Genomic DNA, 72,089 nt, shown 5'->3' with positions numbered 1-72,089 from the left:
TGCAGGAAGTAGATAATGCACTGGATGCCTCACTGCCTGCCTTCTACTGTCCTTGTCGTAATGCAGTTTACAGCATGCAGGAGCCAGAATAACAACCAGACAATGTGCTAAAAGACCCTTCAGTTTCCACTGAAAGCTTTAAAAGCCACCTCTCATGTTGTCTTTAAGTGAGATTTAAATTGAAAGCCTTTTCATGTATCTTATGCTTTAATCAGCTTGATGAATAATGTAATGTACCGTACAGTATAGTATGTATGAGTATGAGTATGAGTGATTAGCACATTAAACCTTAAGTGAAAAGTAATGAAACCAAAGGTAAACCAATCATGACATTGTTTCATTTAGGTAGATAGGATATGGTATCCTTTTCAATCAGACCTGACAGGCTTGTCAATGGATAAGACTGATTAACCTTACCAAAAAAAAAAGCTTTTAAAGAAGCAGGGATTCCTGAAATCACCATTAAAGATAGAATAGACTATTCTACAGTAAATAACATTTGACCTTACTTATCAAACCTAAGAAAATGGTTTTCACATATGGTCGCAGAAAGCAAATAGAAGCAACCAGAAAATCTATCGCCATGTGAATTGATGTAAAATGGGATAACTAAAGTGGAGATCTGGGAGACAAATAAAGCTTTCAGATTGAAGGAAACCAAAGATCTGCATATTTCACAAGCAGGAGGCGCACAATATATCTTCTATACCATTTTCAGGGCTCTGCTTCTGCAATAAATACAGTAACAAATTATTGTTCTGGTGCATTCATTTTCAAAATGCCATTGCATTAGTCAGTTTATATAATGCGTTGATTCAAGCCCTCAGGATATCAGCATTTTGTTGCAGATATCTTAGCACAACCCTTAATATTTTTATTGAAGTTACAATAAAAGATCATACTGCACCTTGATTACATTACAATATGGTAAACAGGGTTTTAATATTTCATTTCCAAAGGTATAAATGTTTCTCTGTTACTGAGTTGATTTCGCATTTTATTGAAAACCTGCACATGATGTTATCTATTTATTCTTACATGTTAAATTAATAGGAATTTGCTTGTGCTCATCAAATAGTTGGAACTATAATTGTTTTAACTTTAAAATTCACTTTCAACAGATGACAAAATAGCTGGCTGGATTTAATTTGTGTGTATCCATGTAAAAACTGTAATGTCAATGTATCATACAGTAACGATAAAAGCAGTGAATAAAGTTTGTTTAAACACTTGAGCTGTGTTTGAGTTCATTTGGTTGGCCAAAATTGAATGTATGAAGATGGTAAAATAAATAATAAATGTAAAAAAAGTCTGATTGCCAGTATTTCCAGTCAAATACTTCTAAAGCTGATGGACAAGAAATTGATGTAAATCTAAAAGTGTTAGCAACCCATTAGGGAGGAAATATTATGGCAAGGTATTTTAGAAACAAAATAAAATAGAGTCATTTCTGAAACCAAACCAGAAAATATACATACAAAAAAAAAGGAACCCACACATTGTTGGATGGAAAATCACATCAATCACTTATTAAATAAAAGTAAATAAAACAAATTCTTACATTTTGGGGTTTGAAGTGCCATTTTTAATTTTTCTGGTTAACCACTGTGCCACTAAGCCCCCCACCCCCTTTTTTGAAAACATGCTGTATACAGTACATACACCTTTTTAAATGTTCAGATAAAATAAACTACAACTCAAATTTTTTTTTATTCATCAGTCACTCTACACAAGTTAAAAACACACGTCTCATCTGTTCCTGTAACATCCAGACAAGATTCAAGTGTGCTCAATACTACATTTACATGTTATGTTAACTCACTTTTTCTCCAAAACAAATGCTCCTCAATTTCTAAACAATACTAATGGACATATAAAATAGATAACTTATGTTTAGTTACTCTAAGTAGAGTACACAAGGAACCGTGTTTTTGATTTATAATACTCACATTTGAAAACACCCTTGTTGCTGTTTTCCGCCCTGTTCGATGTCCTCTCGCGTGGCCTCCTGGGATAGAAAAGTAACCATCGGATGAGCACTTTAGAATCTGAGCTGAAGCCTACTCTATTATTAATATTGAGGTTTTGGACATAATCTTTTTTCCTACTATATAGTAGGTAAGTAGGCACTAGGCATATTTGGACACAACTTACATATACACGTTCAAATCTCGCGAGAATTAGTGCACCACGCAGGTAATTCTCGCATATTCTTTAATGAATTATGAATATTTAGACATATTCTTTTTTTTGCTTAGCCTACTGTTTTCTTTAACCTTAAATGATTTTTGTAAATCTATTGCTGTGTGGCCATCTGATAATGACTGGTCTTTGTGTGAATGTCCACAAAACTAGAAGACTTTCTGAATGTAGATAAGTATTTTCCTAAGCTTTTTTTAGGAAGGAAGATTTAAAAGATGAAAAAGAAGATTATGAACAATGTATTGCTATTGTGTAAATATGCAATCCATAAAAAAAAAATTTTTATTAGGGATTTTCAAATAATACAAACAACCGAGACAGAAACAATCAAACAAAAAGACAAACAAACAAACCCCAAGTGCTGCAAGTTAAATAAAATGTACTAGTGTATCTGTTAAAAAAAAAAAAAAAAAATCAAAACAGAAGAAGCCAAAAATCTCTAAAAATAAATTTCTAATTTTGTGTAGGAAGGATTGGAGAGGTTCCCAAAGTTTCCTGAATTTGTCCTGTTTGTGGTTGAGGTCATAAGTTAATTTCTCCAAAGGAAGAAAGGTTGACAGCTGAGAAATCCACATGGAAATTGTAGGGATCTGAGATGTAGACCATTTTAGTAATATACATTTCTTAGCCAGAAATGAGGGTAATAAACAGAGATTTGAGGTCCGAGTCAAAAAGGTCTTTAGGAATGTCATTCAACAAAAAAAGTGAGGGGGATAAAATAAAACGTTTCCCTGTTATCTCCTGGATTGCAGAGTGGACCCCTCTCCAAAATGGTTGGATGTGAAATATAATTTAATTTAATTAACATTTTTGAAATGTGATTACATAATCCAGATTACAACGGTACGATTGCAGCTGGGGCCGCGATATTATATGATACACACCACAAATTTCTGATTCCAGAGCAGCGGAGAACCGGGAGATTCAGCTCAACACAATAGAGCTGAGCTGATGAGCTCACACACAGCTTACCCATGCGCGAACACATGCCCTCCCAAATGGACCCATCATTCTTATGAACTGATGGGAACTATAGTGAGCCTAAAACGTCTTGTACAGTTACAGTCATTTCTTATTCAATCTTGGAACAACTTATGTCCCTTCCCATTTAGACATTTAAAGGGATAGTTCACCAAATAAATTGAAATTCTGTAATTAATTACTCACCCTCAATTCATTCCAAACCCCTCAGAACACAAATTAAGATATTTTTGATGCATTCCAAGAGCTCTCTGACCCTCCCATAGACAGCAAGGGTACTACCATGATCAACGTCCAAACATAGTAAGGACATCAGTAAAATAGTTCATGTGACATCAGTTCAATCGTAATTTTACGAAACTACAAGAATACTTTTTTATGCAAAGAAAACAAAAATAACAAAAATATATGTAATAACATATATTTTTATAAAATAACAAAAATAATACCCTTGCTGTCAATGGGAGGGCCAGAGAGCTCTCGGAATGTATTAAAAATATCATAATTTATGATTTGATGAATGAAGATCTTAGGAGTTTGGAGCGACTTGAAGGTGAGTAATTAATGACAGAATTTTCATTCATTTTCATTAATCTATTTTCTAGTTCCTTTGTACAATGCAGACATAGGCCTATACGGTAGATTCGAGAAAGCTGGCAAAGCAGGATTATACTATATTTCTCAGCGGTGGCAGCATCACTTTTTTAGAAATCATGTCGCAGAAAAATATTTTATAAAGCATAGCAGGCTGTTAAACGCTACATTTATTTTTTCCTTGAAAATTTTTCAGCAATAAAGACGTGTATTTTATGTAATCTTTTTCGGCTGTTTTGAATCAGAGAAGGTGTCCGATGCTTTTCAACCTTTTATTCAGAAACTACACACCAACAACAGCTGGGAATATAATCTGTATATCATTTTTATACATATCATTTGATCAAAGTACAGTTTATTTGGAAAATGAATAGCTTGAAGTGTAATAGGGTGTCTAAAGGGTGTCTATCATTTTTCAATGGTAGTTTTCAGCTTTGCTAGCTCTTTTATTGTACTATAGCAACACTATATCCTATGACCAAACAATTAAAGAATTTATTTTATTCTTCAGTCGCTTTGGTACATTTCTTGAATCAAACTCACAATTTGCAAAACAGTAAGTGCATTTCTCAAAACAACTCGTAGAAATAGCAAAACACCATGGATTACCTGCAAAAGCCAGTCTCTTGCTCAAAATCCTTAGTTAATCGCTCAAAAATAAATATCTGTGTCAACGAACATGTCAGTGCCATCGAATGACAAGTCCTTGTGTCATAGTTTACGGATAAGACAGTCAAATTGCTTAGGCATGTTGTCAATATAACAGTGTACTCTGGAGGGATGTTATGATGTAAACTATGGCAACATTTTGGATGACAGTTACTGTATTGAACAGTATGCCATATGCTTATGTATGCCATATATCCATTTCAAAAGTACACATTTACACATTACTGTATGTGGGATATTGATTGAAAAAGACTGGATAGAATTCCCAGTTACCCTTTTTCTAGTGGTCTGTCCCAAAAAATTATAATACTGTAAAAAAAAAACAATGTCACTGTGATATAGAAATGGAAAAATAAATATGGGCACAAAGATGAAAATATGTCCATTTTCAGAATGTGTAACTCTTGTGTTGTCCTCTGTCTATACAGTATAAGCTTTCCAACTGAAGATTCATGAGATGAACCTTTGAGCTATTTCAGAGAAATGGTTTATCATTGGTTTATCATCTACATTCTCTTAATTAGTAAAGATTCACTTGCACAATTCATGCCAGATTGACAAAAAGTCTAATAATAATGTGTAAAAAATGTGTGTGCTTGGCAGTTTATGACAACTAGATTAACCATTTTGCATTTAATGACGATGAACTAAAGACCCGATGTTTTGGGGGGTAAGACAGAAAACTATATAATAAATTTTGAGCAACATGACATTAGCAACTGATAATGTAGGAAACAACAGAGAATTGTACATAATCATTTGCATGGATGTACCAAAGCATTTGCAACTTGTTCAAAGAAATGAGAAACTGCTTTTTTGATGTGCACAAGTGACACAATGATGTGAGAATTGAACAGGTAGTTTTGAGAATTTCAATTCTGATCTGAGAAATGTACCAAAGTGACATTTTTTTCTTTTCTTAATAAATGTATTGATTGGCTGATAGATAGATAGCTGGATGGATGGATGGATGGATGGATGGATGGATGGATAGATAGATAGATAGATAGATAGATAGATAGATAGATAGATAGATAGATAGATAGATAGATAGATAGATAGATAGATAGATAGATAGATAGATCTTATTAGAACATGTGTCTTAATAATTAATGGAAACTATAAAGACAAAAACTGTTACATTATGGATGACACTAACTAAATTAGTTTGATTCACACTAATGGTAAATACTAGGATTCTCATTCATCATTCTGTGTCACCAGAGAAGAAAGATGCTTATTTTGTGCCAGAGAGAAAGACAGCTGATCCACCCACCCGGTAAGCATTATACACAAAGGGGCTCCCAGTCATAATGCCATGAAGTTTCATACACAAAAGGCTTTAATGAAAAAAATCCATATTTTCATGTTTCCATATAAAAATGTACATCAGCATAATATTTATAGCTTCAACATAGCAGGCAGTAAAAAATAGTTTACAATGAAAATATTCAGAGAATTCAAATGCAAACATCTTATAAATTCAGACTTAAAGACATTCCTTTAAATGATCGCTTTACTATGGTTTCTATTTTTGGCTGATCGATTCAGTTCATGTTACTTGCTACCTTGAACTGTGACGAAACTCAAATGGAACGGTGTTCTGGTGCGTCTAAAACTGAACACCATATTAATGGAAGACATATTCATTTAATGCTATGCTCATATCTACATTTGTGCATTCTGTGACATAATAAAACAAAGTCATTGCATCAGAATGGAATCGAAAACGTCATGTTTTTAAGTCTGACATATCCACTTCACAGTGAACAGAAAAAATTTCAAGACACCCAACAAGTGTACAACTGCACAAATAGACTCTTATCAGTATGTGACATCAATCTTTCGGTTCGCTCACTCTTCTTTTTTTTTTTGCCTGTTTGAAAAGATTTGATCTGCGCTTTGGGCCTGTTTTCAGGGCTATTCACACTCTTTGAATGAAGCACAGAAGTAATCAAGTAAGTAAGAATACACTGCAGAGAGGCTATGTAACCCATTTGCGGCAGTTCATTGAATTAAGCACTGAAGCTGCTGAGAGCAAAGCAGTGAGAAATAAGAAAGGAGGAAATGAACACAATTCATATTTACACAAGTAAACACAGACTAGGAATTACGTAACAGGGGTTTTTGGCCACACAACCATAACATTGTCTAGCTTTAAGCCATTGTTAGCATCACGGTTTCATTACTGATGTGTTTTGTTCTTTATAAATGGGTTTGTCACTATCACCAGGTTTAGAATCAAATGTCCCATTTACATTACACCAATGGCTTCACTCATTCCGTTCCAATGCAAGCATGGCCATAAAAATAAACTTTTGAGCAGCACAGTGTTATACACAAGCACGGGAACTAAACCTTCATGCTTCAGAACTAATGTGTTAATTAAAAAAAGACAAAGAGCATCTTTGCATACGTACTGCAGTATCTTAACCATAATTCTACATGTGGTGATCATTTTAGTGCCATTTTGAAAATGTTACACTGCTATTTTACCTAAAGATCTCACTTAGTGTGTCTCTTAGATGACCCTAAAGAATAAAATCCAGTAGACTTCCATGTTACTGTAATACCATTTCACATCCCTATTATGTTTTGTAATTTCATATATTTGGGCCCATGAATGGATTTGACCAACAGTTAAATTTGTCAGTAAAGTAATACCAATTTACTGCTTTGTATTGAGGTTGACTTATGACTTAATTTTTTTTCATTATATTTTTTATTTTAAGAACTATCATAGATACTAAGCAGACAACAGTAAGCCTTGTAGATTAAATTTTTTTCCTAATAATAATAAAAATAATAATCACCAATCTTTAATAATCTCAAGTAAAAATGTAGTAATCTATCTTTAGGTAGTCTCATTGTTATTTACCAATTAGGTATGTACTAATTGCATTACATGAACCAATGAAAATTCACATTATGTTTTACATTTTGTATGCAGCTTATAAAAATGGTCACATTAAAATATATTTACCACTTAGAACTGTCTCATATTTTATGAAATTGTGGGACCCTGGTTGTAAAAGCTAACATTTTAAAAGGTTTGATATGACACAATCCATGGCAGTCTAATTCTTGTCTAATTTTGTTTCAACATAGCTGATGAGCACTCGCATAACAATCGCAAAAGTGCTTCATTATCATTAGCTTAAACACTAAATAAATAAATTTGGTTGTCAAGTATCATTTCCTAATATTAGACTCCAAATCAGATCACTGACAATACGTCACTCCTAATAATCAATGACTTAAAAGAAATTAATAAAACCTTGCCCTCACATTTATTATGCTTGATGATGGCTTTACTGTAAAAACTACACAGCAGAGTTTATACAGATACAGCAGTGAACAACTTGAAGAAGCTGCCTTATCTTCTTATTGTTGTCTTATACAACACAAGACAAGAATGTTTTGGGCTCTTTATTTGAACTGAGGTCACAAATTATGTAGCCTCTTGTAAATCTAAGTTCTCAACAGTGAAATGCTTGTTATACCATTCAGCAAGGTAAAACTGATGCCTAGGATGTCAGATTTATATTTAGCTTGATCATTCAAGCTGATTTGTTTTGATAAACCTAGCTAAAAAATGGACTTAAAACCAGAGATGGTTATATATCATTTCTATGGCCAGGATCCAAAATGACATTTTTTTTGTTACAATTGTCAGTGCAATGAGAAATTTTACAATGTTAACATTTGTAATCTGACATGGAAATGTTTCACATTATTTTTATTTTTCAAAAATACTGATGACATTAATTAGCAGGTCATTGTATAGACTTGCAGTGAAATATGAATGCATAAATATATGAAGATGAATTGTTGCTTTTGTTCTTAATATATATTTTTTTCTTTTGTTGGCTTAACTGTGAAGAATATTTCACATATAGGGGAAAAAATTATTATATACATTTGTACATGTACTTTGTTGAAGTGACTTTTGAAGTTAGCCGTCAAAGCCATTCTACTGCATTTTCGGTTTCAAAGACATTCTACTGCAAAGCGGAAGAAAAATAATACTAATATATTCCCTTTTCCAATCTCAACAAACATTACAGAAGTGCACTGATTTTAATTTAAAAAGTTTAACTTTGGACCCTGTGAGAGTCTGAAAAAGATTTGCACCAGAGGGGAAACAACAACAGCATACAGGCTTGCACTTGTTGTTACATTATTGCTCTGTAGTATAAATGACCTGTTCATGGAAAATACTGCATGCTGGTGTGTGCTGAAAAGCTAATTGATGTCCAGCATTTTATCATTACCTTCAATGCAACTTTCTTTATTAAATGGGTCCCTCTGTGTATTTCGATGATTTTTTTTGTCCATGCAATGTAAAGTCAAGTGTAATGTACAGTTAAATCTACAAACAACAGAAAACCAAAAAAAGTTTTATGCTGTTATTTGTATTATATATAGCAAACACCAGTTGTAATGTAAATGTTCAGTGTGTAAAAGAATATGCATGTTATTAAATTAAATGTTCAACTGTGCTGTTTTTGACCTTCAGAAGTTAATCAGAAGTTAACCGGAAAATTTAAATGAGTAAAATTTGCTTTTAAATATCACAGAGTGGTAAAACAGTAACACTATCGGTTTGTTGTTTGACCTCTGATGCTGCGTTTGCAGAAAATGGGGTTCAGCAAAATGAGCCCCCTTTAATGAGAATGACTAATATGTTTAGCAATGACTCACAGTCTTAGCTTATGCAATCTAACATGACATGATTATTGTCAAAAAGATTAGAGCCCAAAAGTGCATATTTGATTTATGGCCCTCAGAAAACGTAGCTGCGCGCCTGAAGTCTGTAGTTTCCTTGAAAATGGTGGTGACTTTGTGTTGATTTGTGGGCCACTTTGAAGTTAAATAAAGCAGGTAATAAGAACGTTGACTGAGTGCTTTATGGTCTGATCCAAGAAAATGCATCAAAACAAAAATAATAGTATGCAGATTTTTATCAATAGTCTTGATTCTAGAGCTAGTAGTAGACAAATATACACACAGTTCAGTTACAAAATTACAACTTAATTAAGTGTCCTGAATTATCAACATAGTTATTTGGCGTTCTAATAGCTTTATCAATATATTTAGCAAATTTCTTATAAACTCTCTATACCTATGATTACAAATTGCATTATAATCAAGATTGTTAATTAAGATTCAGCTTTGGCAACTTATAAAGAAATGGATTATGCCAGGAGAGATGTTGTATCCTGCAAAATTACACTGTGGTTTTCAGGTAGGCTACTAACAACAAAAGATGTGGTAAGAACTGACTTGTGAGGATGCAATTAACATTCCATACGTTGTTACTGGTCTACTGACTTTAAAATTATTTTATTTTATTCCTTTTTTTTGTTCTTTTTTGCTTTTTATAATAACATGACCTTAATATTAAAAAAAATGTTTCCGCCTCTTGATTCTTTAAAATATAAAAATATATACATTTATTTTACAATTCATAATTTTTCATACTGGCATAAAGCACACCAGAAAAAAAAAAAGTAAACCGAAACTTTCTGAAGATGGTATCAAGTATGCATTAAAACAAAGCGTCCACTCCAGCAACTACAGCTCTCAAAAAGTCAGGAAAAAAATACACACACTAACCAAATACATGCATACATACAATACATGCATACACAGTCATTTTGGGAAGTACATTATTTTTCATAATTTTCATTATGCATCTCATGTCTTCGTATATTTAATTTTCATGCCCTCTTCCAACACAAATTATATAGCTCTTACATATATGGGGATGCCATCGATATTAGACATTAAGTACATAAAAGCTCCATTGACTAATATTTATGAAACCTACTGGTTTTGTAATGTTGCATCTAAACACGATGGCCATTACCTTGAGGTGCCCAGTACCTGTGACATTTAAACACCAATCAATGACAACATAAAATCATTGCTGTACATGAAGTGTTTTATCGTTTCTAATGGACTTTTCTACAGGAAACCTTTGGTCCATGTATCTCAACCTCTCAAGTAAACTCTAGTCAATGAAACCTCCCCCAACGAGAAGCCTTCTGCCCTTGAAATGACTCTACAATGAACCCAGCTGTTTGAGTGGATCAGTAAGGCTCTGGGAACCACATGCGTTTTGCACAGTTCATTGATTGTGAAATGTGTACAATATACACAACAGGACAAAAGCTAGCATTTTTTCTGGGGGGGCATTTTGAGGCATACATTGCAACGACTGACCTAGAATTAATTCGAATCTACATCTGAACAAATGGAAACGTGGTAAGAATGAGAACAGTTTGTTGTAGTATGAGATAAGGATATAATTACTTTGATTACACCTTTACACGGTTGATTAGGACAATCAGAGGTTGATGAAATATTTATACTAAATATTGTTATTTTGTGATTATTAGAACATTAACCAAAAGGCTTCCCGGAAGCAGGCATGGGTGTATAAGACTGGCAAAAAGCAAACTGATTTATCTGCTGATTTTTGTCTCCATCTACACAGTCCATTCCAGATACTTTTACATTAAAAGGATAGTTCACTCAAGAATTGACATTATGTCATCATTTACTCACCCACATTTAATTCCAAACATACCTGGTGTTGTTTTGGACCCCAGTGTATGGACAAAAACAATCCTCAAAATATCTTTGTATGTGTTCTGCAGAAATTTTTTTATATAGGTATGGAATGACATGAGAGTGAGTAAATTGTGACCGAATTAGTATTTTTTTGGGTGAACTATTCTTTGATGTTTACATTTTGTGTTGCTTCTTCAAGAGCTACAGTAGGTTTGACTGGTGCGATACATAATTTTGACACATAAAATAATCCATAGTTCAAAACGGTCTGGATCGACTACTTTGCTAATACACAACATCAGCTGATGTCTTGACCTCTGGACAAGAGAACCAACAATTCTAACATAACAGACATACTAACTTCCACCAGAATGTACCTTGATACCTTTTATATTGATTTGTGCAAGATATTTTTTCAGCATGAACACAGTGTATATCATCTGCACTGCTAATTTCTGCAAAGACACACAAATACAGACAAAACATGCTACACTCTAAAACAATATCTACTCTTGTCATTTGACATGTACTGTATTTTAGACGACAGCCATCAGTGAAACGGTCTAATCTGCAAAATAACAAAACAACAGAAAGGAGAACTCTCTACTCTCTTTTTCATTGCTCAGTTTAACTACATGAACAGGTGTAAGATTTGTGGTTTTGTAACAAACAATCACACAAGCAAGTAAACAAACGGATCATATCAATGCAGCTTTAAGACATGCTACAAGTATCTTTTCTCGTGAATGAGTCACTTGGGTGTTTTGGAAAACCTTTTTTTTTTAAATGGCATATGCAGTTTAATATTATATGCAAAACATTTAAGTGATTCATGTTGGTGGTCTCCAAACAAAACACCTGCTGACACTGTTTATATACCCGGAAGAGTTAAACAAATTGCAGTCTAAATATCTGCTAAATGTCAAATTTGACAAATGTACTTTCACCGAACATTCAATGGAGAAAAACACCTTTTACAAGCCTTAATGTTTCATTCTATTGACCATTAATGCTTTGCTCTAAGGATATTTTCCAGGTATAAGTTGGGACCTCTCGGGGGGAGTCTTAGTGAATATGTGAATATACATATAAATGCATGCCAAGTGTTACTTCTAGGATAGTGCTGCATAATTTGATGGACGCTGAAATCTGCTACTTCCGTTTGCTACTATTTTTCACATAGTTATTTTTAAACAGAGTTGGTCTTGATTAATTATGTAAACAAAAGGCTGAAGGAATGTGAGGTGCATAACAGTTAGAAAAACAGTGATCAAAAATAATTGTGTTGGTGCTAAATAAGAGCAAATGAACTTGTTGTGATATCTGCTCTTGCAAAACATATATGAATACACTTGGGAATACCCTAATCTAAAATAAGATGGAAACCACCTTCTTAGATCCATACTAACATTTTTGGAGGCCTTCTGTTTAGGTCTTTTGTATTAGTTCATGTATACAGACAACCTTCTTACGCAAACCTTTCACGTTAACAGCTAATGTAATCTAGCAGCTGCAGATGTTATACACTGTTCTGGACGAAGTGTACACAAGAAATGAGTGAAAAGGGGTTTTTAACTCTGGACAGCACTGTTGTTGACTGCTGGTCTCGCAAGGGTCACCCCAGGAACTGTTAAGGCCTGCCTGACGTCGCCCCCTAGTGGACTGGAGCTGATATCTTACCAACTATATTCACACACATCTTTCAATCAAACATTGGTTACGTGGTCCGGGTTTTCCCTGACTTCAATGCACTCAATTTCCTCTCTCTCCCGCTCCCTCTCTCTTTCCCGCTCTTTCCGTTTGGCCCGTTTCTTTTTCTTGTGTCGCTTCTTAGAAGGTGGGAAGAATGTCAAAAACACTGGTAGGATGACGAAACAGTGCAGCACTGTGCAGCCGGCTGTGAGAAGGGAGCACTTGAACAGTGTGTAGGTCAGGTTAGAAGGCACAAATAGAAGAGGCATTATCCCAATCACAAAACACGAGGTGTTCTGCAAAATGGCAGCCCCATGCTCCTCTAAAGAGATCTTGATGCACTGAGTCCGTGTGTGCTCAGTGGCCAGTACGAATGTGTAGAGGTGGGGGGCACAGTGATCCATGGCAAAGTTGAGAGTATAAATAAGGCACAGGATAGAGATGCTGTCCATATCTACATTCCAGAGTGTCATGAGACCCAAGACACCCAGTTCCACAGAGGTGACAGTCAAAATCAACCAGAAGTTCCCCAGTGGGTTTATGACCAGGAAGAAGGTGAGGATGAGAATAGTGAGTACGCTGAAACCTGATGTTAAGATGGGGGAGATGATGGAGGAACTGTAGCGGTCCATGAATACGAACGTTGGGTTGAAAACGATGAACTTGATGCTGTTTATGAGGGAGAGAGGTCGAAGTCTCTCCAGTAGCTCCACGACCTCCTCCATGGTCTTCTCAGTCGTCCTGGCCACCAAGTACATCTTGGACGCGATGATGTCATACTCGTCTCCATTTTTGGAGAAAATTATGTCGTCCACAAAGTGTTGATATTCTGGGCTCCTCAGAAAAGAAGTCTTGAGGATGTTAATGAAATCAGTTTTGGTTGAGGCGCTGACATTCACGACCCTCAGATAGTGAAAGTAATTATCGATCCATGAAATCTTATTAAAGCCCTGGCCCAGCGTCATGAGGTGCTCCTGTACTGTGGAGTTCCAATACTCAATGGGTTCATAGATGTAAAACCCAATCACCGGACTGTAGTTGCTAAAGTATTTCTGTTGGGTCAGGGCGAATGACACACTGGGCGAATTACTAGCTAGCAGATTAATTATGTTGGAGCCATCACTGATTTGTAAACATCCCATGAACGAAAAGGAGGCATAAATCAGGTAGAGGATAACCACAAAAGGCTTGACGTAGGTGTTTGTAATCCATTCTGTGTAATGCTCCCTCAGAAAGTGCTGAATGAAGTGGTTCTGGTACGGTACGCTGTCGTGGTGCGTAGACAAGTCATGGCCGTCACTCATCATGGTCTTAAACCAAGTGGGCTGGCGGTCCAGATACTCCACCGAGGGGATCTTGCAGCAGAAGACGCTGTGATAGCGGTTTTGCTCCAGCTGCCCAGCAAACACCAGACAGGAGCCATAGAATGAAAATACGTAGAAGTAGTTCACCAGGACTGCTACACACATGCTCTGGCAGAAGACCTTCACAGATTCGATGTTGGTGAAAGGGCTGGCACCCATGCCGAAGGTGATAATATAGAGCGAGCTAGTCATGGTGTAGCACACCATCACATCAGCAAACGCATCTGCCACTCTCTCCTTGAAGGGCAAACTCTCTCTGGTTCTTCTCCAGCCTGCCAGAAGCTCAAACACACCCTTTGTTCCATGTCCTGAAAACAAAAAAGAAGCAATTTATAGTTTGATGCATGGAAAATACACAAAGAAACTTGATTACATAGCATGTGCAATATCAGCTTGAATAAAATCAACAAAAAAATTAAACATAAGTAGTGTAAGACCGCTATATCAGCCAGGGTGATTAATTTAATAACCCATTTTCATATTATTAGCACTGAAAACTGTACCCACTTGGCTCATTATAGTGATAGCTGTGTCAATTCCAAAATCTAACAACAGCCCAGTTTTAGTAGGCAATATTCTTTTTGTACTTTTTTTATTCCAGTGAATTTTAAGCATCTGAATTAAATTAATTACAAATTCATATTCCAAACTACTGATTAATTTCTATAAATAGATCAATTAAATACATTAGAAATGTTGTTGTACAAATTTTCCATCATTATATTGTACAGTAGATGCCAAAAGTCTAATACTACAAGTGAAAATGCTTCTATTTAGTGTTTTTTTTTTTTTTTTTGTAGATAGATAGCATTTTTTTCAGTCATTGGCTAGATAATGGCATGGTCATTGGTCATAGTGGTCATCAACTAAAGTTATGGAATAATTAGTCTCGCAAATTAGTCTAGTCAAACAACCAATCACAAATCGTTACGTTCATCGTAATGTTTCGAGGCGTGGAAATGCCGCCACAATAACAGACCGGGGTGTAAAACTCTCTGACATATTTTAAAGATTCTATGCTGCAAACTCCAGCATTTAGTTGATCCTGATAAGCGCTTGTCGTCACAGTTGTTAACACGGTGGCTTTCTTCTTTCGTGAGGGGGTTAATAACACATGTCTTTGTTTCCGAACAGAACGTTAAAGAACGCGACACATGTCTCGTGAAAATCCTGTAGAAATCAACCAATCCGATGATGACTTCGACACTGAAGTGTTTCCAATTTGTGTCCCATATGCATCAGTAGCCAACGGTCCGTGGGTGTGACATCTGAAGCTGAGACTATGGACTAATAAGCCTTTCATGATTTGAGTTGTAAGATGAGCAGTAATACAAATACTCTTCTACCATCCATCCATCTTCTACCTTCTACCATTCTACATCTCATCTATTGTGTGCACAATTACTCCTTTGAACATTTTAATACTTTTGACTTTCATCCATCCACTAAATATTTCACTCAGCATCAAGGACACCGCAGTTCATCTCTACGCATGCTGTCACTGTCAAGAATATGTCACAAAAACTACTCTCTTACCTCTTTCTACAAAATCATAAATTTTCATTGACCTGACAAGACACTGAGAAAAACCTAATTAACCATAAAGGATTACGCCAATGTAATGAGTCAGATGGACCGGCTTTCCCTGCTTTTAGCTTTATTAAGAGGAAGAGCAAGTCCATTAGCTTCTGTGAATTCATCTGCAAGATGAGGAGGGCACGTGGTGGGCTGGTGGTCACCCAGTGGTCAAAGATCCAGGTTGCTAATACAAAGACTGCATGTTCAGTAGCATACACTCATAGAAGGAGCATCACAATCTTCAGCCTCAGGTTGCTCTGAAAGGGATGTCTCTGCTTAATGGCAATTATAACCTAAACAACTAAAGACAAAGTTTGGTAGAAATGGAACATTCGGAAATCTGAGCGTGAACGTTGATCACAAATGACAAATTATATAGATCAACAAAACCAATGTACAAAGAATTTAATTCGTGATTAGCTGCTGACCGTGCCATATCTAGAACAACACTTTTAATGCTTGAGCAATTCTTTTAAATTATCCAGTTAAGAAGATTAATTATATTCATGAAGTGATTGCCATTTATCATTTGGGAAATGTGTGAAGAATTGTAAAACTAATGCATGATAAACAAAGTTTCATTTGATCTTTGCTAAATGTAAATGGAATTGTAATCTCTATTGGCTGATGGAGGCTAATTTATTTAGTTAAGTGATTCCCAACCAGGAAAGTTTTATTTGTATTTCATAAATAGACTACAACTATAACATTACAAAAAGGCATAGAAAGAATTTTCACACAGGAAAGTATTGAATTTCAACAACAATTACAAAGAAACAGCAAGTTACATTGCATTAAATGTGTTAAATGCCTCAATAATCTCGGTCTTATTCCATGATGTATAAGCGGCACCCTTGTGCCAACTCAGGGTTTTGTGCTTTCAGTTTTGAATACACTCTATTTGCTGCTGCACTCTTTAATGTTTGGTGCTGCTGTTGTGGCAAAAAGTGTCAATCTTGTTTCAAGATCTCACTTTGCTAAACGCTCCTCTAGTGGCCCACACCCTTGAATGGATGGACCCCCTTTGACATAACTTGTTTGAAACAAAATCACTGCCATACAGTAGATGTAGTATGCTATTTTAGGAGTAAGCATTTGCGTGCTGTCACAAGACTGTCAAAAATTACGTTTGTCACAAAGAAATTGTGTTTCAAAGGAGAAGCGAATAAAAGAATAACATAATAGTGGATATTAATAACTGAATATATTTATAATGGATAGAATGTAATGGAGAATATTTTTCTTATATTTGTTATAGTGCTAGTGCAGGGGGCACTTAAGCAAGTTTGTGGAGGTCCTTGTTAAGATTTTACCTATAAAATAGAAAAAGATTCTAGAGGATAGAAAAGATTCTAGTAATTGTAAGCTATACACCTTTAATTTTTTTTATTTATTTATTTTTTTTGTAATGAACATTTATAACAATTTTTTTTTAAGGAAAAAAAGTGGTTCCTTGTAATAATGGTCATTTGGATTATATAAATGTTAATTCTAAATTATATGTAGTATAATAAGAAACATTTTTTTTTCCTGATTTGGTGTAGATGCAGATCGGCTTGAGCCTCCTTGATGGGGTTGCTGGGGAGCATAAGACAAAAAAGGCTGGATCGAGGCAGATATGCAGTTTAGTAATATTTGTCTTTGTCCTGTTTCATTAGACCTTTAAAGCTGAGCGCATTTTATTTCTGCCCTCGACCAGCAGCCGGATGGCACTCCATTTATGTTGTGGCGATTCATTCTCAGCCCACACTAAAGAATTCGCCATGTAATTCAGAAAAGAGTTTTGTATTACATTTAGTACCACTCCAGTGCCTCTCATTTGTCCTACATAAGGAAATCCCTCTTGCATCATGTTTAAGTGATATGTTAGCATCTGGAAGGTGATATTGTCCAAACTCACAGTGCAACAGTGCAGTACTAATGCCAAAATAACACATCATCTTTGTGTTTTGGTTTGTGTGCTTTTGTTTATTTAAATTTGTATTTTTTAAATATTTAAATCATTAAAATGCCTGTAATCAATAATAAGAATGTTATGATAAGTGTTTCCCAATCTTTTTAGTCTAACGGCTCATTGGTAAGACTCAAATATCACTGCATTGGCACTAAACCAGAGATATGCTAATTTACTCACATTAACATTTATGAAATATCCCATGAGAGAAACAAATTTTTTTTCACATTTTAATGAGAAGACCGTCAGAGGACTTCTATGGTAGACCAGTGGCAGAATATTGTTGTTTGATATGCAAGTTTAAAAAAATTACATGCAAAATCATGGTTATTTACAGAAAACAATATTTTTTAAATGTATTAGTAAATGTAAAAGTTAACAGATGTACTGTATTGCCGTAGTAGAAGTATTGTTCATTGTTAGTTAATGTAAATGAATGTAATTAACTTTGTTAACAAATAATACCTTATTGTACTGTGTGACCATATTTTATATAACAATAATATATAAGCAAATCTAAATTTGAACACTTAAATTTATAGTAAATACAACCAAATGCCATAATTTACAAGTCTAAACCATGAACAAATAGGGACTCAAATGTGTGATTCATTTAGAAGCCCAAAAATACTGATTCACCAAAGGATCAGACTTTCCAGCACTACATACTGTAAGAGAGAGAAACATGAAACACTGTTATAGATGAGATACTGAAACATGGAGTTCACTGTTAACACACTGAAAAACAACATACGTAACACATTGAATCAAATACAATTGTAGTCTTTCTACTTATAAAGAATCTAATTTTCTTGTAAAACATACTCCAATAGCCAGTTTTATTCTTAACAGTGAAAAATATATAGTTTGTCTCTACTTTTAGTCAGTTACTTCCTAACAATGGCAGTCAAGTAGACTTCCAGTATTTCAAAAAAGCAGATTCAGATCACAGAGTAGTAAACAGGATTGTGGTAAAAGCATCCTACACAACCAAACACTCAGAACTGACCTGCACTAGAAGAAATTGCACTGTGTAAACTGTGTGTGTGTGTGTGTGTTTTTTGGGTATATGTTTGTGTGTTACAGGATTTGCATAATTCATTTAGAGAATTGGGTGCTGAAACAATGCAGACTGTGTGCACAAATAAACAGAAGGCACAATTTATTCATAGTGAATTCCCTACCCCAGAGCGTTTTCCCCATGCTGCTTTGTGAGAACACCTGGGAACTGAACTGCAGTGTTCCCTGTAAGTCTCACAAGGAGTACAATAGGAAATAAAAGGCTGTACCTCATGTCTCTGGGTGCTGGTGCACAGGTACAACATTCCACAATGCTAAAGAGGGCAGTTTCTCACAGGTCTCCCGTGGACAGTTCCAGCCAGCACCGGCTGGAGGAAAGCTACTCTGAAGCCGTGGCTTCAATATAAAAAGCCGCATCACCTCTCTCACTGCAGTGAAGTGAGTCATTAAACAAAATTACTGCTTTAAAACTTCAGCACCAGAGCAGCTGCAAACACATTCATCACTGGCAGGAAAACACCCTACGGATGGACCCTCCCTACACCTCTCATAAAGGATTTCCAGTTGTGACATAAGATGGGGAAAATATTACACAGATTTCCATAATGCATCAGTCTTTCTGTGCTGCACCGACAAGACATGTACAATAACCTATATAGCCACCGAACAGGTATTCTGAAAGTAGTGCGTCGTTTTTTAGTTATTTATTTTGCGATTTATATTTATTTTCAATTGGTATTGCCACATGTTTTGGATGTGCAACATGGCATTATCACCATAGTTCTTCTTTGTGGCAAATGCTACAACAAAAATGGCTTGATTCAAAGGAATAATTGACCAGATTTGGAGTTATTCCCCATTGGATTCCCTTCAGTTAATGAGTGTCATCAGAATAAGAGTTTAAACAGCTGATAAAAACATTGGTGAGCAAGTGATGTAACTCTAAATTTCTCCAAATCTGTTCTGATGAAGAAACAAACTCCTCTACATCTTAGATGGCCTTATGGTGAGTAAATTTGCAGCTTTTTAAACTTTTGGGTGAACTAATGTGCTTTTTATGTATTCATATCTTTTTTTTTAAATGAAGCAAAAATAAATTTAACAAATAACAATTTTCTAATGTTTTTTTTTTTTCATTTATGTAAAAATATTTTTTTCATTAAATAAAAGTTTCTTACCCCACATTTATTTCTCAAATAAATATATCTTGCATTTGCAGAGCAAATATTTTTCATTTTTAATGGCTTCATTTTGTTTTCATGACATTACCAGTATAAAGCACTTCTCATTCTAAAATAAAAATAAATAAAACATGCTTAGAACGCTGCATTATGAAAGTACCCAAAATTAGCATATCCTTTGACAGTAAAAATGTCCTTATCTTAACACGACACACATCACAGCTCACCGTTAATCCTGCTGCTAAGGATTAGGTGTGTGATCTGCACAAAACTCAACACAACATTGTCTAAGTATAAAGCTGGGCGCTTTGCATAGCCAGTCAAATGATTGCAGTCAGAAGATGGAGAGGATGGTGTGACACTTCTGTCGTAATGAGAATCATTGTATTGAAAGTCTGCTGCTTCTTGTGGCACCCCACACATCTGCTGCATCTGCAACTGCTAATGAAAAAGCTTGTGCAAATGCACCACATGTAAATCAACAGAAGGCTTGAGTTCACACATGTAATTTCATTGGAGTGGACCGCATCAATCTCATCAGTCCTTCTGTTGACTTTAAGAACCATATTTAGCTGTGTTTAGCAGTGAATAAGTTTCCATTTAAAATTTTAGTATTTCAAGATACTCTACCATTCAAAAGTTTGGGGTAGGTTGGGTATTTTAATGTTTTTGAAAGAAGTCTCTTATGCTCACCAGGACTGTATTCATTTGATTAAAATACAATAATAATAAAAAAAGTAGTGTAATATAGTGGAGTATTAGAATGTAAATCAACTATTTTCAACTTTAATACATTTCAAAGTTTTAGTAATTCTTGTGATGCCAAAGCTAAATCTTCAGTATCACATGATCTGTCGTACATCATACACTGATTTGGTGGTCAAGAAACTTTGATTATTATCAATGCTGAAATCAGTTTTGCTGCTTAATATTTTTCAGGAAACTATGATATTTTTACAGGATTCTTTGATAATAGCAATTTTAAAAGAACAGCATTCATTTTTATTTTTTCTATAACAATGTTAAAGTCTGTACTATCACTTTTGATCAGTTTAAGCATCCCTGCTGAATAAAATATCAATTTATTTGATCAATAGACTTATAAATAAGACATAACAAGCTACCCTAAGATCTCTTTTATTTTTCTAAACATGAACCAATGTAAAAATAGCAAAGGGAAAGTACAAAGTATTCACATATGAAAAAGACTGTCCAATAAAAGAAGACCAATAAAAGTTGGGGCTTTATATCAATCTCAAATGAATAGTTAAAACTTTCTTATGGCCTACTTTTCTGTCGAGATCCCAGATGAGCTGAACAAAACGCCCTGCATTTACTGTACCATGGGCAACACTATTGAAATTTCTTGACCTCTAACCCACTAGGAAGGCAAATTAATTGTTCATTATCAGTTTTGCACAAAGTAATGAGGCTACTTTGAAATCAAAAAGATAATGAACTACAGTCGTATAAGGAAAGCAGCAATCAAGGAAGTGGTTGAATAGCCCATTATCGCCCTTTTCCATCACTCACTTTCTATATGCCGTGGCTTCAGTCACATAAACTCATGGGAGAATCTACCTTACAATCTATGACAGTATTTCATGTCATTGTAAAACATGCCACTCTCAGCATGTGTTAGTGTGTTCAAGGCCTTCACCGGAAGATCTATTTCTCTTAACAAATGTACTCCCATACTAAAAACATCACTTTTCCTTTTAGTGGCCAAGAAACATAAAAATGACTTTTACAATTATTGTCAAGTCCAAACAACTTCAATCCAAAACACTTGTATTTTTAATGCCAATTATTCCATTCAATCAAAAAAAAAAGTGAAACATAAATCATACAGCTGAAGGATAAAAGGACTGGAATATTAATGACAAATGGAGGGAGGATGAAGAATTGATGGACGTCTGTTACTATTTCCATTTCACGCACCGATTCAGTGGTCGCACATCATGCCTGACCAAACTATGCAAATTATTTTTTTTCTCTTGGCTTGCGATGTTCAACAAACCTTTCTCATCCTGATTCTTCTTTCTGACAATGGCAAATTATCCAGCCACAGGCTTAATGGCATGTAACATGTGACGCTTGAAAACATTTGTGATTAGTAGTTCATCTGTAAGACTCCTAATCTCTTCCCCAGGACTTGTTCTTGCCCTCTAGCACAGAGGCAAATCAATGGCATTCACTATGGCCAGTTTTCAATCTACTAACACTCCATCATCTATATTTTCCAGTGGGAGACAGCAAAGGTCTGCTGTAAATGCTGGCGGTTGCATGTGTTTGTTTCTAGAGTGGTGATTGAGATGGGATTGGGCTTCCCAGGCACTGTGAATGTGTGTTAGCCATGACCAGGCACAATCATGCTTGTGTGGAGAGAATTGCAAGGAGACGGTCCAGATCCCAGGGCACATGCTGTTCCACAGTCTGTGGCCCTAAATGAGCTCGATCAATAGGACTGACGTGCTGGGGAGTGACTACGCCACTGCACACACACATACACACACTTACAATCTGGCTCACAACTGACATACACATCTTTAAACCCAGACACTAACTTAACTACATTTTCCCAGTAACACAATTCAGAAATTTTCAAAACAGCTGTATTCTAGTAACATGCTACATCTAGTCATCTTTCTCCTAATATTGGCTTTATCTGCTCTTTCATTTGTTTTTCATTTGTGTTTGTCAGTGTTATATATTTATCTTTCATCTGTTTTCTCATTTAACAATCTAATTTCTTATGCTTATCATCTATCATCATATTTTAGCCAAATTTCATAAACGGATGTGCTCATATGGCTGTAGGAAATCAAACTAAAGGTGCAGCTATGTTTTCTTTGTAACTGACAGCTTTAGCATGCCACATTTTACTCAGTAAGTTTAAACATTTGTAGATGAGCTTCCCCAAAGTTTCATAAACCTAAGTACACCACAAAACTTTTGGTGTAGGATGTACTTTAAAACAATTTTCGCTGAGAAATTGCTAGTAAGTTTGACAAAAATGTACAGAGAAACTGCAAGTAACACACTGAAATAAATGTGAAATTCAGATTTTGAGTAAGTATAGTATATTCTTGTAAAACATATTCAGATAATTTTTAAATATTTTTTTACAGTGTAGATTGCATCATTTGCACCAGTGGTCTGTACAAACTACTTAATATAATTTGCCTGTTTTGTTTTTTTTTTATGAATTTTTGGTACATTTCATCTTTTTTGACACTGTGCTACTGCACAATTCTGGCTTCACCTTTCTTTAATTTTATGAGTTTTCATTTCTTTGCTGTCAACAGGACTTGCTCACCATGTGAACTTCTCGCATCTGTTCAGTTTCAAAATATTCAGCATAGCAGACTCCAACTATTTTTAGAGAGGGTGAAGGGGACCACAGATTGAACTAGTTGCATGACAGAAACCCAATTTGTGGATTTTTTATGGCATTTTAAAGGGGTCATCGGATGCCCATTTTCCACAAGTTGATATGATTCTTTAGGGTCTTAATGAAAAGTCCTTAACATAGTTTGGTTAAAATTTCTTAATGGTAGTGTAAAAAAAAGCAGCTTTTTTTACCCTTCAGAGCCGTTTTGTAGCATTTTCCTTTAAATGTTGATGAGCTCTGCTGACCCCGCCCCTCTCTTCCGAGCTGCTCTCAGAGAGACTGTTTAATCATAGCCACATTCATCGTGAAACTTGCTAAATAGCACATTATTAGGAAAGGCTATTTGCAAAGATTCATCAAACAACCTTATACCCTACTACTTTTTCTGTAGGTGAAGCTGGACCATGAATGTTTCGCGCAAATATAGACGCATTTAGGTAGATCGGGGGAGCATTCCCTTCAGAAACAAATGTAATACACTGTGTCTTCGGTGGCTCAGACATTGGGAGTAAACTGCTATGTTCATTATTGCATCCAACCAACAAAACACCTCAATCACTTAGGAGACATTCTCGTCTACATCTGCTCCGGCTGTGAAACAATGGCGGACTGATGACAGCTCACTCAGGGCGGGTCTAATTTAAGACACCAGTCCAGTCTGTGCTGAAACTAGGGATGGGACGGTATGAAAATTTAATATCACGATTATAGTGACTAAAATTATCAAGATTATCAATATTATCACGGTTTTGTTGAAACGAGATGAAAGTGTTCAAAAATAGTTGATGCTCACACTGAAAACATTTCAGCAAGTTTTATATTTAATAATCAACAAACAACTAATAAAACAAGCAACTCTATGCACTTAATTTAAAGAAAGATTAAATTCTGTGGCATTTCCTTCCTTACAATGAAAAGTGTAGAAGCATAGAAAAGCATAGAAAAGTCACTGACTTTCGCCATTCCTTCTCGAAAAAAAACAAAAAAAACATTGTGCGCTGCGCTTGCGTCAGACTGTTGCTGGCTGGACATGATTTAATAGTGAGTTATTAAAACCGCGATAATCAAACACGGTTTTAATGATAATTCATTTTTAAACGATATTACTAACCTTCAGCACATTTTATCACGGTTATCAATAAAACCGGTTATCGTCCCATCCCTAGCTGAAACACTACTGTCAATCAAACTATTGTGGGAGGGGCCTGTCTGTGTCACAAAGACATTTGAGACCATTTCTCGATTTGAGAAAGGGGTAAAAATGTAAGTATATAAAAAAATTTTTTAAAGACACTGGGTGGATTTTTATAATTATAGGGTGATTATTTCAGTTCAACCTACTTGTAAAAGTGCATGTATAACCCGATGACCCCTTTCAAAGCATTTACCCTACCCAGTGAGGAAAACAAGTTTCTCTGAGCGATAAAATTCTTACTTTGCTGTCCACAATGAATGCCAAGACAGTGCAAAACTGTACACACACATACACAATAAGAGCTTTAAGGGCTGCTTGAAGATTTTAAAAATAATCCATCTGAGGTGCATGAACAGGCAATAGTAGGTGTGGAAATAATGACAGAAATTACATTCTTGATTCATATCTCTGTCCTTTAAAGATATTTATTTATCTTTATAAATGTGATATTATGAGAACTAGCTTTATAATTCCTATGGTTTTTACGATCAAGGCTCATCATACGTCAACAGCTTTGTGCACAGTGATCAGGAGGTGAGTGAGTACTCTGACATTGATTTCCTATCCTGTCGTTTGTCCCAGCCGAACAAAGCATTCGTCGCTCTGCCACTAAGATGTGTGGCAGGAAGCAAGTCTATAAATAGTCCCTTTGCTGTATGCGTCTGAACAAAAATAACCTCTAAACTTCAACTTAAGGTATAGCATGCACTCCATTCATTGTCACAGACAACAGTGTCGCACATTGCTTTCTGCAGCGCATCCATCTTCTGCCAAGTCCTTTTAAAGGGACAGTTCACCCTAAAATTAAGATTCTTTCATTATTTACTCACCCTCGTGTCATTTCAACCCTTATTTGTCCCATTATAGACAAAGTAGCTTTATGTAGCTTGACCACGTCTGTTTAAAAAAGGATTAAAAAAACATAAAAAGTAGTCCAAATTCAAGACTTTTAAGTCATATTATAAATTTGTGTGAGGAAAAGCCCATGATTTCAATTGTGTCTATACTATCAAAAAATCTTTTCAGAATCATCCACAAACTTGAATCCAATGTCACTTCGCCAACTCGATGGAGCCAGCCCCTGTCCCCGGGGTCCCCGCAGCACATTGTGATGTGCCTTGTAGAGTGTCACCATTCATTTTCGCCAGCGGGACAAAATCTATTTCTCCAGATTGTCCTTCCTGCGAAGCTCAAATGCAAAGAACAGTAAATCACAGGTCCTCTGGTATTGTGCAAAAAGCTCAAAATCCACTGTTCAAGGAGCAATTAATCTTTCACACTGGGCTAGCCTTGCAATAAGACTGAGGATCTGAGGGGTCCAGATCATTAGGGACTCCGTAAACGGCTGGCTGAAGCTTAAGATGTGAGTATACAGTACAGCACCAAGCATTATTACCATTGATCCACAAGGACAGTCATGATCATAAAATCCTACAGTATAGTCAGTATCTTTACTGACAATGTTTCTGTCTTCTTAAATTGGGAAGCCACATGTAACTGATGGTTGATTATGCTATTGCGCTGACTGAGCGTAAGAGTGCTGTAAGCAGTTGTTCTCTGTAGGTTGTAATTGTGCTTTTGCACCCTGTATATCCTTGTTTTGAGAGAATCATGATTCTAGCTCCAAAGGAGAAAAACAAAATGACACATTTTAAATCTGAGGCTAATTAGTTCCACTCAGTTGAAGGTTGTGACAGTCGTCACCTAAGGGCATCTAATGCAACCTAGACAGGTGTGAAATCTAAGGGTGTTTTAACACCTGTGAGATGTGTTGAGTTCGGAGTTCGTTAAATTTCCAAGTTTGTTTTGGCTTGCTAGATTGTGTTCCCAAGGGTCCACAAAAATAACATGTAAGAAAGAACACAGCACTGTCGGAAATTATTGACTGTTCCTTATTATTCTCCCAAAATGCATGAACGATAAAAAGAAAGTAAGCTAATTGTCATTAAAAGATAAATATACTGCAGACTAATGTTCCTTTAGATTCACACTGCAATTATTGGTTAAATAACATGTTTGCTATCTATATAATTGATTTATTTGTTTAGCAACACAGTAACAAAATGGTACAAAAGTAAACAAAATGTCAGCAAAAATGTAATACTAAAATGTATTCTATATTGCTCTTCATCTTATCCACGTTTTTTCTCTCTTGACAGGTTATATCAGTCAGAAGGTGGCGACAAATGACTTATGAGTCAATGAATCTTTCACACTGAACCGATTCGTTCAAAACAATGATTCAATCAGGAACAAAAAAACAGCGCTGTACTGACAGAGAAAAAATATGGGAAATAACGTGCTTAAAATGTAAGTTACTCGATATAAAATACTTGTTAATTGAGTTTGTTTATGTATCACACTTGCAATGGTACTGTACTCTGAATATCAAACATTATAGCAGGAACTATATTTATCCTTTTAGGGTAATATGTTTAATACATTTATTGTAGTCTAGTTTTACCTTGCTCCTTTCATGGTTTTCTCAATGAGGGCATCCAACATGTTAATTTTAACATCTGCTTGATTTGGGGTTTTACCAAATCACATGAATATGTAAACACGGCAGAATTTCATTGGATGCAAATCTTTTGAAGTCAACACAAAACAATACGTGGAAAGTGTTTTCTGCCTTTTTTCAGATATATATGGAAAGTGTTTTCTTCCTTTTCCCCCGTTTATAAATCTTATTGTTTCACTATTCTAACTAAAAATGTTTATCTTATTCGTTGCATATTATTAATTAATTCATTCATTAATTTCTTGCTGTTGATGACCCTATCAGAACAGACTTGCTTTCCACAAAGTGAGAATCACTATGCTGGATCATTGTGTCCCACCACATGGTTCCGTTCTATGCAAATTACTGAGACATTAAGTGGTTTTTCATTAGCAGTACTATACCATCATTCAGAATCAGATCTGCAGATCATGTTAATGCTACATCAGTTTATAGACATTTTAATTTTCAGGCAAACTTTCACGGATTTTTTCATTGTACCACAAAAATATAAAAAATAATCTTCCATTTCTATTTATAATATCACAGATTCTCCCTCCGTAATGATGAAGCCCATTATTGCTGAAGCACTGACCCTGATGACTGCCATGGAAAACAATTATACCCACCCCCGAGGAGTCACACAGCAATTATAATAATCCTACATACAATCACCGCAGTCTCCGTGAACAAAGCCGCACTTACCCATGGCAAAAAAGGGGATCCCAAGCAGCGTAGAGTTAAATTTCCCATCAGAGATGAAAAAAATCCCAGCTGCCGTCACGTTGGCAATGCAGATGGTAAGGACCCCCAACAGGCCCAGGAAGGGTTTCCCACGCAAGCAGTCCCGCATAGAGCTGGAGATGGTGGCTGCCAGGAGCACCAGCACCAAGCTGACCAGTACCTCGCTCTTGGCCAGCACACCTGTCTTGTGGAAGTCCCGCCATAAGCTGAAGGACGTAAGTGACAGGATGTGTAGTTCCTGGCTGTCTGTGGCCAGCTGGTGAACCAGCTTACAGAATTCACTCTCCCACTTTTCAGAAATGATGTCCTGCACCACTGGTCCAAGGTTGCGGAGGTAGTATGTGATTTGGATGGCTCGAGCAAACTTGACTTGTTGTTCTCGGCTATTTACAGGCAAGGCCACGCCACCCAGCTGGTGGCCAATAAAGGACACTCGACCATCCTAGAGAAAAACAAACCAGTTACTAATTTATTTATTTCATTATAGGAAACTTATGAATGAAATTGAATTTGAATGCAATCTAACAATACTTCGCAATCAGTGAAAAATCAACTACCGTCAGAAAATATGTTAAATAATTGGTGAGTTTGGAACATCAGAGGAATACTAAAGTTGATTAACAAATGAACTGAGATCTGTAATATGGACCACTGGAAGAAATAGAGGTAGCAGCCATGTACCGATCATAAAAAATAATTCCAAATAATTTATCTTATAATAATATATATTCTAATGTCTGTTTAATAAATCAATATACTGCACAATTTTACACTTTACATTTGTATAGTTTAGTGTTTTATTAGTGGATTAATAATAACACATTTAAAGTACTGTAATCTGCAGTGTCAGTCTTTTTTTAAAACTACATTACGGGTAAACGGGAAAAGAAATAAAAAAAGGGACCACATTTACTAAAATGAGGGGACAAATTCATAATTTGTGGCCTTGATAAATAAATATTTAAATATGTGCAGGGCTCCGTAGTTGGTAAGGTTTAGAATGGACAATAAAATACAAACATAAAAGTGATGGGGCTTTGAAGAGGAAAGAGAGGGTAGAGACGTCAGTCAGAAGGATGAACTTGCCAAAAGAAAGGCCCTGGATAGTGCAACTAAGACAAGTTAGTAGTGCATTCATTTTATATTTTCATGTGTGTTATGTAAACATTTAATTGGGCTGCCATGCCGATTGTTTGTGTTTGCGTGAAGTAGATTGGTATTGAAATTGTGAAGTTTGGCTCTGCCTTGGTTATTTTAGACTTATGTTAGTTCCGATCTGATTTGTGACTAGTACTAATACTACTCTGAGTTGGATCCGGATGGCTTGTTACTTTACAGAAATTATGTATTTATACTCAGAAGAAAATGGTGAGATATACAGTAAAAGTCCTTTGTGACACAGTGTGTTTGGTATGGTATTTTTTTAATATCCTATGATTCTTCATTGCACTTATAGTTTGAGGCCATTTTTTGCATATGAGCTAAGGGCTGACTTGCTGCCACTGCTGCATTTTAATATTAATTCCACATTATAATCGTGTGTAACTTGCAGGATCAGCAAGCCAGTTAATGAGCAGCTATGTTGGTGTGGATTTGTTCTGGTATTTGAATGCATGTAACACATTTCAACAATGTATTAAAATTTTCTTCCATAACAAAAAAGGGGGGTTTTCTAAAGGAAGCAGTGTTTACTTAATGCTTTTTAGCTAAATGGCTAAAACACAAGCTGATATCAAACCACAGCTTGAAGCTGGAATGCTGGATAAATATGTGAAGACAATCTCCACAGTTGAATGACACAATTTTTGCACCAAAAGAGTGCTGAATTTAAAAAATCCAGAGCAGATTGGGTGTTACTGGTTTTTTTTTCTCAGTAGTCTCAATATTTCAACATCCTGGACAGTGCATTTCGCTATGCTGAGAAAGCGATGTAGTCTTGGATGCAGCAATACAGCCTCAAGATGTTCTGAAAAAGACTGGCACAATATGAATGAGCTCTTGTAGAGGCCACAGTAAGCACCTCATTCACACAGATCTTGCTCCTACTCCTACTGACGTAAGCTTGGGAAAACAATAAGATATCTGGGTTGCTGTACTGTTGTGTTATATTTAGTCTTTCGTCTGTGAATACTGCAGCATTTTGATAAAGACTGTTAGTCTTACAGGTCTCAAGATACAAGATGTATCTTCATATTCAGTGTATATTCAGACTCAGCTTAGGTCACTTATTTTAACAATGTGCATTACACTGCATTAAATAACTCAGTGCTACTCATGAATATAAACTATATTTAACAGAACTGTGTTCATGTTTTAATGCTAAACATTTGGGCTAACAATCACTTAAAAATGTTTGGGGGGAAAAGTACTAATACATTCTGTTATAATTCTATTAGAATATTTCAATAATTTTAAATAATCACTCATGTAGATTATTGATCAATCTAAGTATTTTAAGCAGTTTTACAAGCATTTATAAGCACACCTTTTATTCACAATTCCAACAATGATTCTCCCAGCATGCATTGGGGCCTAAAATCTTGGTTTCACTGTTTCCCAACAATTGATGCTTCTTTTTTTTCATATTTACTGTAGTACAAATACACTGCAATATATGATTATGTGCTATTTTAGATCGTGAAACGCAATATATTAAGGACAGTATATTTAACAGATAAAAATGATCTAAACTTGGATGAACATCATTGAAAATATTTGAGGAAAAATGTACTAGATATTATTTTGTTTCAGATTTAGATTACTGCTCAATCTAAGTAGTTTAAGCAGTTTTATGTTCAAGCATTTCTTATATAAGCACAGTTTTTGCTCATAATTGTAGCAATGGTCTTCCCAGCATGCACTGGGCCTGAATAATATATATGCTTTCAATGTTTCAGAACAACTATTGTTTCTCTATTGTAATTTTTAGTAACTTGTCTTGTCTGTGATGGCAGGACGTTTGTTAATCTGTTAAAAAATGATTAATTAGTTGATTGTGTATGTGTGTAAAACAAGGAATCTTAATGTTAGTGGTTCTTGTAATTGCAATTAACTCAGTGTTATTAATTATCTGTTTGCATTTGAATGATTTATAACACAGCTTATACTGGATCCTAAACAGTGTTTTTAATTAATGATATTGCTTGTTATATGTTTTCATAATTTTATTGATTGAATAAACTGCACAATGAGGCTATCTATTATGAAAAAAAGGATAAATTGTAAAAGTTTGGATTCTGTGAGCGTCTTCTATCTAATGCACGTTGCAGGCTTCTCGAGTGCAGTGCTAGAGAACTTACTATTCAACTGATTCCGAGGCAGCACACTCAACAGCAAGAAGTCTATTCATAATTCTGGGCGTTTTGTAAGGTTTTATAATGGAAAGTCGCAATATGCCGAGATGGTTTTTGTCAACAGTTTCATTGTTGCAATGTCGCTCCATCGCACACAAAGGCTGCGTCTCAAAAGCCTCGGAAAAACGCCGTCTCGTTAGGCGGCTCGCGAGGTTTTGAAACACAGCCAGACAATGCCTCTTACCTTTAATGTTGTATTTGGATAGCTCACGGGGACCTTGGAAAAAGTGCTGTTAGACAGAACAGCTAAGCGAATGTCTTCGAATATGGTGATGATATCATCCAGGAGGCATCTTCTGTCCCGGTGGCTCAGGACACAGAGATGCGCGAAAGTGTAATTGAAGCCTTTATAATTGACACGCATATCCAGGACCTTCTTGTGCACCTGGAGCACCTGCTCGGCCAGTTCCAGGATATTTCCCCCGGATTTGGCCAGCAGAATGAGTCTTCCATATCTGCCGGGGGTGTGCAGGTCCGAGTACAGCTCGTGCTTGGACTGGTCGACGGGGAAGAGGCTGTTGGCGAGACTCCGCTCGATCTTCGCGAGGCTGTGCGTCGGGGCGACCAGGATCTCCAGGTCCGTTTCGGGCTTAAACCGGCTCAGCACCGTGAACCCGAAAATGATGGTCAGGACTGCGGGGACGGTGAGGAAGAACACCGGATGCCTGCTCACGAACAAACCCAGCCAGTAGAAAGAAGATTTCAGCCCTCTGTGTATCACTTGCCGCAGCATCCTCCTCCAGATCCAGCTTGCAGCAGATGATGCCCCGGTTCTTCCTATAAAGCACATGTGACATGTGGCTCCAGTTGAATCAATCCGTATGAGAATACTCGAGTGCACACCTGTGAAGCACTGCAGCGATTTGCAAAAGACAGTCAGATATTGATCACCATAGAGGATTGTTGTTGGTTCCATCCATCCTCCTGATGTGTGACTGTTTCTCTCGCTTCTTCTGCTGCAACAGCAGCCAGCCCCAGTCTGATGTGCATGTGTGCTTAATTCGGACTATTCGATCGGAGGCGCCTGATTTATGGGCTTGATTGTAACCATGTGCTGCTGTGTGCATGGAAGGAGGCACGACAGGGAAATGCTGGGTGGGAGGGGGCTCATTTGTAAGAACACGCGCGATTCAAAGCCCTTCACGATCGTGGACCTCTTGAAATAGCCACTCGATTACTAGCTAATGAATGAGGCATTCCCATCTAAAAGCTAAGGGCGGCACACAGAAGGCCAAATGCAGTTACGCAGACAAGCTAAAAATAACGTTAAATGTACGAGGCTACTCAAATCTTAGTCCTTAGGACTTTGCTTATGAATGCTTTTGCTTTTTTCATGATTGTCTGCATACAGATACATTATCTGCCTGGGGTGATTCTTCAGTTAGAAGACGACTGACTTGAAGTCGTGAGAAATTAAACTTTCCTTCTATGTTAAAAGCTTCATGTTTTTATTTCTTTGTGGAGCAGAAATAGCTATAAAGCATGTGTTAATGAGCACAGCAGAACACTGTCAAAACCAAAAAAAGAGACCTAAAATTACATTGCTCTTCATTGCTGTTATTCTTATCCTTTTTTTATTTTTATTTTTTATTTTTATTGGTCTAATTCATTTATTTGTATTCATTTAGATTTGTTATTCATGATTAAGGAACCGTTTTTGTTAAATGGTGGTTCTGGGACATAACTTACTTCATGCTCTAACTTAATATGATCTAAAATATAATTTACAAGTCTGAAATACAACCTGTAATAAAGACTGAGGTTCTCCATAACTCATGTACTGTATATGATTTCATATTATGTAAATAAATAGCTAGACAGCATGATGAAAAAGTCTGTAACATTGTTGCAAAAAATAAAGTAAATAAAAAATAAGCAGTCAAAAATAGATTTAACCATGATCTTTGAGTTAAATAATGAAGAATAAATCACTGTGATCATGCATTAGAATAATTTCCCATTGTTATTTGCAATTTTTTACTAATGTTTCCCTAATGGCATAACCTATGAAGTGAATGCACAGTTCTAAACAGCTACCCTTGCTTTGACATAAAACTCTCTACACATATGCAAAACTGTTGTTTGTGCAATATTTTAACAGAAGCCCATCATAAAATAATTTTCTGCTCTGCTGATCATGTGTGACTGCAGAGATGACCTGTAATCCTGTTCGGTTAAAGCTTCTTCATTATTTATGTTTGGATGATGTTATGTTTACAACCAGTGAATGGCTAAACATGGTCATTGACACAGAAAGACTGTAATTTGGTTGCTGGTTATGAATAGTAAGAACTTTACCAACTTTGAGCATCTGGAACATAACTGGATGCAGAATTTGTTGAGAACAACTACTTTAAACAAACTACTTTGAGATGGTACAACATCAAAATCGGTGCATTTTGTATGTCAGAATGACCTGGTGAAGAAAGATGCTCTTAACCTGCAAAACATTGTAGTTACAGCATTTACCAGCAGGGAATAGCTGCAGAAGCTAACCAGCAAAAGCATTGGATGCACTCATGGATTGAACAGTATGAATGGTGCAGACAAATGCCTCCCACTCTAAATACATGTGACATGGCAGAAAACAGCATGTTGCAATATAATTGGGTTAAAATGGAGATCATCACAGAATAGTATGACTTGTCCTAGTTTATTCCCCAGACCATTACCAAAATTAGTGCACTCCTTTTTCAATTTAACCTAAATTTAGAGCCATCAGCAGTCGTCTTCTTTACCTCTTGAGCTCAAAGGAATCAAAGTTTACCTAAAACCAACACATGAGACAATTATTGATAAATGTAGATTCTCAACACTTCCCACAGTACCGACACTGCAAACATTTAGGCTCTTTATTAAAGACTACTGCAGTGTTGCCAGATCTCGCTAGAATAACAAGCCCAAAAAAAGGAAACATGCATCAGTAAAATAAGTCTAAATAAGCAAGGTTGTTGCTTCAAATAGAAAAGTGGCACAATGGGGTGAATTTATCCATTTTTGGGGATGGTAAATGCAGAAATACAGGAGAAAAAAAAATTATACTGATTAGTAATGACATTCAAAAGGAGTTGCTATTTGTTGTGGCCCTATTTTATTGCTCTATAAGAGGCAAGCACTAGCAAGCCCATATTATAGAAGTAAGCCAAAAATACACGACTTGTGATGAGAATGACAAATTAGCAGTTGTGGCAACATTGGACTACCCAGCTAAAAAGAGATAAATAGCGATGGAGTTGGAGAAGGGCATGAAAGAAGAAAGTGGGACAGGGTGTTGTTTGGTTGAGAGTAATCCCATATTTTTTGAAGTTTCAGTTGATACGGGCCTGCAGTCAAAGCTTAATGTGCACTTCTTGCCAGCCGCTGTTGCTAGGTAGTGGGCTTATGCAAGATTGGCAGGCCAAATGCACTCGAACATGCATCTTAAAAGCACAGCTGTGGAGAAAACACATTGTGAAATTGCTACAAGATGCACAAATACAAAACAAACATTGAATTGAATTAAATGTAATTCAAAAGCTGAGATAAAAAAATGGTGTGATGCCACTTCAAGTCAGAAGCGCAAGTGCAACAGAGAAAAACATGTTGCAGATTGTGAAACGCCTCTGAGGTTCAAATCACAGCCTGAGGTCACGGCTGTCAGTCACAAGACCTGTATAGTAATCCGTTCTATGGTTTTAACCTTAAAATCATTAACATTGTACGGTGGCATTTCTTTACAGTTCTTTACATTGGGTTTTCATTTACAGTTATTTCAAGTAAAGTCAAGTTAAATCTGCTTTATTGTCAATTCTTCCACATGTACAGTACATACAGAGAATCGAAATTGCGTTACTCTCAAACCCCCGGTGCATACAGATAGCATTAACAGTAGAGCCTAAAAATCTAGATCAAATATAAAATGTAGATACAACTATACAATAAGGGAATGTAAAAAAGACATATAATAAAATTAAAAATCAAGTTAAATAAAGCAGCGCAAGGCACATGGCAGATAGAGTGCAAATCAGTGAAGGGAACAAACAGTGCAGATAAAAGATTTTTAGTGCAAAAAGAAGCTTATTCAGTCTGATTAAATTGACAAATGGCTCAAGAGCAGTTATTTTATTTAACTGACTGATGAGTTGGTAGGATGACGCCAGTTCCATGGTGAATGAGTTAGTGAGCAGACCAATGCTGCACAAAGTGACCGGTGCATGTTATCGTATATTTAATATACAATTCATTTTAACATGTAAGTCATTTATCACCCCTATTTTATTTTATCTTCACTAGTTGCCTGTATCTATTTGTGTGCAATGAAAAATTCTTCTGCTCACCTTTAAGAAACTTAAAGGTCTTCCTCCCTCCTATCTTTCCGACCTACTTTCTTCTTATATACCTTCTCGCACACTCCGGTCTTCTAATTCTGAACTTCTTTCTGTACCTAGGTTCCGCCTATCTTCAATGGGCGGCAGGTCCTTTTCCGTTATTGCATCCAAACTTTGGAATTCACTTCCCCTGGCCCTCAGAACAGTCACCTCTTTTAGTGAATTCAAGTCAAAACTTAAAACTTATTTGTTTAATCAACAATAATTTACATGTGTATTTGTCCGTTTTGTTCTCCATTTTTATGTCTTATGTCTTTATGTCTACATAAACTGTGTTATATGCAACTGCATTATTTGCATTATTTGCATTGGGCAAATGTCCAATGAAATTGTTCCTTGGGTCCCACTTTATATTAGGTGGCCTTAACTACTATGTACTTACATAAAAGAATAAGTACAATGTACTTATTGTGTTCATATTGTATTGTAAAACACTTTTGCTGCTATTGAGGTGGGATAGGGGTAAGGTTAGGGAGAGGGTTGGAGGTATGGGTAAGTTTAATGGTGGGTTAAGGTGTAAAGTATGGGTCAACAGTGTAATTATAAATGTAATTACATAAATTAAATACAGATGTTATTACATGTAGTTTTTTTTAAATATAAGTACAATGTAAAAACATGTATGTACAGAATAAGTACATTGTACTAAATTATTAATTAAAATGTAAGTACATAGTAGTTAAGGCCACTTAATATAAAGTGGGTCCGTTCCTTGTTATCAATTTTTGTTGCTTTGGTGTACAATGTTCAGTGTCCTTGAGCTCGGGAAAGGCACTATATAAATTAAAATATATATTATTATTATAATTTAAACATATGCTACAAATCTTTATTATTATCTTTAAAATATATTATACAATATATATATATATATCTATATATGATGGTTTTAAAACAGCAAAGCTCATATTTTAAAGATACAAGATAGAACTGAATTGTGATATTTTATCTATTTGGACAGAGATGGACAATTTGTTTACACTGTGACATATTTTGCTCCATCTAGCTCTCCGAACTTATCTTTGATAACTGTTGGTTTGACATGATATAAAAATTGTGACAGTTATTGGGGTGAACAGACACTTTCCATTTAACACCCATGTTTCTTCTGAGGGTTATGACCAAGAGCTGGTAAAATAGTCTCATTACTATTCCTTTGTGCTTGGTTCATGGCTTACTTTCCTTCACAAACATCATCTCCACACAGCTTTGACCATTGATGAGAACAGCCAATAACATACGGTATATGAGTTGACACAGAGCACACGTTAGCCTCCAAGAGAAAAGAAATGACCTGTCTTACAACCCGAATTCCGGAAAAGTTGGGACGTTTTTTAAATTTTAATAAAATGAAAACTAAAGGAATTTCAAATCACATGAGCCAATATTTTATTCACAATAGAACATAGATAACGTAGCAAATGTTTAAACTGAGAAATTTTACACTTTTATCCACTTAATTAGCTCGTTTAAAATTTAATGCCTGCTACAGGTCTCAAAAAAGTTGGCACGGGGGCAACAAATGGCTAAAAAAGCAAGCAGTTTTGAAAAGATTCAGCTGGGAGAACATCTAGTGATTAATTAAGTTAATTGATATCAGGTCTGTAACATGATTAGCTATAAAAGCTTTGTCTTAGAGAAGCAGAGTCTCTCAGAAGTAAAGATGGGCAGAGGCTCTCCAATCTGTGAAAGACTGCGTAAAAAAATTGTGGAAAACTTTAAAAACAATGTTCCTCAACGTCAAATTGCAAAGGCTTTGCAAATCTCATCATCTACAGTGCATAACATCATCAAAAGATTCAGAGAAACTGGAGAAATCTCTGTGCGTAAGGGACAAGGCCGAGACCTTTATTGGATGCCCGTGGTCTTCGGGCTCTCAGACGACACTGCATCACTCATCGGCATGATTGTGTCAATGACATTACTAAATGGGCCCAGGAATACTTTCAGAAACCACTGTCGGTAAACACAATCCGCCGTGCCATCAGCAGATGCCAACTAAAGCTCTATCATGCAAAAAGGAAGCCATATGTGAACATGGTCCAGAAGCGCCGTCGTGTCCTGTGGGCCAAGGCTCATTTAAAATTTCAAAGTGGAATAGTGTTTTATGGTCAGACGAGTCCAAATTTGACATTCCTGTTGGAAATCACGGACGCCGTGTCCTCCGGGCTAAAGAGGAGGGAGACCTTCCAGCATGTTATCAGCGTTCAGTTCAAAAGCCAGCATCTCTGATGGTATGGGGGTGCATAAGTGCATACGGTATGGGCAGCTTGCATGTTTTGGAAGGCTCTGTGAATGCTGAAAGGTATATAAACGTTTTAGAGCAACATATGCTTCCCTCCAAACAACGTCTATTTCAGGGAAGGCCTTGTTTATTTCAGCAGGACAATGCAAAACCACATACTGCAGCTATAACAACAGCATGGCTTCGTCGTAGAAGAGTCCGGGTGCTAACCTGGCCTGCCTGCAGTACAGATCTTTCACCTATAGAGAACATTTGGCGCATCATTAAACGAAAAATACGTCAAAGACGACCACGAACTCTTCAGCAGCTGGAAATCTATATAAGGCAAGAATGGGACCAAATTCCAACAGCAAAACTCCAGCAACTCATAGCCTCAATGCCCAGACGTCTTCAAACTGTTTTGAAAAGAAAAGGAGATGCTACACCATGGTAAACATGCCCCGTCCCAACTATTTTGAGACCTGTAGCAGAAATCAAAATTGAAATGAGCTCATTTTGTGCATAAAATTGTAAACTTTCTCAGTTTAAACATTTGCTATGTTATCTATGTTCTATTGTGAATAAAATATTGGCTCATGTGATTTGAAAGTCTTTTAGTTTTCATTTTATTAAAATTTAAAAAACGTCCCAACTTTTCCGGAATTCGGGTTGTAATTAAAACAGCCTCTTCCCTGCCATTAGCCCTCATGTTATTGGCTGCTGTCAATACATCCATTTCACGGGAGTGATCCCATGCATTATAAATAGCTTACTTGTTTAATGCAGTTTTAAAGAAGCCCCTGGGACCTTGCTTATATCTGCCCATGACAACGTAGGAAAGATGTTCGTACTTACAGGGAAAATGAAATTGAACTTGCAATTTTTAAAAATAAACAAGGGAAAAAATTGCATTAAACTATGTTAATAAGTGATCTTATTAAAATGTTAATAAAGGCACTTAACTTTTGAAAAATGCTGATTGCAGATTAGTTATTTTCTTTTCTATTAATTTTATATGAGTTCTGCAATTTTTGATTGCTGTTGCAAAACTCAGGCTGTCTAAATACAGTTTAAAACTTTTTTATATATGTATAAAACATTAAAATAAACATCAGAATTAAATATTAAATAGGACAATTTTAAAGATAGACAAGTTTTTTTACCACAAACTGAAAGTCAATTAAACAGATTCTAAAAAAGAAAGTGCCAAGTGACATGATATGCTGCTGGTAGGAACAAAGGAGCTGTGGATAAACGAAACTGTCTTTTATTAAATCCAACACACACAGGGTAAATCCACACTTGGAAGGGAAGGAAGATACGTTCACAAATGGTTGACCCAACAAAGAAACATGAGCAGACTGAGCTTAGACAGATGAGGGGAATCAACTAATAATGGGATAATGAGGACAAGAACAGGTCACGATTGAGTCTGCCACCACGTTCACATCTAATTTAACAGTTACCAAAAGACTCATGTCCTTAGTTAAAGATATTCTTCATATCCTCTGAAAACACTGATCTGTTTAACACTAGACCACAAACAATTTGATAAGACCAGTAACATAATGCATCTGACAGTGAAGTCAGTTCCTGGCGCTGCTGCTCAAGTCGCGAGCTGTGATAAATTAATCAAATCGTGAACTATTGCTGAAAGAAACAGGTCTTCTTTTGGAGGTGACAGTGTGCTTTGCTATTGTTGTCAGTATTATGAATGGCCTTCATATTGTCCTGCTGCAGAATGTGCCTCGTTCCCAGCAGAGTCCATGCAACCTTGAGTCATGAATTGCTTTGGCTTCCACTCAGGAAAACGGGAAGCACCACCTGCTGTTCAAATCTGATGTTAATTTCCCTGAGTAAGACTTCATTGAGGAGGAGAGGCGGTAACAGGCTGTAATAGTGAAAGACAGCATGGGCGTCCTCTATGTCATTGCTGCTGTGTGTTATATGCACGATTACCAATGCATCACCAATGTTTAACAACTTTTTAAACAGTTCTAGTAGGGTGAAAAGACCATATTTTATGAGTCTCTAAGTGTATTTTAATGTGGTTTGTGACCCAAAAATGGGTTGCAGGCCTCTTCTGAAAGGGTTTTGGATTGTAAAACAGACATATACTGTACATACATTTATAAATTTTTTATATAATAGTTATAAACATTATTTTTTTGTCAACAAAAGAAAAAAGTGAAAATAATTGATGAACCGTGAACTGTCATTGTATGAATAACGTGTAAACTGTAATCTTACTATGAGCATTTTAACATGTAAAATATAATTCAATTATATTGAAAAAAGCACCCTCATCAAAAATATTACCCCTTGTTAAATGTCTGCATCAGTCTTTCAAAGCTCATTGATCACATCACATGTCGTAATGTACACCAGGCTGACATTGCTCTTCTGGGAATACATTACCTTCAGCCAAAGGACTTCACCCACAGTTCCTCCCGCAGCACTACGTTGCCTCATGTGAGAGTAAAAAATGAACTGGCAGGGATTTCATTTTTTATTGCCCAGTAACTAACGTTAGCGAGCGGCACCAGTGAAAGGTTGGCGCTTTTGGCCTATCCCTGTAAGTGAGTTCTCATGTACGATGGTGACTCATCTGACTGGCCCAGTTTTGTAATACTGCTGAAACAATCATTTCAGATGAAGGTCAAACGTAGCCTTAAGGGCATGTGTTCCAGCCTTTAACGATTGGGAAGACTTTACAGCTGAAGATCTTTGCACATCAGTGTGACAGAGTGGCTTATGAACTCAAGGGGAAGATCTGGTAGTTATAAAGTTGTGTGAAAATTGTAATGTGTTACTCTTCTGTAAAAATGGGCTGTTAGAGAAAATGTGATAGAAAAAAGTTTAATTAACTGTAAGCTTAAATCAGTGCTGACAGTTCCTCTTCAGGAACTCGAGCTGCGTCGAGAACGAATGGGGAACGCGTCCAGCGTGACATCTCTGAATAACGTGTATAATCAGTCCAATGGAAGAGCGAGACGTCATAGGCGAGTGACGTCAGAGACCAGGAAGCATAAAAGCATGAGCGGCGAAGCCGGTAACCAGCCTTGTGTCTTCAGCAAGCGCTCTGTGTGAGTGTCAGTCGCTTTCTGTTTGTGAGTCTTATTTAGTGTAGTTTGTCCACTGATAAACTCCATTGTCGAAGCTTCAATCAAGAGAAGTTTTGGGCGAGAGCAGGCAGCGTTCAGGCTGTGTGTTTTCCCTGCCAAAGAAAAAAAAAAAAAGGTAGGGAGACATGCAGCTCGTGTGTTGTCTGCTTGAGAGTGAAGCGCGCAGTGTCAGCTCTCGAGGGAGTTGACGGCTGCGATGTGAGCCTTTGCTTCACTCTCAGAAGGCTCTCTTTGAGGAGAGAGCTTTCACTGGTGTTTCTCGCGGTGCCAGCCCCGCTTTCGCCGAGGCGGAGCGGTGGTTGTGCTCGCAGGATTCGCTTTCGGATCTGCTGGAAGGAATGTAAGACGGGCAAGTCCCTATCTTCTTTCTTAGCCACCAGATCCGGCGCCCGCTCTCGGTGGTCGGAAGCCCGCGTTTGCGGTACTTTCTCCCCGATGAGAGGGCGCGACGCGCTGCCTGTCTTTCTCTGAGGAGATTGATGTGGAAAGGCGTCGATGAGCTCGCCAGTTGCACAAGCACCAGTCACACAAGCATATTATGCCTAATATTAACATAAGCAGCATAAATGAAGAGTGGAGCTCGCGCAGTCAGCTCTCGGGGGGCTGATTGTGCTTTTCTCGCTGTTAAGCGCACCGCTCCCGCCAGGCACGCTCCGAGGAGTGTGTCTTTGCATGCGATCTTGCGGTCGCGGTCTCGCTGGTGCTGAGGCACGGCGGCGACCGCGATAGCGGGAATCGCACATGATCTGGCGAACGGGTTGGAGACGGCTCGTCCTATCTTCACCCGTGTTCACTAGATCTAGAGCTCGTTCTCGAGGCTTGGAAACCAGCGCTGCGGTTTCTTCGCCCTCAATAAAATGACATATTTATCTGACTATGTAAAGTTAGATGTACAGGGGCTCTAGGGATGTGATTTCTTGTGTGAGAACACGTGTGTACCGCTCTTCCTCTGAGGAGGTTGAGGCGGTCAGGGGCTGCTGGGCGGAGCAGTCCCAACCGTGTTCCAGCCCCACGTGCCGGGGATGTCACTTTTGTACTCCGCAGACGCTAGAATCAAAGTGGCGCTCCCAGGCCAAAGGCTTCTAGTGGAAAGCAGTTCTACGGACCGTTGGTTTCGCTGGATAGCCTTCATCATAACGTCCTGACGCCTAGGCCTAGGACGTTTTGAGAGCCAGCTCCCTCTGGGGAAGAGTGGTGTACACCGCATTACACGGTGCCGGTCTCTCCTCAGTGCCCTCGGGAGATCGTTCTGCCAACCCTGCCGGTGTTCAAGGGAGCAGCGATCTCCGGCGAGCGCTTCTCTCAGTTACCGCCCGGAAACGTAATGGTGCTGAAAGGCTCGCTACCTCTACGTAGGTCTCTAGAGCAGCTAGTACGGTCATTCCCTGCCGGTCCACCGCTTAAGGGCACCGAGCTAGTGGCTCTAGGCGCACCAGAGGCCAGTCTCGCGAGACTGGTTCCCTTAGGAGGTCACATGGCTATGTGGGAGCACCTGCCAATGTACTTCACGGGGTCCTGCCCCGAGCAGGCTCTGGTCTAGTCTTCCTAGCAGACGATGTGGGTCTGAGGACTGTCTTTTTAGGAGACTTCAGCTACGAGAGTCCTGATGCTGCGGCTCAGGACCTCGGAGGGCAGGCCCCTCTGGGGAAGAGCGGTGTACACCACATTACACGGTGCCCGTCTCTCCTCAGTGCCCTCAGGAGATTGATCTGTCAAACCTGCCGGTGTTCTAGGGCGCAGCGGTCTCCAGCGATCGCTTCTCTCAGTTACCGCCCGGAAACATAGCGGTGCTAAGAGGCTCGCTACCTCCTGGGAAGTTTCCAGAGCAGCTAGTTCGGCCGTCTCCTGCCGGTGCGCCGCTTCAGGGCACCGAGCTAATTGCTCTGATGCAACCAGAGATCAGTCTTGAGAGGCTGATTCCCTTAGTAGACTATATTGCAGCGTGAAAACTACTGCCAAATGTGTCTCAGTGGGTCCTGCACACTGTAGTGAGAGGCCACAGAATCCAGTTCTGGTGGGCCCCAAGCAGGCTCTGGTAATGGAACAGAAGTAGACTCTCTCTGAGGACGGAGACCATCGATGTGGTCCCTCCTTGGGTTGCAGAGTCCGGGTCCTACAGCCGGTACTTCACTGTTCCGAGGAAGGATGAGGTGTTGTGTCCTTTTCTAGATCTGTGCTTTTTGAACCTCTCAGTCAGGGGACTGAAGTTAAGCATGCCTGCACAGGCCAAGTCCGAGGACTGGTGTGTCACGATCAATCAAAAGATGCACTTATCTCCATCCTTCTTCATCTGAAGTTCCTGAGGTTTGCTTTTGGGGGCAAAAGCCTACCAATACGGATCTTCCACTGGCCTTGCACTCTCACCCCACACTTTCACGACTCAACCACATTGACGATTGTTGATATCAGCTCAATCTGAGCAGGTGACGTTTCGGCACCGAGGTGTCGTTCTCGCTCACATGAAAGAGCTGGGGTTAAGACTTAACGCCAAGAAAAGTGTGCTTTCTCCAGTTCAGAGAACCACTTATCTGGGCATGGTGTGGGATTCGACCATGATGCAGGCACGTATGTCACCTGCTCGGATCGAGTCGATCCTCACTGCAGTCACGAGAGTGAGAGAAGGCCGGTCACTCACTGTCAAGCAGTCACGGAGATTGCTGGGTCTGATGGCAGCTGCGTCCAACGTGAATACTATTGGCCTGCTGTACATGAGACCCCTACAGTGGTGGCTCAAGACCAAGGGGTTCTCCCTGAGGGGAAACCCACTTTGCATGCTAAAGGTCACGCGGCGCTGCCTACATGTCTTCGATATGTGGAGAAAGCCTTGGTTCTTGTCCCAGGGCCCGGTGCTGGGAGCTCCTTGTCGCCGCATGATGCTAGCGACGGACGCGTCCCTCACCGGCTGGGGTGCGGTCATGAGTGGCCACCCTGCCTGTGGTCTGTGGAGTGGTCGCCATCTGACATGGCACATCAACTGCCTGGAGATGCTGGCCGTGCTTCGTGCACTTCGTTATTTTTTCCCAGACCTAAGAGGTCACCATTTGTTGGTGTGCACCGACAGCAACAGCGGTGGTCTCTTACATCAACCACCAAGGAGGTCTGCACTCACGCCGTTTATACAACTAGCGTACCAGATCCTTGTGTGGGCCCAGGATGAATTCCTCTCCCTCAGAGCAGTTCACATTCCTGGGCATCTTAATATGGGAGCAGACATCCTGTTGAGGCAGGGGCCGAGGCCCGGAGAATGGCGGCTTCACACTGAGGTGATGAAGCGGAGTTGGAGAAGTTGGCCAGACTCGGGTGGATCTGTTTGCGACTCGAGAGACATCGCACTGTCCCCTCTGGCTTCCTCTGACTCATCCAGCTCCACTGGGGCTGGACGCCATGGTACAGACATGCCCGAGGCTTCATCTGTACATTTTTCCCCCAACTGCTCTGCTCTCGGGAGTTCCTAGAGAGTGCGCCGGGACGGAGTCCAGCTGCTGTTAGTAGCCCCGTTCTGGACGGCCGGGTATGGTTCCTGGGCCTGATTTCTCTTTTTGACAGGACTCCATAGGAGGTTCCTGTCAGGAGAGATCTCCTCTCGCAGGCGGAGGGTGCTCCCCCGCATGGAGCTTAGAGGCTGTAGGTGTTGTCTCTGAGGAGGCACAACTCTTAGCTTCCGGTCTCTCAACCGAGGTTGTAAGACCGTTCTACAATCCAGAGCTCCATCAATGAGGAAACTGTATGCCTTGAAGTGGAAGCTTTTCACTTTTTGGTGCGGAGACCGCCAGCTCGACCCAGTTAACTGCCCGGATGGTACAGTGCTGGAGTTCCTGCAGGCTCTCCGCAGGGTTGACCCACTCCACCCTGAAGGTCTACGTGGCGGCCATGGTGGCCTACCAGTGGGCAGAAACCCTCTGGTTACATGTTTCCTCCATGGTGCGCTGAGGCTGAGGCCTCCGGCCAGAAGAAGCTTATGCTAAGCGGTGATCAGGATGTTATCCTAAGCTTCGAGTCCTCTGATCTCCCCTCTCCTGGGGGTCAAGACGCACTCCTTCTGAAGTTTGGCCATTGGACGGGTTGTCACCGAATTCTGTCAGGCTCCTTCTCTTGCTTTAGCTGTGCTCTTCCACACTAGGCAGAGATCTGAAAGTTTGGTGGCGTGGGCATTCTCGTTCCCCATTCATTCTCGACGCAGCTCGAGTTCCTGAAGAGGAACATCTAAGGTTACGTATGTAACCCTGGTTCCTCGAAGGAACGAGACGCTGCGTCGCAGTGCCACACTTCCGGCATCTCTGTCCGGCGCTTGCTTCATCCTTTGAGGCTGATTACCGGCTTCGCCGCTCATGCCTTTATGCTTCCTGGTCTTTGACGTCACCCGCCTATGACGTCTCGCCCTTCCATTGGACTGATTATACACGTTATTCAGAGACGTCACGCTGGACGCGTTCCCCATTCGTTCTCGATGCAGCGTCTCGTTCCTTCGAGGAACCAGGGTTACATACGTAACCTTAGACGTTTTCCTACAGTATTTAAAAATGCTAAAAACAATTCAATAAAGGCAAAAAAAAGGAACATCTTGTTTACAGCAACAAGAAGTTAATGTTACGTTCATTATGTCAATCATCCGAAATTAGGGAAGGACTCCGGCATTCAGTTTAATTATAGTGATAATTTAGAAAATTCACTCTCACATTTAAATGTGGATTGCACTCATATAATTAGATGCCCTAAAAAATACTTAAACCTACATGGATTTAGCTGGTTTAAGATGGTTTCTCAATTTGACCAGCTAAATTGCACTTGAAATACATTTATTTCATGCTGAGGTTACGTCCACACGAAGCCAGATCTTTCCCTATCCGATATCACCCAAAACTTGGGCTGATGACGTCATAGTTTCAGAAAATATATGGATTCACTGTCCACATGAAAGCGCAAGGGTAGCGTTTTCAGATTTATCAACTCTGGGACCCAGTTTCCAAAAATATCCACTATCCAAAAATGCCGGATCCGTGCGGACGAAATGCATATACGATACAAAATGTATGCTTATACAGCTATCCGCGTCTCTTTAGTATACTAAAAATACATTCATTCATTCAAAATGGGTAATGTCTCATTGTTAACTTGATAGCTCTGTAAGTATATCTCCCACAATGTCTGTTTGAGGATTAACACCAGACTGGAATAAGATAAGACTTAATATGCCCTACAAAACCCTAGAAACAATGCAAATTTAGGATTAGCAGTTAACACCAATTATTTAGGTTTTTTTGGGTCCTAAAACCAATTGTCTTCTTCTGTGCATATGGCTTCTTAGGCCAAGACAAATCTGTGGACACAGACGAGAAGTAGAAAGAGAAGAATAACATTTCATTGCTTGATGAAAAAATTAGAAACAAGCAGACCAAATCTAGTTAGGACGAGAACAAAGTAGGATTTCATTTGTTTATAACTATCATTGTTCAGTCATAGATCAGCACTGACAGAACATTAGAATACTTTCTGACTACATTAGGAGTAAAACATAAACGTATATTGTTAATGTAGTCCTTCTTTTTGTGAAAAACATTAAGGTTCTAAGGAGGTTTTTACTAGAAATACACTATATAAAAAACAAATAAATAAAAATAAAGTAAAAATGTTCCCCAAAGAATCTTTAAGTGAAACGTTCTTAAAAGAACCATTTTCTTTTTAGTGTGAAGAATATTTTAATAATCTGAAGAACGTTTTCTAGAATGGTTCCATAGATGTTAAAGGTTCTTCTTGGAACCAACCAATTGATTATAATAAAGAACTTTTTTTTTACGGAGTCCGGCTGCTGTTAGTAGCCCCGTTCTGGATGGCCGGGTATGGTTCCTGGTTCTGATTTCTCTTTTTGACGGCACTCCATGGGAGGTTCCTGTCAGGAGAGATCTCCTCTCGCAGGCGGAGGGTGCTCCCCCGCATGGAGCTTAGAGGCTGTAGGTGTTGTCTCTGAGGAGGCACAACTCTTAGCTTCCGGTCTCTCAACCGAGGTTGTAAGACCGTTCTCCAATCCAGAGCTCCATCAATGAGGAAACTGTCTGCCTTGAAGTGGAAGCTTTTCCCTTTTTGGTGCGGAGACCGCCAGCTCGACCCAGTTAACTGCCCGGATGGTACAGTGCTGGAGTTCCTGCAGGCTCTCCGCATGGTTGACCCACTCCACCCTGAAGGTCTATGTGGCGGCCATGGTGGCCTACCAGTGGGCAGAAACCCTCTGGTTACATGTTTCCTCCATGGTGCGCTGAGGCTGAGGCCTCCGGCCAGAAGAAGCTTATGCTAAGCGGTGATCAGGATGTTATCCTAAGCCTCGAGTCCTCTGATCTCCCCTCTCCTGGGGGTCAAGACGCACTCCTTCTGAAGTTTGGCCATTGGACGGGTTGTCACCGAATTCTGTCAGGCTCCTTCTCTTGCTTTAGCTGTGCTCTTCCACACTAGGCAGAGATCTGAAAGTTTGGTGGCGTGGGCATTCTCGTTCCCCATTCGTTCTCGACACAGCTCGAGTTCCTGAAGAGGAACGTCTAAGGTTACGTATGTAACCCTGGTTCCTCGAAGGAACGAGACGCTGCGTCGCAGTGCCACACTTCCGGCATCTCTGTCCGGCGCTTGCTTCATCCTTTGAGGCTGATTACCGGCTTCGCCGCTCATGCTTTTATGCTTCCTGGTCTCTGACGTCACCCGCCTATGACGTCTCGCCCTTCCATTGGACTGATTATACACGTTATTCAGAGACGTCACGCTGGACGCGTTCCCCATTCGTTCTCGACGCAGCATCTCGTTCCTTCGAGGAACCAGGGTTACATACGTAACCTTAGACGTTTTCCTACAGTATTTAAAAATGCTAAAAACAATTCAATAAAGGCAAAAAAAGGAACATCTTGTTTACAGCAACAAGAAGTTAATGTTACGTTCATTATGTCAATCATCCGAAATTAGGGAGTGACTCCGGCATTCAGTTTAATTATAGTGATAATTTATAAAATTCACTCTCACATTTAAATGTGGATTGCACTCATATAATTAGATGCCCTAAAAAATACTTAAACCTACATTGATTTAGCTGGTTTAAGATGGTTTCCCAATTTGACCAGCTAAATTGCACTTGAAATACATTTATTTCATGCTGAGGTTACGTCCACACGAAGCCAGATCTTTCCCTATCCAATATCACCCAAGACTTGGGCTGATGACGTCATAGTTTCAGAAAATATATGGATTCACTGTCCACATGAAAGCGCAAGGGTAGCGTTTTCAGATTTATCAACTCTGGGACCCCATTTCAAAAAATATCCACTATCCAAAAATGCCGGATCCGTGCGGACGAAATGCATATACGATACAAAATGTATGCTTATACAGCTATCCGCGCCTCTTTAGTATACTAAAAATACATTCATTCATTCAAAATGGTTGTCTCATTGTTAACTTGATAGCTCTGTACGTATATCTCCCACAATGTCTGTTTGAGGATTAACACCAGACTGGAATAAGATAAGACTTAATATGCCCTACAAAACCCTAGAAACAATGCAAATTTAGGATTAGCAGTTAACACCAATTATTTAGGTTTTTTTTTTTGGGTCCTAAAACCAATTGTCTTCTTCTGTGCATATGGCTTCTTAGGCCAAGACAAATCTGTGGACACAGACGAGAAGTAGAAAGAGAAGAATAACATTTCACTGCTTGATGAAAAAATTAGAAACAAGCAGACCAAATCTAATTAGGACGAGAACAAAGTAGGATTTCATTTGTTTATAACGGTCATTGTTCAGTCTTAGATAAGCACTGACAGAACATTAGAATACTTTCTGACTGCATTAGGAGTAAAACATAAACGTATATTGTTAATGGAGTCCTTCTTTTTGTGAAAAACATTAAGGTCCTAAGGAAGTTTTTACTAGAAATACACTATATAAAAAACAAATAAATAAAAATAAAGTAAAAATGTTCCCCAAAGAATCTTTAAGTGAAACGTTCTTAAAAGAACCATTTTCTTTTTAGTGTGAAGAATATTTTAATAATCTGAAGAACGTTTTCTAGAATGGTTCCATAGATGTTAAAGGTTCTTCTTGGAACCAACCAATTGATTATAATAAAGAACTTTTTTTTTACGGGTGTAAGAAAAAATATCTCCGATGAAGCTGCATCATCACTAGCAATGCAAAGTAGGGCATTTTTTGCCTGCGTGCAGTACCCTATAAATAATAACTAGGTTTCAAGAAAAAGGTCAGAAGTTCTATATCAGTTATTTTTTTCTGCTATACAGTTGATCATTGCTAGGATAATACAATGAAAAGCTGAGGGTGAGCTCAGTAAAAATGGTTAAAAAGAGAGTTTGCTGATACAAATATCTTAAGCTATCCAGCAAAGAAAACATAATGCTAATGTCAGCTTAATTAACGTTTGTTAGGGTGTACCGTCGGTGAAGGTGTAAAATCAATGATGATGGAGAAGAATTTTCAATCCAGTGTGTTTATTTTGGTGCAAAAGTGATTCCCAAGCAAAAATATATACAGTAACAAAAATAAAGCAAAATAAATATAAATATAAATTCATAAGAGTTTCACATGTATTCTGGCTATGCCAATATTCAGGCCCAAAAATACAAGGAGTGAACCCACACTCCAAACACTCCAAACACTCTCCTGAAAAATGGCTACCAGGAGCCCTTTTATAGCGTTAGGCTCCTCCCACTTCAGGAACATACCATGTATAAATAAATGATAATTTTAAAGCAAGATAAAACTATACAAATATATTAAATAAATGGTATTAACATGCAACCTATGCATCACATTATTAATTACAAAATTTTGTCTCCACATTACAAAGAAAAATGTCTGAGAAATGATAGTTTCCCTGATTTCCCCCTGTGATGTCACTGACAATGAAAGTGCCCTTCCAATTGGGCAATTAGCAGCTTTAAAATGGCAGCCGTCGCTGCACATGGGTTTGCCAGTAGAGAGGTGACCCACAATGTGAGTATAACAGTATTTTATGTGTACATGTTAGTTTGTTACCGAGGAAATAAACTGTTAACATTTGTAAAAGAGTTTGGTGTGGTTTCTTTGAAGGTTAAATCATATAACAAAACATTTAGCATTGAGACAAAACAAACAACCAACAAAAGAAAAGAAAATTATATAAAAACATGGAACTAAGCAGAGAGCCTATCGCACCACCTAAATAGAAAAATAACCACACATCTAGTATAGGATGTTAATTTGCCGGCATGTAGATTGTGTGTGTATATTGGTGTAAACTGTTTATGGGGGTACAAGTACTTCAGCAGTTCTTTCAAAATAAAAGTCCTTTTAGTCTTAGGTCACAGGCTCCCTGTGACATTTCCCCCTCCCTCTCCTGACACCTCTTGAGGTGCCCTTGAGAGAAAATCAGCGGTACAATTCTGTGCTCCTTTCCTGTACAGCACCTCAAAATCAAAGGGCTGAATGGCTAGAAACCACCTAGTTATTCGGGCATTAGTGTCCCTCATTTTGCCTAACCAGGCTAGTGCCCGATGGTCAGTCTCTAGCCGAAACTTGCGTCCCAGCAAATAGTATCGCAGAGAGTCTAATGCCCATTTAATGGCAAGGCATTCCTTCTCCACCGTTGAGTACTTTGTCTCTCGGGGAAGGAGCTTCCTACTGATATAGGCAATGGGTTTTAGATGTCCTTGTTCACCCTGCAACAGCACAGCTCCTAGGCCATGCTCTGAAGCATCAGTCTGCACAGTAAACAGTTGCTCAAAGTCAGGACTCTGAAGCAGTGGTTCCTTACATAAAGAGTCCTTCAAATCCTGGAAGGCCTTTTCACAGTCCATAGTCCAATTCACCTTGTTTGGGTGGCCCTTTTTGGTGAGGTTAGTCAGGGCAACTGCCCGGGCTGAAAAGTTTGGTACAAACCTTCGGTACCAGCCAATCAGTCCCAAAAAGGACCGTACCTGCTTTTTGGTCACAGGCCTCTCAGCATTTTTAATGGCTTCAATTTTACCAACTTGTGGTCGGACCACCCCATGTCCCAGTACATACCCCAGGTATTGGGTCTTAGCCTTGGCCAGGCCACACTTTTCTGGGCGGATGGTCAATCCAGCAGTCTTTATCCTCTTTAGCACCTCTTGGAGATGCCCTAGATGTTCCTCCCAGCTCTGGCTAAAGATGATAATATCGTCCAAGTAGGCTGCAGCAAACATTTCCGTGCCTTTGAGAATCTTGTCCATCATTCTCTGAAATGTTGCTGGAGCACCATGAAGCCCAAATGGAAGAACCTGGAACTGAAAGTGTCCAAATGGGGTCTTAAAGGCTGTAAGCTCCTTGCATTCTGGCTTCAATGGAACTTGCCAGTACCCCTTGCAGAGATCGAGAGTGCTGAGGTATTTTGCTCTTCCAAGTCTTTCAACCAGCTCATCTAACCTTGGCATGGGGTAAGGGTCAAACTTACTGACACTATTCAGTTTACGGAAGTCCAGGCAGAACCGGAGAGTGCCATCCTTCTTAGGTACCAGTACAATAGGGCTGCTCCATTCACTGGTGGATGGTTCTATTACCCCCAGACTCTGCATGGTCTTTAGCTCCTCTTTCATCACTGGCAGCAGTCTTTCAGGTACCCGATAGACAGATTGCCGGATGGGTTTGGGGTCGTTCAGAATGATGGAGTGACTGATCAGGTCTGTTCTACCCGGTGACTCCATGAAGGGTTGGTCAGGTAAGCATCCCATCAGCTGCTGTTTCTGTTTCTCAATCAAGTGACTGAGATTTAGTTCGCTCTTGCCTGGATGTCCAGGGATGTATTGCTCTTCTACCTCCTCCTCCTCTGCTACTGCCCTTACAAACATAGCGTTGTCCATCACTGGGGCTGCTGTGCTTTCGGCCATATCTGATGATGGTATACGGGAATGCCATTTCTTTAGCATGTTGATGTGGAATACCTGCAGAGGCTGGCTTCTGGAAGGAATTTCGATTTCGTAGGTCACTGGACCCACTTTCCGCTTTACTTCATAGGGACCTTGCCACTTCGCCAACAACTTGTTTTCCAATGTTGGCAACAGCAAAAGGACCTTATCACCAGGATTGAAACTGCGTGTTCGGGCTGCTTTGTCATACCACTCTTTCTGCTGGGCTTGGGACTGGAGCAAGTTCTTTTGGGCTTGAGCTGTGGTCTTTTGGAGTTGCTCTCTCATCTTGAGGACATAAGTCAGAATGTTTTGCTTACTGGGCTTATGTGTGTCTTCCCAGCTCTCTTTCAGCACATCCAAGGGTCCTCTAACAGGATGGGCATAAAGGAGCTCAAAAGGGGAGAATCCTGTTGAGGCCTGGGGTACTTCCCGATAGGCAAAAAGAAGGAAAGGCAGCCACTTGTCCCAGTCTTTGCCCGTTTCAGAGACAAACTTTTTGAGCATGGCTTTTAGGGTCTGATTAAAACGTTCGACCAGCCCATCAGTCTGAGGGTGATAGGGGGTGGTTCGCACTCTCTTAATCCCTAGCAGTTGATATACCTGGTGTAGGGTATGGCTCATGAAGTTGGGTCCTTGGTCTGTGAGAACCTCCCGTGGTATGCCCACTTGTGAAATAAATCTCAAAAGGGTTGTGGATATCTGTTTGGCAGTGACTTCTCTAAGGGGATAAGCCTCAGGGTACCTTGTAGCATAGTCACAAATTACTAAAATAAATCTGTTCCCTGCCTGACTTCTTTCCAGTGGGCCAACTATATCCACTCCTATTCTTTCAAAGGGAGAGTCAACAACAGGTAATGGAATAAGCGGGGCATAAGCAGGGGTACGACCAACAGCAAGCTGACACTCAGGGCATGTCTTACAGAACTCCTTCACATCGCTGTACATTCTGGGCCAATAAAACCTCTTTGCATTAAGGTTTTCATAAATCCCAAGTGACCTGCCCAGGGAATGGAGTGACCTAGATTTAATACTTCCCTTCTCTGTGTCTGGGGTACAACCAACTGAATCCCGTCTTCCTTACTTTCTCTGTACAAGAGACCATTATTCAGTACAAACCTCTCATCCAAGCAAGCATTCACATCTTTATTTTGTACCTGCTTAAAACAGTCAGCTAAGGTGGAATCTTCATTCTGGAGCTTAGCTAGGTTATTTGGAATGACAATATCTGCATCACTCAAGTCAGGTTCCTCTGGTTTCTCAGCTTGCTCTGCGGTCTCTATCAAGCTTTCCACACACTCTCTACGTAGCTGCAGCCTATCCTCTGCTGTAGGTTTTGGCTCTGTGACAATAACCTCAGAAAAAAAGGCATAGATTGCAGTGTTTTCTCAGTTTCTTGGAATGGTGTGTTTTGTTCTTGCTTCTTAGCCTGAGCCCTTGTTACTATTCCACACCATGCCGTCTCCTGTACCAAATCAACCAACACTGGTAAATCTGTGCCTAGCAAAATGGGGTATGGCAGACTCTGCGCTACTCCAACCTTCATGAGATATGGCTGATTATGCACCTCAATGTAGACTTCAGCTGTTGGCAAATTAGTACTGTCCCCATGAACACAACAAACAGTCACAGTCTCCTCCTCACTCCAGCTATCTCTGGGTACATATTTGGCCTCTACCAGTGTGTGGGCACAACCTGTGTCAACCAAAGCTGGAAGTGGTTTCCCATTCAACAAAACGGTGACAACTGGCTCTAAGTCATGTTTAGGGGTTGCATACTGTAATAGCCGGGGAACATAACAGAGACTAGCTGTCTTAGGCTTTTTCAAGGGGCAATGCGGTCTAGTATGCCCTGGCTCACCACAATTAAAACACACAACTTCATTTTTGACTATGGGTTGAGGTAGGGGAAAAGATGTTGTGGGTTCAATGTATGTAGATTTCAGAATCTTAGCTTGGCTTTTAGAGCTTGACCACACCCCCAAACCCTCAGACTTACCCTTGGTGGCCTCTGGATGCAACACCCGTAGAAACATTATGTTGTCTTTGCTGCTTTTGTTGAACTGGACCCACTTGCAAAACAGATCTTTAATACGGGTGTAGAGCTCTTGGGGTGACTCATGCATAGGGGTATTTAAAGAACGGAACCTTAACCGATAGGTCTCAGTGCTGATCTCATACTTTTTCAGTATGGCTTCCTTCAGCTGGTCATAATCCTGTGTCTGGGAAGAGTTCATGGCCACAAAAGCACTCCTGGCCTTGCATGTAAGCAGGGGTATTAGGCGTATGGCCCAGTCTCCTCTCGGCCATTGGTAAACTTCCGCCAGTCTCTCAAAAGTGGTCAAAAAGTGTTCTATGTCATCTGTGTCCTCAAGCCTGGCCAATCTTGGCTCCTGGCTTTTAACCCTGGCAGCTGTTCCATCACCGTATGTGCCTGAAACTCGGGAACGCTCCATATCGAGCTGCATTTGGGTGACTTGATGACTGAGAACTTTGTAGTGTTGCTCTCGTCTTGCTGTTTCTCGTTCCTGCCGTTCATCTCGCTCTTGCTGATACCGCATGAAGGACTCAAACATCCGTGAAAGAGCCGTCACTGCAGCCTCCCCTCCAGCAGATGGAACCTCAGCAGGTAGCTCACTTGCCTCTGGGTCACCTCCTATGGCACCCTGGTCCACATCCTGAACTGTGCCTTCCACAGGCTGACTCCTTAATTTGGGAGGCATGTCAGAAAAGGCAATCTCCCCCACACGTCACTTGACCGGTACTAATCCCACTTCTGACACCACTTGTTAGGGTGTACCATCGGTGAAGGTGTAAAATCAATGATGATGGAGAAGAATTTTCAATCCAGTGTGTTTATTTTGGTGCAAAAGTGATTCCCAAGCAAAAATATATACAGTAACAAAAATAAAGCAAAATAAATATAAATATAAATTCATAAGAGTTTCACATGTATTCTGGCTATGCCAATATTCAGGCCCAAAAATACAAGGAGTGAACCCACACTCCAAACACTCCAAACACTCCAAACACTCTCCTGAAAAATGGCTACCAGGAGCCCTTTTATAGCGTTAGGCTCCTCCCACTTCAGGAACATACCATGTATAAATAAATGATAATTTTAAAGCAAGATAAAACTATACAAATATATTAAATAAATGGTATTAACATGCAACCTATGCATCACATTATTAATTACAAAATTTTGTCTCCACATTACAAAGAAAAATGTCTGAGAAATGATAGTTTCCCTGATTTCCCCCTGTGATGTCACTGACAATGAAAGTGCCCTTCCAATTGAGCAATTAGCAGCTTTAAAATGGCAGCCGTCGCTGCACATGGGTTTGCCAGTAGAGAGGTGACCCACAATGTGAGTATAACAGTATTTTATGTGTACATGTTAGTTTGTTACCGAGGAAATAAACTGTTAACATTTTTAAAAGAGTTTGGTGTGGTTTCTTTGAAGGTTAAATCATATAACAAAACAAAACATTTAGCATTGAGACAAAACAAACAACCAACAAAAGAAAAGAAAATTATATAAAAACATGGAACTAAGCAGAGAGCCTATCACACCACCTAAACAGAAAAATAACCACACATCTAGTATAGGATGTTAATTTGCCGGCATGTAGATTGTGTGTGTATATTGGTGTAAACTGTTTATGGGGGTACAAGTACTTCAGCAGTTCTTTCAAAATAAAAGTCCTTTTAGTCTTAGGTCACAGGCTCCCTGTGACAACGTTAGTATCACTTAACCGTACAGAAATGACAGTTGACAATGCAGTCTGCATTAAATTATCCCTTCCTTGAGATGGTGCATCAGGCACTCAAGTTGAGAGCTACACTTGTTAGAGGGCAGAGCATCTCTGTGTCTTTTCAGCTGACAATTAGAGAAGACTCGCCATGGAGGAGCCAGAGAGTGATACGGCATGCCAGATGCTGCAAGGCCTCTTGAGAGAGCATGCGTTTTTTTCTGAAACAGCATCTGCTATGTGTGTGTGCATGTGGTAACATCAACTCACTGCTTAGGAAGGAACACACACAAAAAAGGTACTTTCAGGTGGAAATATACTTCAAACCCTCATAGGTATTATTTCATGACTGTGTCATTATTCAAAAACCCTTAAATGGTAATTAAGCTGATCATGAATCTTCATTTCATACAAGATTGCAACTCAGCAATACTGTGCTGTTTTCCCTACGTGGCTATATGCCTGACCTATTTTTATTAGAGGACATTAAGAGTTCTGTGCGCTTATCTTTGACTTTGTTCTTGTGCTTGCAGAAAACAAACTTCTTTGTTTTTATACCATTTCTACTTTTGGGTTTGTCCTAATGCTTGCAAAAAAAAAAAAAAAGAACTTATGTCCCAGCTGAATGTGTTGTTGTTGTTGTTGTTGTTGTTTTCTAATTAACTATGCATGCACTTCAGCACCAAACAACAGTGCCTCAGTTCCAGCATATTAGATTATTTCTTTTCAACACTGCAAGCAAGATTTTCTCATATCTAAATACTGCAGTGAACTGAACTCATTAGCAACCAGATGAATAAAAGGAATTATGATAATACAAATTCTTAAGATAATAATAATTCTTGAGACATGGGACAAAACCAACAACCACAAAAAAAAAGTTAAAAAAAAAGTTAATGAACCCTATCATTTGATTTTAATAATCAAAATAATGACTCAAAACTCCTAAAACCACCGGCCCTCAGACCAAAATCCAGTAATTCCTGTAGATGAAACTAAATACAGTGATGGCACAAATACAGTGTGTGGGTTCACATCAGACACATGATTGGCTCATGTTGCTCATCACCCCAGTTTATCCTGTAAATTGAATGTTTTGGACTTTGAGGAAGTTTTCAGGCGTGATATGAATAACTGCAATAGGAAATAAAGTTAACATCAATAAAGTTCCATGAGGCCATAAATAATACTGTGATAATAGGACAGTCCATTAAGAAAAAGCAAAGAAGCCCCAAGCAATAAAGAACAAGCAATTCCAGTGTCTCGTGCTCGGCAAACAGGCTTTCACGTCAAATAGGATTTAGCTCGCCTAAATCAGCACATTTACAAGGCCAAAAATGATGTCATGCATATTGATAAGGATGAGTCAACATGCAGCATTTCTCCCTGACTGTCATTAAGGAGATCTGTGCTTCCTTCTCTCCTCCCTCCCTACATTTTATCCTATACAGAAGTTGCTTTGAGTCATAGAAACACATTGGATTAAACATAGAATTTTGAAGTAGAAAGACTACAGTATTTTCTTGTAAAAGATTCTCCTATAATCTTTGTTTTATGCACAAAAATATTTTTTTACAGTGCACGGTCAGTTTAGTGGTTATTGTGTAAATTGTGATCTTTTTCACTTTTTTTTTTTTTTTTACATTTTTTACTAGATGCTTTCAAACAGCACATTGGAAAAATGCCGTTAATTAAAAACTCAAAAGAATATGATTTGAATTGATCTCACTTTTATAAATGAGCTGTTTTACATGTGCTGACTATGAAAAGGCCTGACTGGGATATTCATGCACAATCCATTTAAAAAGTCTTTGTAAAGAATATGACATACAGTATGACGGCTGGAAATCACTAAGCATATAAATCTGTTAATTACTTTTCTTTCAAATGCAGATACCATGCATTACATGAATGACTGGAGTCAACTAATAAATCACCATCTAATTATTCATTAGACAAAGAGAGAGACGTCACCATTAATTTGATCTAATTATTAATTAGACAAAGAGAAAGACATACATAGATAGCCTTCATACAGACTTCTGCAATGTTGGTCCATGCGGGGCTTTAATTCAATGTGTAAGTCACATTAAGTGAGTCACAAGACCCATCCTTCCCTGTGATTTTTAATTAGGTGGCTTGTCTGAGGAAAGAATCCAATAGGAAACCTTCCCATGTAATCTCTTTCTGATAAGGATGTTGGGCCTTATCAAATTGATCTTTTGCCCTTGAGATAAGGAGTGTATTTCATTAGGGCATTTATAAAATTCTTTAATGGGCTGATTCTGTGATATGATGAGCATTCCACAGCTAACGAGAATGAAAGCAGATGGCAACCAGGTTAAGAAAGAATATTTCCACAAATGTAAAAAGCAAAACTAAGGACTGAAATGTCCTAAAAAGACTTCATAAAGAGCTAACCTTTATCAATTAAAGCCGAATCTCACAGTTGCAGAAAAATAGAACACAAATATATTATTATTTTCCCATTTAGAATGACTGTCTGTGTCTGTGCATACGGTGTTCAGACACCACTTATCAGACTCAAAAGTGTCAGCAGACTCTAGGTTTTTCATTAGCTAAATTCTAATTCTCCTTTTCTCTTCTTCATAAAAGGGACTGACTGTGTGTGTGTGAAAGCAGATAGCAACTTTAACAAAAGAAATGCATGTGTAATGTATTTCCAAAATACCACAATGATATAGGAAAACAAAGGATATACTGCTATAAAAGAAATTTCATAAAGAAATTTAGCTATAATAGTCTCTCTATCAGTGGTGCTGGTTATACTAAAGGATCATATACAGAAGTTGGTGTGTGTAGCCTATCATACAACTACCTGTGAATCAAAACACAGCTCAGAAAGACTTAAGAAGCTCTGGGTTTATTCTTAATGCAGTTTGACATTTGTCTGTTTATGGGTCAAAGATGTAAGTAAATAAATAATAAGTTTAATACATCTTAAAATTTTTGTTTCTGTAAGAAATGTTGACTATCATACATTTTGACCACGATTTACAAAAGACATTGATATTTCAGTATTAATCAATTAATTTATAGATATTTTTAATATTTTAATATATTTTGCCACTATTCTTCAAACCACTAAATTTTACGCATTTGTCAGCAAGAGGAATTTGTAAGGAAGTGAAAATCCTTCTAAATATAACACAATTTAGTATGCCCACTCATAAATTTGAATAATTACAGGTCAGAATAAGTATGTTGTTTCATTTTTACATAAAGTAAATACATCTATTATGCTGAATGACCATGGTTTTGTTACACAAACTGTTCTAACAAAATTATTCAGTAGAATGAATCAGACCTTTTTACATTTTACATACAAAAGAGGGCGACTACTAAATATGGGTACAATTTCAGGAATATAGAGAGAATAACATTTTGACAGAGAAAGAAGCATTCACACTAAGTAATTAAATGGATGTTGAATTGCATTAATACACAACAGGTAAAAACATCTAATTTGCCCACATGTTGGTTGTTTTCTCCTCCCCTTGGCAGGTGGTATAGAAAAGAGAGTCAAATAACTTAATGTTTCTTACAACAACATGACATGGTTTTATATTACAATAGACAGCAGGCTTTTTCAGAAAATAAAAGCAGAGTTATGCTAAGTGCAATATGTAAAATGGCTTTGGGTAACATTTGTTGGAATCCGGCACTTGCCTGAGAAAGATGCATGCTGGGTAGGAACAGATTAGTAAAGGTAATGTAGCTTGTAAAATGCCAGATATATTGATGGCCTCTTCAGATCTGGCAAGGTAGCACTTGCCAATGAGCTGCACAAAGATGTTTTTAAGACAGGGCTTGAACCATCTAAAAATAGAGAGCCACTGGACAAGAGAGAACAGCCAGTCCGTCAAACAGTACGAGGGGAAGGAATGATTTACTGGCTTCATGGTGTAAATCACACCATACCTCATGGTAGGAAATTAAACTCATTTCATGCTTTGTGAACAGTTGAATAAACTGGATATCATTGGGAGCTACCTGGAGCAAGGGCATGTCAAAGTTGATTAGTATCATAATGACAATAAAAGGTCATATTAAAGCATTCTGATGCAGAATTGGTGGGTACTCTGAAATGTTGAAGAACATTGAGGTCCAAACAACTCTGGACCTCAATGACTTTCACTGTACGGACAAGAAAACCCCACACATTTTTCAAAACCTCTTTTTTTGTGTTCTACAGAAGAAAAACGTCATCAAGAATGACATGAGGGTAAGCAAATGATGACAAAACCTTTTATTTTTGGGTGAACTATCCTTTCAAAAACAAACAAATTCTAGTTTTGATTTCATGAAGTCTGTAGAATGCTGAATGTAATATGTAGAAATGAAATGCCGGATGATTGTACATAGGTCTTTTAAATGTAGCACATCCGCATCATCACATTTTTTAAATGCTGCATTTCTTTGAGTTCAATGTGTTGTATTTTTAACAATTTCTAATATGGCCTTGCCTGGGGCTGATATTATTTCCTGCTGTTCCGGAACAGAATCTTGTTTTTGTTCCTCCTTGTGAACAAACAGTTTCTTTACACCATGCTTTGGTGCTTATGGGTATAACCTAACTCTTGCCAAATGTCAATTAACTGAAAAAACATAATGAGGAAAAATGTTAAAAATGGCCTTTAAACTATCAACTACTGCATTTCATATAAAGAAATTTTGCTGACAAAAAGGTCATAGAGATGTTTAGAGATGTATGGAGCGCAGCTCACACACTGAATTTGCATAACAGTCTCAAACCCATTACGAAATCTGCATGGGGAAACATTTCACCCTCACACAAAATTCCAGATTGCATGCTTTCCTATTGAAATGACTGCATTTCACCACTGAAAATTCACTGAACAATGCAAGCACTGGATCTTTTGTATTGTTGATCTATTGTATTAAATCTGTTGTATTTAACTGATGTGTTCATGTTTTCACCACATGGTCAAGACACCAACTGCTAAAACATTATACTAATGCTCACACAGGGTCGTCTCGTGACTCCCTGTACATTCTACAGTTTAAAGGGTGTTTAGTGATTTGTCACAGGGTCCAGAAAAATGTTCCTGGTTGCCCACCCCCTGACGGTAGCCTTACACTTACATTTACTTGCTGAAAATGGCTGTTAAATTTAAGCAAATTGCAGCTACTGCCAAATAAGTGCCTGTGCTGATCATTGGTGGTTTTTCACTGAAAGTGATGGAACAAACAGGCCCACTTTCAGTGATCACTTTTTGAGGCCCACATTTTTTGCACTGACCAAAGTTAGTATTGTTTCTATTTCAAACAAAGTTCTCCTTTGAGTTGTCTGTTGTAGTTTTTAGTAGTACAGAAAGGGAGAAATGGTGCATTTGCCCCGCAGTGCAAAATAATCCAAGTTCAGCAAAACAAAAGTAGGAAAGCACATTTAGAAGGTTATAATGTTTTAAATATTTGTTATGTAGTATTCATATCACCACCATTTTTTCCCTTTAATTTTTCCTGTCCTAAAACAAGTCTAACAAGTATGTTCAAAAACCCTGAGGAGGCCCAGGATGTCTTTCAAAATGTAGGGCTAGTTTGAGATGAGTGAATATTAAAAAAAAAACACACATTTCAGTCACCACACAACTTACAGTAGATTACAAGTTAGTCAGAATTTAATAGGTGACCACAAGTAGGGTGCTTCAACAACTTGCTTTAGGAACAGTATCAGAAGCACAAAACATTAGTGATTACTAATTTTTCACATGTCACAAAAATAAAATAATAACCTTTTAAAATGTATTTATGATAGCTGACACTATAAGCTAACTGTGATACAGTGTATAAAAAATCCTTTACAGAACAACCTAAGTTTTACAGTTTAAATCTATTGTAATTAACATAAATAAATAGATAAATCCAACAGCCATTTAATGCAGAATTTTGCTGAAGCCACTGCTGACAAACTCTGTTTTGATTCTTTAACATATGCTGACAACCTCTATAATTACACAGGTGGTAAAGTCAAAGACAAGTGAAGAAACAAAGCTCATCAAAAGCTATACCTTTCATTGTGTAAAGCATTAAAAAGTGGTTTTCATCACTAACAGAATGTTGAAAAAGAAACTCACTGAGTACTCACTGAGTTTAGTTATTTAATGCCTTGTGTGTTTATAGTTTCTGTCCCTTCATCTTTTGAATACGCAACCTCTAAAAAGTTGTACAAGTCCCAACTAAAAATAGACCTGTTTTTATCTTATTCAGTAAAAGCTTCTTGCTCTCCAAAGCCAGGGTTTAATGTCATAGTGGCTTTGATGAGGCTTAAACTGGGTTTAGGCAGTACTTAATTACTAATGAGCGCTTTGAAACCTGCTGACTCCCTTGCACTAAAAGGCCATGGTTTGGATCATAGGTGGCATGGTTTTATTGGATTCACCTAGTCATCATATATAGCCTACACGACATATATACTGTATATTTCCATCGAGCAAGCTGTACAGATGTTCATATGACATATTAAGTAAAATTAGGACCTACATCCCTGCTCCAACATTAAAATAATCTGACTGAACTATGTTCAAATCTATGCAATGTATTAAATAAATAATATAATAATATAGTCCATACCTCACAGACTCCATGAAATAACAATTGGAGTATTGTTGCTTTTTAATCCATTTTAGAGGTAATGCATTAGATGTAATGCACATGTTTCTAAACATAGGACCATACAGAGATCTAAGGTTTCTGACACTTGGTTTGTACTAGAATTAACAGCTTTTAACCACAATCAAAACTTCATTATATCCGAAAACTCTTTTCCTTTTTTCAGACAAGAATGGCAAGCATTAAACTACAACTTGGCATACCAACATCTTCCTTCCTTGTTTTCTGCATTCCTCAGCAGGATGAGCAGGACAGTCTGCCAACTCTAAAATTGTCATAAATTGTTGAAAAAACCCCCAACAGAAACAATTATTAAAGATAATCCTAATCCACATGCTCATGATTTAATATGCATTCCCCAAATCACTCACATAATTAATACAGAAAACAAAATGTGAGAGAGGATTATGTTAAGATAGACACAATAGTTCTGCCAGATCAACTCTGTAAATCATTCATGAGGAAAACAAGCCACGCAAGCCATTTTACAGTATTCCAAAATCCGATCAGGGAAAATGGTCTAATAAACTCTCAATATGACAATTGATTTAATCTGTACTGAGGTCTGCTGTGATAAAATCTGCTGTAAGCTATCTTGGTGTGTAAATTTAATTTGGCTTCAGCCATCCTATGATTCTCCTCTCTTTTGTAAAGGGCTGAGTTTAAAAGCACAACACCTTTCCTTGAGACATTGACTCTTCATTTCCGTCCACTGTCCTCATTATGTTTTTCACTTGAATGAAATTTGGCAAGTGTAAAGTTATACCCATGAGCACCAAAGCACTGTGGAGGGAAACTGTTTGCTTACAAGAAGGAACCAGTACAAAATGTTCTGGAACAGCAGGAAATAATATGAGCCCCAGGTAAAGCCAAATTAGTTAAAGCATATGAATAACATGCCAGGTTCAAAAGGAGATTGATATTTTTAAAGAGAGAGTTTATGCAAGAAGAAAAATTCTGTCATAATTCTCTCACCCTCATGTCTTTATTTTTGTCCATACTCAGAACCAGTACCAAAAGAAAGTTTTCACAGTGATGCCATAGAAGAACCATTTATGGTTTCCCAAAGAACCATTCTTTTCTTTTCTTGTGTGAAGAACATTTAAATAATCTGAAGCAACTTCTTCCATTATGAAGAAATCTTTGTGCAGTGGTTTGGATGTTAAAGTGTAAAAGGAAAGTCAATGGGGTCCAACGTTGTTTGGAACCAGATGTTCTTTAAAATATATTTTATGTTCTGCAGAAATAGGAAAATCATACCGGTTTGGAACAACATGAGGCAACACTAATTCCAATCTCTGTGTTTGAATATGCGTATATTATCGAGTCCATTGATATGTCCTATCAAATGTCCTACTTTAATGTAAATCAACAACGCTTTAAAAACCCCAAGTGCTGTTAGTTGCATTCTCAGATTCTATTTGGGTTGATACTGTTGTGATATGTTTTAATTTATGCTACACACAACAGTGAGATCATTAGCATTTTAGCAGCATGGAAGCTGTAACTCAAATTACCCATTGCAGGAAAGTCTATGAAGATACTGGCTAATTGCATTTCCAAAGGCAAGTACTGGAACCGAAAGAGAACCCCCAAACACACACACACACACACCTTTTTTGTCACAATGCATCTTTGCCTCAGAAAATGCTAGCTCAACCAACTGATTTTATGAAAATATGCTATCCACACTGAGACATATCCCTTTTTCTAGGTCAGGGTTATTGCTGTAGACAGACTAGCCTGCATCACAAGAAAATTTTACTCAGGAAAATTTATTCACTACGCTCCGAAACCCAAACAGTTTTACATACATGACAGCACAGGTTCTCTGCTTCAAACACTTGCTTCATGGAGTTGCCATTTATCATTTATGCAAACTCTATAAATGCTAGCTGTACAAAATCACACTTAATTAAGAATATGACTAAACGTTCCATGGCTGCTTCTTTAAACTGTGCCGTAATGTGACAGAAATCACCCACCGAGAGTTTGGAGCACATTCCTGGCAAAGAAAGGGTGCAATAAAATCAACCAATCATCTTTAAAGGTCAATACTGCTGACGCTGTTGCATGTTAGTAGTAGCTAAATCAATACTATGAAAAGGAGGATTGCTGCTAAGAGCAGAAATGGCTTCCTTTTAAAAGATAGAATGTGTCAGTTCTGTTTTATAAATGAAAATGACCTTTTTGAGCTATCTAGGGCATTCTCTTGATAGCTCCCTGCAGAGAATATCAAAATGCAGTTAGATTTTTCACAGTTGTCAACTAAGGGCTTTTTAAAAAATATTCCTGACTTTCCATGTCAAGAAACTTCAGCTTTGTGGAATGCAAGAGCCTTGATAGACATCCTTCTGTGCAGTATTTACAAAAAGACTTTATATTGAAGCATTTAAAAAAAAAAACGTACATTTATTAGTATTATTTTTTTCTTTTATAAAAACTCATCATGAAACCAAATAAAAAGTTCATGAATGGCTGTTGCATGTGAAATTACATTTCAGTTTATAGTTACTGGGGCTACTTTTTATTCCAGTGACTGTTTCTTAGAGTAGATTAATTTTCAAAAATCTATTTCTGTACATACACAAATCCTGTCTGTAAAAAAGCCAGATATTTTCATTGTTATTGCCCACAAATAAAAAGATACATTTCAATAAACACACATTGGCCTTTGTGACAACATGCCCCAGTAGCAATTCATCTCAATATCAACTATAAACATGAAATAAATAGCATTTCCAAAAATGGACCTGTCAGCTCGTATAACTGTCTGGGTTACAGAGACTTTGAAGTTCTAAAATTACTCCAGTGGAGGATGCGGGCAAATGAGGAGTGATGATAGGAATATGTATTTTACCTGATATGTGGAACAAGGATATTTTCACTTGGGAAATTTTCCATGTGAGTGTGTCCGTCTGTTTCCTACCTCTGCATCAGCTCAGTAATTTCAAAACATAAGTCCATAATGGAGCCCACACTGTATCTTTAAAGTATGAAACCTGTCCCCAGGCTTACTGAAAAGACATTTAGATGCAATACAGGACTGTTGTACTGTAGGTGGAGATGGAGATGGCAAATATGTTTTTTTTGTTGTTGTTGTTTTTTTTGTGCTAATCATGCATAGTTAATTGGGTCAAAAATATAAATAATGATGATAACTGAGGAAAGAGAAAAAAATACTTTCAATCCAAAGCAACTCAGAATCTAAAATAAACGTCTACAGGAATTGAACCCATGGTACTGCACAACCAATGTTGTCATTGCTAATTAAATAATAACAATGGCTAAAAATAATTACTAATACTAATATATTAATATAAACCTTTATATGATATTTCTATTTCAATTTTAGTATGTCAGCTTTTATTTATTCTTTCATACATTTGTGTGCATGTGGGTGTGTGTGTATATACTGTATATACATACACACACACACACACACACACACACACACACACACACACACACACACACACACACACACATATACATAAATACACACATAATCTTAAACGTATAAAATTTACAAATTTAGAAATAGAATAAATTGTAGATGAAGTACTAAAAAGATTAAATAAAAATAACCAAAACTTATTAGAAACACAAGGAATAAAAATAATAATAATAATAATTACAAAAATATAATAAAAGATGAGTAAAAAAACACCTTAAGCTGAAACTAAAAACTGAAAATATAAAATAATATGCACAACAGAAACCCATTACACCAAGGTCTTTATGATTAGCTGAGGGAATTTCATGTACATTGGCTGAACACTGTAGTCACCATGAACTTTAGCTTTGTTAGTTTGCCCAAGCCAGGCTGCATTCAGTAGAAAATGAGCTCAATTATGGCTTGTGTCCATCAAACAGCCCCTTTTTCTTCCGTTTTGCAGCCCTGTTTTTACAGTCAGCCATCCTGACTGGCAGAGTGCTTCTCCCCATCCCAGATCGGGCTGATTGATCAACTGACTTGGGACCATCACGTCTCCTTGATATGGCAGAGTGTTTGACTGATGGCATGTTCTGGGGTTGGGTGTGTCAGCATGTGTGTGTGAAAAGGACGGCAGACATTACAACTGAGGCCACATGGGGTTTCTCTGCCACAGGGTTGATTCACTCCATTGAACTATGAAGTGCAGCAATTTAGTTTTACTGTGAATTGATGGCTTGTGAATGAGTACCACATGGGGTCAGTTATGATACATGGACATTTCCACCTCACCTTGGGTTCTTCTTTGGAGTGCTGACGTCTCATTAGCTTGGCTTTACTGGCTCTCACAGTTGTGTTTAATCTACACAGACAGTCTAAAGTCCTTTGGTGAAGCAAAGCTACCATTTGCAAAGCCAGTTTTAATGGAGTTTTAATGACCAAACTTGAGCATAGTTTTTCTGTTGGTTTTCAAGGCTAAATTAGTTCTCTTACGAGAGCACTCTCGTACTGCGTCTCAGCGAAGACGCTACGGGAAAAGTCTCTTTTCACGAAATACTGAAGCAAAAAATTATCCTTAATTTTGTATTTTTGTAAAGCGCATTTGCAGCAGTACACAGCCATAGGCGAGACGGCTCGTTCGCTCATTGGCTTGTTCTGCGGCAACTGCACAGCCTATCGAGCGCAGGCTGATGCAACATCAGACCAATAAGGGCGCTTCGCGCCCTTCTTGCCACTTCCCGCCGAAACGGGTGTGGCCCAACCTATAAAAGGAGCTCGAAAAGGCTGACTCACCTGATTTTTCATCTCTTCAGCGAAGCTCACGCATCGCTGGATCACGAGGAAGCAAGCGCCGTCTGGAAGAGCATATCAGCAGGACGAGCCATCCTGAAGCCGCTGGCATCGCCGCCTTCCACTGCCGTTCCTGCTGCGCTATCCGGCGCCCATATCCTTTACATCCTCATTCTGTTATATCCTGTGTGTGTGTTCGCCCTGCGACGCACATTCACAAAAGAGCTGCGTCTTTTTAAAGATGCCCTCGTGCGGCTCGTGCAGAGCCCCGCTCAGCGAAGGAGATCGTCACATCATCTGCGTCTCCTGTCTGGGTGAGGACCATGCAGCGCTCGCGCTCGCTGACGGCGGATGCCCTCATTGCGAGTTAATGCCTATGGTGACTCTGAGGACTCGCCTGGCATCCTTCTCGAAGCCTGCATCATCCGCTGCTCCGCAGCGCCTACCAGAACTGCCTCCAGCTCGGCCGAGCTCGCTGGTTCCCTCCGCTTCGCCGGCCTCCCCTGCATCGCTTCCCGATGCTCAGCGTCCGCTGCTTGCCGACGCGTCATCTGAGGAAGTGGATCTCAGGCCCGCGTCAGAGGAAGAAGACACGTGCTCTCTGCTTGCTTCGGGCAGTGAGGGTTGGGCGAGCTCCGTGGATCTCGCGCCCGCTGCTCAGAGGCCCAGCAGACAGGGGTATATCGATAAGGAGCTGATGCGTGTACTCTCGCTGGCCATGGCGAGCCTCGGCCTTGAGTGGTCTGCACCAGCGCCCCCTTCACGTTCCCGGCTGGATGGTAGCTATCTTCCGGATGAGCGCTCTTCCTCAAGCTCAAAACACGCCCCTTTTCTTCCTGAGCTTCACGAAGAAGTGGCGAAAGCTTGGGACGCTCCATTCTCGGCGAGAATCCGCTCATCTGTTTCGCCAGCATTCTCCACACTGGACGGTGCTAAGAACAGAGGCTACCTGTCACTTCCGCCGGTGGAACAGGCTATAGCAGCGCACCTTTGCCCGCCCTCTGCTTGGACGGCGGACTAAGGCGGCGTTGCCATCCAAAGCCTGCCGCATGACGTCATAGCTGCTCGCACGGATATTCTCTGCTGCTGGGCAGGCTGCGTCTGCGTTACACACCATGGCTACGCTACAGATTTTCCAGGGCGATCTTCTCCGCAAGCTGGATGAGATGGGACCTGAAGCGATCTGTCTCGCGGATCTGAGGAGTGCTTCGGATCTCTCCCTCCACGATACTAAGTCCGCTGCACAGGCCATGGGACGGGTTATGGCTTCCGCTACGGTGGCTGAGAGGCATTTGTGGCTGACGCTTTCTGACATCAAGGAGTCTGAGCGCGCTGCGTTCCTTGACGTGCCGCTAACTCCTGCCGGCCTCTTCGGATCTTCCGTCAACGAGTTTGTGGAGAGATTCGCCGAGGATCAGAAAGCTTCGCAGGCGTTCAAGCACTTCTTGCCGAAGCGCTCCAGTTCTGCAGCTAGCCGCTCTAGACCGGCCCCACAGAGCTCTCAGTCACGCCCAACGCCTCCTGCTGCGTCATCGCGACAGCGTCAGCAACGCAGCTCGGGACCCCGTTCTCGCTCTACAAGCCGTCGCCCCGCGCCGCGGGAGCCTCGGCAGAGGATTGCGGTGAAGCCAGAAGCCCCGAAAGCATCCTAGCACTGCTGGGAAAGCGCTGGTGTTCGAGTTCCGCTGCGGCCGAGCTCTCACCCAAGCGCGCCGCTGTTGCAGTTCCAAGAGTTGTGACTGCCTCAGTTTCTTCTGCAATGCGCAAGTCTGCACGAGTGCCCACTTGCCTGCACACAAAAGCCGTTATCACGGCTACCCAGATGTTTCACAAAAAGAGTGTTTTTTCTGGTGTTCCGGCCATGGCCGATGGTGCTATAAATGTTGTGACGATGCCCACTCCTCAGTGCCCATCTCCACATGTAAGCACAGCCCTGCACACAGGGCCTGCGCCCATAATGTCGACTCAAGTCGGTCGCGCACACTGCATAGTAAACGTGCCCACCCCTCAGTGCCCACAATTACTATGTCACACGCGTCATGTGGTTTCTGTAAAAACGAAACCCGTGCACGCTCGTCCGGCCACGGCCTATGATGCTATAAATGCAGTGACGATGCCCACTACCCAGTGCCCATCTCCACATGTAAGCACAGCCCTGCACACAGGGCTAGCGCACATAAGATCGACACAGATCGGTCGAGCGTGCCGCATAGTAAACGTGCCCACTTCCCAGTGCCCACATACACTATGTCACATACGGCGCGGGGCTTCTGTAAAAACGAGGCCCGTGCACGTACATTCTGCACAGGCAGACAGCGAGTTGAAAGTGGTAAAAGTGCACACATGCAGCCCACGGTTACTCGCAGATATATCGAGTCCCACGGGACCAGCTCAGCCTCCCCCCAGTCAGTTAAGCGCCGGAACGGGGTCGAGGAAGAGCGATCTGCCCGCTGTGCTCAGCGCGTCAAGGGGTTTCGGATTGGGTGCTAGGCATTATAAAGAAAGGCTACTCGCTACAGTTTTCTCGACGCCCACCGCGCTTTTCAGCGCGCGTCGAAACTACGGTCAAAACAGAAGTAGCACACATACTTCGGGCCGAAATATCAAAACTGATGAGCAAAGGGGCTGTAGAGCCTGTGTCTCAAGCTCAAAGCGAGGGGGGGCTGTACAGCAGATACTTTCTGGTGCCCAAGAGAGACGGGGGTCTCAGGCCCATACTGGATCTAAGACAGCTGAACAAGGCATTGATGAAACGCAGTTTCAAAATGCTCACGACCAGGAAGCTCCTCGCGCAGATTCGCAGAGGGGACTGGTTCATGTCAATAGATCTGAAGGACGCGTATTTTCAAATACAGATAGCGTCAAACCACAGGCGATATTTGAGATTCGCCTTCGAGGGCCAGGCATACCAGTTTACAGTCCTGCCATTCGGCTTGTCCGTAGCTCCTCGTACGTTTACGAGGTGCATGGATGCAGCGCTCGCTCCTCTCAGACTCATACGAGTGCTGAATTATTTGGACGACTGGCTGGTTCTGGCCCGATCACGAGCAGAGCTCGTGGACCACAGGGCCGTTTTACTCGATCACCTCGAGAAGCTCGGCCTCACTGTCAATTGGGCGAAGAGTTCGCTGAACCCCAGTCAGACGATCCTGTTTCTGGGTATAGTTCTGAACTCGTGTTCCATGACGGCGCGGCTGTCACCACAGCGCGCGATGGGCATTCAGCACGCAGCGAGTTATTTCCACTGCGGCGCGACCGTGTCGCTCAAACACTGTGAAAAGATGCTGGGTCTCATGGCCTGGGCCTGCTTCGCATGCGCCCCCTGCAGTTCTGGCTGAAGGCTTGGGTGCCGCGCAGAGCGTGGGCGTCTGGCCGGCTGCATTTCAAGGTCGATCAGAGCTGTGTTGCGGCTCTAGCACCTTGGACAGCGAACGGCTGGTACCGATCAAGTGTAAGCCTGGGGACTTCCCCGAGTGTGAAAATGGTGTCGACGGACGCCTCCACTTCGGGATGGGGAGCGCTGCTCGAAGGCAGACCGTCCTTTGGCCTATGGTCAGAACGGGAAAAGCTCCATCATATCAACTGTCTGGAAATGCTGGCAGTGGAGAACGCGCTGACGGGCTTTTGTCCCCATATCAAGGATCACCACGTCGTAGTCCGTTCGGACAACATGTCTGTGGTGTCCTACATAAATCGCCAGGGCGGTCTCGGGTCCCGAAACCTGTGCAGGCTGACGGAACGCCTCCTGGTTTGGGCTCAGCGCAACGTGCGCTCGCTGAGAGCAGTGCATGTGCCTGGACTGCAGAATCTGGGTCCAGACAGGCTGTCCAGAGGCAATGTTCCTACGGGCGAATGGTGTCTACACCCGCAAACAGTCCGGCTGTTGTGGGAGAGATTTGGCATGGCGGAGGTGGACCTCTTTGCGTCCCACGAAAACGCTCACTGCCCGCGTTCTTTTCCAAGAACGAAAGCACGCTGTCACGGAGATGGCCGTGCTGCCCGCTTTATGCGTTCCCTCCCATCTCCCTCCTTCCGCAGGTGATAGAACGGGTGAGAGAAACGAGATGTTCAATACTGCTTGTAGCACCTCTTTGGAAGAACCAACCATGGTTCCCAGATTTGATGCAGTTAGCAGATGTCGCCCCGTGGCCGGTACCGTTGAGGAGGGACCTCCTCTCGCAGGCCAGGGGCTCGATTTGGCACCCTCAACCGGAGTTGTGGTCCCTCCATGTGTGGGCACTCAACGGTTACCTGCTGATCTCGCAGTGGGAGTGCTAAATACCATCACTCAGGCTAGAGCTCCGTCGACATGACGTCTGTATGCCTCGAAGTGGTCGGTGTTCTCCAGCTGGTGCACAGCTCGAGGTTATTCACCCCTTAGTTGTGAGGTGACGGAGGTCCTCTCCTTCCTACAGGAGCTGTTGGATAAGGACAGAGCCCCATCCATGCTCTCCAAAGTTTATGTGGCGGCCATCGCGGCATTTTCTGAAACGGCGTCCGGTCAGTCAATAGGAAGGAACGATTTAGTCATCCGGTTCCTCAGAGGAGCTAGGAGGCTGAATCCTCCCAGACCTCCGTCAGTCCCTATGTGGAACCTCGCGGCGGTTTTGGAGGCCTTGAAGGGTCCCCCTTTTGAGCCTATCCAATCGGTTAGCCTTCAGCATCTGTCGTTCAAGACAGTATTCTTGTTGGCTCTCGCTTCTGTGAAGCGTGTGGGTGATTTGCACGCGCTCTCGGTGAGCCAGTCGTGCTTGGAGTTTGGGCCCAATGACTCAAGAGTCATACTCAAACCTAGGCACGGTTATGTGCCGAAATCCCTCAACACAACGTTTCGGGCTCAGGTTATTGCCCTGTCTGCCCTGCCGGTGTCAGGGGAGGATGGAGACTCGAGTCTTCTTTGCCCTCTCAGGGTTTTAAGAGCTTATGTGTCTCGCTCTGCTGCCTTTCGGCAGACGGAGCAGCTGTTTGTCTCGTTCGGTGGACGTTCCAAGGGAATGGCTGTTTCGAGACAGACTCTATCCAGATGGATAGTTGACGCCATAGCGTTAGCTTATGCTTCCAGGGGCCTTCAGTGCCCGTTGGGCGTCAGAGCACACTCCACAAGAGGCGTCGCCTCGTCGTGGGTGTGGTCTACTGGGATCTCCTTGCAGGATATATGTATGGCGGCAGGTTGGGCCTCGCCGTCTACATTTATCAGGTTCTATAACCTGGAGGTTCCCGCCTTGCAAGCAAGGCTGCTGTCGGTATAGTCGAATCAGGGCCCTGAGGGGAATTCTGAGTTCACGAGCGCTATGCGCTGCCGACTGTTATATGGGCAGTATTGCGTAAGACCCGCATTGCCACAT

General features: G+C 39.6%; 1 protein-coding gene across 1 annotated transcript; it reads right to left on the bottom strand.

Moving 5' to 3' along the window:
* Positions 1 to 12,644: 12,644 nt before the first annotated feature.
* LOC132091839 (patched domain-containing protein 1-like) lies at positions 12,645 to 31,790 on the bottom strand. Its single transcript, XM_059497937.1, has 3 exons — positions 31,185 to 31,790; positions 27,609 to 28,089; positions 12,645 to 14,389 (listed from the first exon to the last, which is right to left on the bottom strand). Exons 1-3 carry the CDS (start codon positions 31,788 to 31,790, stop codon positions 12,732 to 12,734), a joined length of 2,745 nt encoding a protein of 914 aa, XP_059353920.1. The 3' UTR covers positions 12,645 to 12,731.
* Between the last annotated feature and the right edge of the window lie 40,299 nt (positions 31,791 to 72,089).

The sequence above is a fragment of the Carassius carassius genome, chromosome 18, assembly GCF_963082965.1.
Source record: "Carassius carassius chromosome 18, fCarCar2.1, whole genome shotgun sequence".
Lineage (NCBI taxonomy): Eukaryota > Metazoa > Chordata > Actinopteri > Cypriniformes > Cyprinidae > Carassius > Carassius carassius.
Note: the sequence above shows the minus strand (reverse complement) of the source record. Positions and strands in the feature narration are given on the sequence as shown.

Excerpts from the sequence above, each read along its gene's own strand:
- LOC132091839 (XM_059497937.1), bottom strand. The coding sequence starts at position 31,790 with ATGTGCTTTATAGGAAGAACCGGGGCATCATCTGCTGCAAGCTGGATC. Across the intron at positions 28,090-31,184 it reads ATCCAAATACAACATTAAAG|GATGGTCGAGTGTCCTTTAT; the intron begins GTAAGAGGCATT and ends GTTTTTCTCTAG. Across the intron at positions 14,390-27,608 it reads GATCCCCTTTTTTGCCATGG|GACATGGAACAAAGGGTGTG; the intron begins GTAAGTGCGGCT and ends TTTTGTTTTCAG.